Source organism: Tetrao urogallus (genome assembly GCF_951394365.1).
Source record: "Tetrao urogallus genome assembly, chromosome: 7".
Lineage (NCBI taxonomy): Eukaryota > Metazoa > Chordata > Aves > Galliformes > Phasianidae > Tetrao > Tetrao urogallus.
The window spans coordinates 46,104,873-46,167,629 of record NC_136820.1 but is presented as its reverse complement, the minus strand read 5'-3'; the positions used below and the strand labels follow the sequence as shown (position 1 = coordinate 46,167,629).

The following is a 62,757-nucleotide window of genomic DNA, read 5'->3' as shown; positions in this document are numbered from 1 at the left end:
GAGCACCTGGTGGAGCTGTGGGGGACCTGTTCATTGCAGGGGAATTGGACTAAATGGCCTTTAAAGGTCCCTTCCAACTCAAACTTTCCTACGATTCTATGATTCTATATTCCTTCCTGGTGAATGAGAATGCCCAGTGTCATAATAGAGGCTATATTACATAGTGATGATGGGGATTACACTGATATTATGATTGAGCTGTATATTGCAACTGCTATGTTTTGCTATGTGTAGCTTCCCTTTCTATTGTGCCTTCAGTGTATTTCGTATCACTCTGTTAAATCAAAAAATCCCATGTAACATCAAATATCTTCAAATAACAACATTTCAGTATTAAATACCATACTCTCACTTATAGCATGTCTAAAAGAATCTGATCAGACTGTATTGGACTGTACAGTTATCCAAAGGCAAGAAAATAAAGAAAAAAACATTTTGAGCAAGGCTTTTCTTATTGTTAAAGATGGGGCAATTGTAAAAGAGAAAAAGCACAATTTTAGTAGGCATTTGCTCACATCAGTAGTTACAGAGACAGTGACAACAGCCATCTCCATTTAAGGCTGTAAATTTTATATGTTTATCTATGTATATAGAAGCAGGTATTTTAATTGCCGAGCAATTAAATTAACTTCATAATGTTTTATAGCATGTCATGAATAATACATAAGAAATAAAGTGAATCAAATCCCGTATTTCCTGGTTTGGTGATGTTGATGGGTTTGAATACTGCATCCAGATGTAGTATTGGATAATATTTTATAGAGGATAAAACAATGGGCAGTGGTGATCAACAAGGGGAGGCCTTGTGGTGACCCAGAAGAATGGAGGGGCAGCACTCAGCTCTGCTCTTCTTGTGGGTCCCTTCCAACTCAGGATACTCTATGATTATGATTCTAAGCCCTCTTTTCACAAGACACTTTGCCTTTCTGAGGTTGATTCAGTAAACCTGCTCCTTTATGTAATCAACTGGTGCTCCATCCATCCTGTAAGGCTTTTTTCTTATTCTGTCTTTCTGTGGAGTTGAAGAGCAAAGATATTTACTTGCTTTAGAATGTTGCTGGCCTCTGGCCCATGCCAGCGCTACTAAATGCAAATTCAATTCCCAAGTCCTCTACCACAGCAAAGAGGAAAGTTTTTTGCTGGCTTCAAATTCACGGAACAGTAGATTCCCAGAAATCTTAAAAGATCTGCCCTTCCCAAACACTCAACCTTTGTGTGATATGTGGTATCTGTACCCCAGTTAATAAACAAAGACTGTCCTACCATTCCTGCTGTTCTAGGCATACCACTTGTTTGTTCCCATAAAGCCCAAGAGTCTCTGAAAACTTGGGATGAAATCAAACCAGCACTATCCTTCCAGCTTCTGCTTTGTTTTTAAGCCAATGAGTGCATATGGGGCAAACCCACAGAAAGGAGTGTTTTCCATGTAACAAAGTAATGATTCCTATAAAGTCTTTTTCTTGTAAGGGAGAAAAATATCAGACATTTGATGCCTTGAAAAGTAATCTTTACCCAATGCACCAGTTCTGGCCTTGATGACTCTGCTTGCCAAAAAACCCTGCAAAAAAACCAATACAGTTTCTGTATCTGTATGAGATGCTGTGTGACAGTGGTCAAGAAATACAAACACTTATTTCCTTTTCACTTTCTCCAGATGTTTTGAAGGAAACTGAAAGATAAAGATGTTGTTATTAAAATATGAGAATTGGATCACAATCTTGTCCTGTGCATGTTGTATGTCTGGTATCTGTTTGTATTATTGTATGTAAATAAAAACAACAAGGTTTGTAAAATAATGTAAGCATGTGACTCCATTTACAGGGCATTTATTTTACCTTAGGAAAAAAAAATCTATGCACTAACACGTGCAAAGACTTTTTTTAATGTTGCAACAGCTGCCAGTAGACAGATTGTCTGAATTTTCCCTTCTGGAGGATAATGAAGCTCACATATCAATGAAAGTAAGAGGGTGACACGCAGGTGAGACGCTGATGTTGTTTCAGATTATTACTACCTCTGGCCTGTATGTGATTCTGACACAAAACCAGCTGTGGCTGACAGAGCGCGGGTGCTTGGAACAAAACAGGAAGAGTCCTTTTGACCTTCCAGTCGTGTCTTCCTGTTTCCACAAGTTCCAAGCTCTTGTTTTAGCTGTAAGAGACAAGGGTGAGATGAATGTTGAAACAAATCCTAGATACTTTCTATTCTGTTTGTTGATTTTGATAGACCTTTAAAGCGTGTTTTCGGAAAGGCAATTTCAGACACTTCTCCTAGCAGAGCCCAATTATGCATTGGCTGAAGCTCACTGCATCTATCAAAGTGTCACAGATGCTTTCATGTAGGCAATATATTGCTTTGTTAGGCCCAGGAGAGGGGAAAAATGAGGCACCCCAGAGTCTTCTCCTTAAGTAGGTGTTGAGCAAATTAGCCCCATTACAATTCAGCATGCATTAGTCCATTAAAGAGCTGGAGGAAGATTCCTTTGTGTAAATGACCAAATGGCTTCATTGTATATTTGTATTAGTCATTTCCTGTTATTCTTTGAAGAAAGTTCTTGATACCTGATATTTAGAAGATCTTAATTTTCATGAGTGTAACTTTAAAAAAGAATTTAATGAAGGAAAACATTCCCATATATTTAAAGACGTAATTAATTTCTTTTAATATCATCAAATTAAACTACTTTTTGGCTCAAAGAACATGATAATTTCTCAATTTGCAAATACTCATGGAGTTATCTTATGGTTAATGTTGCTCCTATGGTACAATGCCTGTCTTCCTTTGCCAGAGCATTTCTACTGCTGTTCCCAGATTAATGGTAGACCACATCAAAGAACAGGAATTTGGGTCCTCTGTCAGAGAACTTGGAAATCGCACCTGGATTAAGCATGCTCAACACAAAGCAGCAGGATTGACTGTCACAGGAAATGCTGCATTTCAAGTAAAAAGATGAAATATTTGGCATAGCAAATTCAGTGGTCCTGGAGGGCAAAAGACCTTTCTTGTGGGTGGTTAACATAGTAAGTAAATAAGAAGGACCCAGAGGAGTCCACAACGATGCTCAGAGGGCCACTCAGAGGACCTCTCCTATGAAGATAGGCTGAGAGCTCAATTTATTCTTCCTGGGGTAGGGAAGGCTGCAGGGAGACCTCATTGTGGCCTTCCAGTACTCAAAGGGGGCTACAGAGAAGATGGGGAGGGGCTTCATCAGGGAGTGTAGTGATGGGATGAGTGGTAAAAGCTTTAAGCTAAAGGAAGATAGATTTCAGTTAGGCATTAGGAAGAAATTCCTTACTCCAGATGTGCTGAGGCCCTGGCACTGCTGCCCAGAGCTGTGGGTGTCCATTCCTAGAGGTGCTCAAGTCCAGGCTGGATGGGTGTCTAACTATAAAAATAACCCAACTGCAAAATAAAAAGGGCAGTTTTTGTTTCACCACGTTCAGAGTTCAGTGTGCAGCCATACCCTATGGAGTGAAGAGCAGAGGGCAGTTAGCTGTGCTGCCAAATTAAATGCTAAAGCTGAAGTTATGCACCCATAAAGCCTCGTTGTGTGACATAACCTCACATCATCTTGTAGGTTAACTGGTGCTACTGTGGAGCAATACTCATAGCCTGACTCAAGTGGCAGCAGCAGCAAAGAGAGACAGAAATGTTTCTCACTGTTGGTGAATTAGGAAATAGCATATCACCTTGGAGAACCCCCATTAAATCAGAGCTCTTCAGTGGTTGTGAGGCACCAGGTTGGAAAGCTCTGTGGTAGTGGTTTGATGTGTTGACTGTGAAGTTCTCTCCTCACACTCTCTTGTTTCATCAGAAGTTTAGAGATCAACTGGAAATGTATAAAAAATGAGTAAAAAAATTGTATGCTCAATTCTCTTCCACCACAGACTACCAGAGCCCAACATGGTCATCATCGAGCTGGAAACTGCAAATTAAGAGGCAGAGATACCGAAGAAAGACCTCAAAGAAACATGTAATATGTGCAGAATTTAGTTATTAAGATAACAAAGGGAAAGCTGCTGGAGATTTCTCAGTTTAGATTTGCTCTCACAAGTACTTTGCACTGCTGTGAAAGATCACAAACCTCTGTATTTCCAAACAGTATTTAACAGATTATTATTTTTTTTCCCAGATATTCAAGTCTGATGAATAATACAGGCTCTAAATCACCACACTCAGCCAAATGGATGCTTTAGTTGATCATCTTATTATGTATTAATTAGCTTATCCACTTGTCTCTGTGTGTAGATCCTCAAAATTGGTTACTCCTGAAGGATTGCTCTTACCAGCCTGGACCTACACTTCAGGGTACAAAATCTTGATATAATTCTAAGCTGCTCCTGATTTAATAATAATAATGATCAGGTAATAAGATTTTTGCATTTATCACAAAAAGTAGAAACGTAAAGGATAGAAAAGTTTCTTAAAGAGTAAACATCCAATATCTGATAGAGATAGGGAAATATCTAGACATGTTTAATGCTGTTTGATGAAATAGTACTAGTAATGTTCATTTTCTAGGTTGATTTACTTCCCTACTCTAATTCTCTTAGTACTATTCCTGATAGACCACTGAGGAGAGAGAAAAGAGCAGAGCACAGTTTTCCATTTCAGTAGATGATAAGCAAATTTTCCTGATTGAAATGTGCATTGGACCATTTAAAAAGCTGAAGATTACTGTATGTAACAATGATTTTAATACATACTTACAAAGAAAGCAATTTCCTGTTACTCTGTAATACCAATTATCCATTCAAAAGAGGCTGAATTTTACATCACCATGATTTTTTTTCATTTAATTTCATTCTCTGATAAAAGGAAATGAGATTCCTTTATACTAGGTCTTTATTTTGACAAAGATGGCAATTAACTACTTTATACCATTTAGACTTCACTGTTATGTGGATCAGAAAATGGCTTCAGCTATTCTTTTAAAATAAAACAGCAATGTAATATATTATAACAGCTATTCTAATCTCTGTGCAGTAAAAACCATCATAAATCACTAACAGCTCTCTGCAGCACCGTTTTCCTGGGTTTCAGACTGGTCTATGAATACTTAGCCCGTAAGCTGCGATTTATGAGGGATTCTCCTCCTGACTACAAACTTTTGGTCTCCATTGGACATGTCATAAAATAACGCTGAGAGGGTTCCCATGGTGTGAGGTCTGGGAACACTGTGCAGATGAGTATGTCTCCTGGACATTGGTGTGACTTGGAGGCTGCCTTCCATAGCAGAGTCATGATAGCAGAGTCACGATAGCAGAGTCACGATAGCAGAGTCAACGACCCATCCTCTGAAATGCAAATCTTCCAACTCAGATCTCATCCCGGTGACATCTTTATAGGAAAAAGAAAGCATAAGATGGGTGATTTCATCCTTGGTTTGTCTGTGTAAAATCGTATCTGCTATAGATGAAATTATCATAACAAAACAGAGAGCTCACAGAAGTTGCAAAATTGATTTTTTTCCAGTCTCTGTTAGCATTAGGAACCACAATGCTTACAACTGAGGAACAATTACAATATTCATTGCATTCATTTGTATCATGTATTCATTCAATCAAAACAATTCATTATTCAGATGTGGCACTGAGGGATGGTCAGTGGGCATGGTGGGATGGGTTGGTGGTTGGACTTGGTGATCTTAGAGGTCTTTTCCAGCCTTAACGATACTGAGATCCTGTGGTTCTATTTTAGTTATAGGAAGGCTGCCCAAAATCTGTGAGGCTTTACTTTATTAACGGCTGTATAATTTCACATGGAACAGCTGAAAGCTGTCAGAGAACTTTAACAGACAATATTGCTAGCAGCAGTGAAGGGAAGCATCACAACACAGACGTTTTCATTTCCCAGATGAAGGCACAGTAGTTGCTAACACTTTCTATTTGGGTTTCATGTCTTTTCCCCAACAACGCACAGTCGAACCAGCTCTGATTGACGCATCTTTATCAAATGATAAACTATGTTTATGCCACGTCCTTAAGGGAGAATGACAGTGAAATGGGAAAAGAATTTATAGTTAACTTTTCCAGATCATATCTAACTTCTCAGAGAGGACCAGCGATTAATCTTTGCGACATTTAGTGATGTGATATTTCAGAAATAAATGCAAAAATGTTTACACTTGTGCAACTCATCTGCTTTCCCCCAATTAAAGCTGTCATTGCAGTTGTTATTGTGTCCCTGTTACCATAGCAATGAAAGCTACGTAAAAAGCTGGGTAGATGCTGACTGATTGCTGCACCTGATATGTAATTTTTCACAATCTACCTTCCATTCATTATTTCCTAAATTGCTATGAAATAGCATAATTTATTATATCAGGTGCATATGTACACACATACCAATTACAGGATCGTCAGGAAACACACAGAACAAAGGATGGTTATGATGGTTATGCTAAGGAGAAAAAAGAAATGAAATTCCATTGTACTATTTTTAAGTTTCTCACCCTAAAGTTGTTGCTACACAGGGTAGCAACTACTACTAAGGGAGGGTAAAATGGAAGAGACATTTCAATCTCAATTTAAGTTGACTGTTCAGCTTTATTGTAGATTAAACTACTTTAATTTTAATGAATTTCCCTTTCTTCTAATAGCAAACATACATCATGTGAATATGTTTCACTTGTCTTTAAGTTCAAATATCTCTCCACGTGTTCATCAATCAAATGTCTGACCACTTAATTAAGCCATTTTAGTCTCACTAGCATGCACAAACATTGCTTGGTCATTTAAATACATCTTGATTTTTTCCCTGTAAGCACCTTGATATATGTGGATAACTTCCAGATGTTTTCTTTACAAATGAAGAATGCTTTTTGGTCTTCATTTAGCAAGGCTGACATTTTTTCATGGCAGCATTCACATTTTTCCTTTTTCCAGTTTCTTTTCCCTGAAGGCTTATTCCCCTCCACCTGCTCAGATTGGCTTCAATTTGCTGAGGTTGGAGGTTCTTCACTTGATGAAGAAGAGGGGACTTGAACTGCCATGCTGTGAGAACAGTGGGTGAAACCAGGACTTCATTTTGGATGAGGAAGGAAAAGGCACTGCCAACGATGCACCAGCTCATCCAGCAGTTAATATGTATTTTTTCCCCACATGTTTAAAGGAGGTGTTATGCTGACATGGCAGGCAGAGGTGCAGGGTGCTCCTGAGCTCACAAAGACATTCTCATTTAGATGCTATCGTACATAAGCTTATACATAACCTTGGGATTTAAACTTCCATTATACCCAGTCACTGTTGATGGAGCCAAGACAACAGCTCCTCTCTCCTTCTAGTAAATGCAAATTTTTTTTGGCTACTGCCATTCAAAACTCCTGCATTTTTCTTGATTTGCTGCCCTTCATAAGCTGCTTAGTGAGTTGTGACCTGCAGCCACTTCCCAGAACAGATGAGGGTCACCTGCTTTCCCAACCAACCATGAGGGCAAAACACGTTGAATGCTGGAAATGATTCAGTTCTTCCTTGATCACAAGCAGTCAGTGGGCTATGCTAACTCAGTGTGTATAAGGAACACACACTGAATGCAATCTATATCACAAAGTGCCTTTTGAAAATGCCCAGAATATTTTTAATTACTAAGAGGTAAGCTTCTCTCTGATTAAGTCTGGGCCAGAACTGAAGACTTATTTGCCCTTCAGGCTTAGCACATGGGCTTGGTAAAGTCTGAGAGAAACATGAGATGCAGTTCTTTATTTCTTCACCCAGAGATGATAACAATTCCTTCCTATGGCTATAAACTTTCTCCTATAGCAGAGAAGAGTTAATAGACAGGATGTCACATGTACTGTTTGCCTGTTTGTTCAATAGGAAAGTACAAGGTGCAGATGGTTATACAGAAAAGAGGATCTTCACAGCTGCCTAAGCCAAGACAGCTCATTCTTCAGAATTGATGTCAGATGGTTTTAAAAGTAGCTTTATATACATATCTATGTATACATAAATTGTAAAAACATAAAAATCAACAAATTTTGGATGGTTTTATATTCGACCAAGCAAATAGCTTGCAGGGAACAAGAGAGAATATGAATGGAATGTGTGTTATGAAGTCTGAGATTCATCTGACTGATCAGAACATGCTACTTTCTGTACATGAGCTTACTTCAGAGCCTGGTAGCAGCGACAGTTGTGAAATAGGTGGGTTAACAGATCTTTTGCCTGTTTCAATCTGTCATGAGATTTCCTAACCTCATTTGTGGGTGGTTTTCCTGATCATTATGTATGTGCTTCATCCTACAGCAATGCTCTCACTAAATTTAGAGCCAAACAAAAACTTCTACCCAAAATGTTGATGTTCTGCCAGTGCATCAAAGTTGGTGACCTTGTGTACCCTCATGACTTTTATCCTAATTTCTCACATTCCTACAAAGATTTGAAAGAAGGTCACTTTGAAGACAGAAGATGAGTGACCAACTTCCACTTACTGGAAAATAAAATAGCACTTCTCAGTGTATTGCAAGGCTACATTGCTGGAATGACTCTCTTCCATCTCAACCAAAGCTGCCAGGGCCAAAAAATAGATGGGGCAAACAATTGCATTATTGGTCCTGGTTTTATTTAACACAGGGGAAGAGCTGTACAGAGATCTTCTGAGTCAAAACAGTTCTTACATTTTTAAAGGACTCTCAGAAGTAGAGGCACATATTCCATCAAGAGGTCAATTTCCTTTCTTTCCTTTGATCCATCCCATTTTGAATATGTAAAATGTTACAGATCCTGAAAGAAAAATGCATTCTGAACTGAATGTATCAGCCTTGACATGTCACTTTGGTGTCTGATGCTTATATATAATCCTTGCACTGACAATGCTTAATGAAAATAAGTTATCTTCCCTCCATCTTAAAACAGAATCACAGAATCACTAAAGTTGGAAAAAATCTCTAAGATCCCCAAGTCCAACCCCAGACCACCCCCACCGTGCCCACTGACCACATCCCTCAGTGCCACATCTCCATGATTGAGATGGCCTCCAAGGACAGTGACCACCGCCTCCCTGGGCAGCCTGTGCCAGTGTCCAGCCATTCTTTTGGAGAAGAAATTACTCCAAATTTTTGCACTGAGTCAATTGACAGCAATGCCACAGAATGAGCCCTGCCCCGTTTTCCCAGCAGTGCAGTCACAGCCCTGGAGATGTGGCTCTCCCATCTTATTCAGCAGTGTCTGCAGATGTGGAGGAGCTGCAGGTTTTAGGAGCGTGTGAGCTCTCCCAGATTCCTGTCCTACTTCCTATGTATGCCAATATATACATTGCTAATCTGAATCAGGTTTGAGTATTGTATGTCTCTACACACACATATGTGTAGGTACATACATACATAGATGCAGTGATGGAACTGTCATCAGATTTCCTGCCTTCTACCCAGCTGCACTCACAACACATCAGTATAAATTGAATATTCTGCATTATTCACCTTACTAATGCTTGACCAAAGGAAGAACTGAAATACTCAAATACAACACAAAAGCCAATGCCTTAATGAAAAAAAATAGTAATGTTGTAGAGCGGATAGCTGTCACCGTGAGACTGAAACATTTGCCCCCACACCTCCCGTTCACTTTGCTCTGCTCCCTCCTGATGATCTGCTTTCTTGTGAAATACAGTCAGAAACCCAGGGATGGAACAAGATCTTAAAGCAATGCCAGGCTTGGAGCCTCCCCAGCTCTGCTTACTGAGGTTACAGCCTTTCCCATGGGACTGTGTACCATCACATCAGTTGCTCTGATGACTAAATAGATGCCTTTGCTCCATCCTCCTTCCCCTCCCCCAGCACCCCCACATACAAATAACACCCTGATAGAGAGCATTGCCGAGTGGCAAGGGATTGCTGAGAAGGGAAGTGGAGATGATGACTGCAGTGGGGAGGATTTTCAACACTCTCATCTGAGACAACTGGGCTGTGTTCCTCCAGCACCAAAAGAAGTGACTCCTCGCACTACATAGGGAAGAACGTAAGTTCTGTGGTTTGCTGCCTTTTGTCTTAGAATGGAAGTGGTTTGTGCTAGGATCTCCTGTCGGATTCCCTCACCTGTTACTAAGGAACTTCAGTAGAAACTTTTTTTTTTTTTTTTTTTTTTTTTGCATATGATGGTATATAAAAGAAACGGAAAGTCAGAAGAAGGGAGTCTGTATGACTTGAAATGCAGCATGTTTGCACAAGCGATTTCATTATGGTTTTGACCTGTTATTTTATTGAAATATGCTCAAAAATAACATACAGAACAGAGCATGGGCATATAAAGAATAGGCATGTAGGTGCATAGAGCCCTTTTATTTCTTTAAGAATGGTAGAGATATTTTAATACACAAAGTCTGGGGTCCTGAGTTGTAACTTTTATTTCAAAACAAAGACAGAAAAACAGCAATCACTTAGGTTTTAAAAGATTAATTTGTCTTATATTATCTTATGCTACTTGTTCTGATACAACCTAACATTTATTTTTCGTGAATTAATAAGAATGGTTCTTATTTCACATTAATTTGTTTTTAATCGAAGACTTAATTAAATTTCCATTTCATTTTTTGAATGGTTTGGACTATTTGGTGAACACTTTGGTGGAGAAATTACACTACTAAGTGAATTTTGTTGGGGAATTGTTAAAGAATGAAATAACCAATATGAGTGCACACCCTTGGCTGTTTGCAGGGGAACTGGCAGTAGAGAAGACCATCTTTTGGAGCTTGCAGAAATGTCAGGAACTCTTTGCTTTGATGAAGTGGAAGAGATTAAAAATTTTGGGTTTGCATTTGAAAAAGCTGAAATAGTTTTTATCTTCTTGGAGTGGCAAAGATGAATTCATTTTACCACAGAGATAATAGCAACATCTATAGATGGTATTTAAATGGAGTAAAAGCATTATATTATGCAAAGGTGTTCTGTAAGGATGATAAGGATGATAGACTATGACAACTTATACAGAGACCCAAAAGAATGAGTCACTCTGGAGCTTCTAGCTGTGGTTCTGCACCACTCCTTTATCACAAATTCATAAGTTTTGTTTATTTTGTACTACTACGCTTTCATTTTCTTTATGGTTATTTGATTTAACCTGAGAATATTTTGCATTTTCTTTGAAATTGCAATTTCCTTCTGTGGAACAGAAAGTGCAAGTGGGTGAAGTTAATCACGAAGAATGAAGAACTGCCTATTAGATGACATACCTAGTGCAAATAATATGGCCAGAACTGACAGTCAGAGGTTTCAGGCCCTAAGTTTGGTAACGCACTCTTTGTGTGATTTCTTATGTTCTCTATACACTGAGGAAATGATGGACAGTGGACCCAGAGGCCATGGAGTCTCTTCCTTGGAGGTGTCCAGGAGTCACCAGGATGTGGGGCTGGGCACTCTGCTCTGGGTGGCCTTGGTGGGGCAGGGTGGGACCTCCTGCTCACCTCAGCCAGTTGGGTGTTCTGTGATACCAACTATAATGGTGACACCATGTCAACTGCTTATTTTGGTTGCATTAAACCACGCTGTGAACACAAGTTTGAAATTAATGCAGTTTTAGCTTAATTAACTTTCTTTTCTTCCAGAGTGAAGTTATTTCACTAAACTCAAAGCCACTTCCACTGAGTGCTTCATTGCAGAAAACAAGTTAATTTTTAGTAAAATTATCTGAATGAAACTGCAGCTCTTGTTGTATAGTTGCTCTGCTTCTTGTAAATTTTAAGTAGTGTTTAGTTCTCATTCCTTAGGGGTAAAGTGAATTTAAATTCCCTCTGTTTTCCACAAACCTTGAATATACATGAAGTCTGAAGAAGTTTCAGTCCAACACCGTGGAAAATACACTGCTAAAAATCACAGTTGGTCCATCTCCCAGCTGCAGCACATGCTCCTTTCCATTGTGCCTTTTGCAGGACCCACTCTTCCAAATTTTGTGAAATGAATGAAACTCTTTTCCCTCCTTTTCTTTCTCATTTTGCATGTCTGAAAAATGAGAAGCTCTCCTTCTTTGGCCACACTTCCTAAGTTTGCCTCCACGTCACCTTATATTCCTTGTTATGGCACTTTCAAACCAAGATGTATTTCATATCACTCGGGGTTTCTTGCACATAGTAATCAACTTTAGATAGGAGTATTCTATTCAAAATAGGACAAAGCTGAGTCCTAACTTCCTCCTCCTCTTCCTCTTCTTTTCCTTCTTCTTCTCCTCCTCTTCTCTTTCTTCTTCTCCTCCTTCTTTTTCCTCTTCTTTTTTTTTTTATTTTTAAACTCTACAACTGAGCTTTATTGTACCATCATCTGTGTCCAGAAAGAGGTCAGTTTTCTTACTAGATGAGACTATAATACAGTAGAGGGATCTTTATCTCAGTGCTCCATTCAATAGTCACTACTTAAGGCCAAATGACAGCATGTCATGTCATTGGACTTGGATACCAGCAAAATTTAATCACAGACATATGCAATTTTATGCGTTACATGACTTCTCTGTAGCACAGTTCCAGCCATGCCATTCATAGTTCTGGGCTGCGGGTTCCTCTTGGGTTCTTATCCACTCCTTAGGCTCCTCAAAAGTTGGAGAGATGGTCCTGAATCCTAGTGGTGGGCTGTGAAGTTTCCCACCAGCCTCTGTTCTCCTGTTACCCCACTATCCCTAGATAGATGGCTGGGTAGGGAATGTCCTGTTGATAATTATGCTTTTCAAACTGCACCACTGCGTTTGGATTTGTTATTGTCGTTGCTGACACTCGCAATCTTGTTCCAGCCATTTCTGGACACTTTTGCACTTCTTGATAACCTACAGGTTGTTTGCATTGTTGGGCTGATTTCTTGGCATTGTTTCCCAATACCAGTGAAGTTCATGAGCGTATACTAATAACTATGCTGATGAGATCTAATTCATCCTAACTCTTGTTGCAGTGGACTAGCCTGTGGTCATTAAAGGCACTTCCACTCTTATCTCTCATGATTCTTGGGGCTGCCATAGCTTCTTAACTTCCTCAGGGCTTGCAACTGGCTATTTGACAATTTGTCAATTGACTGCTCAAGCACTTACAAAAAGTGATCTCTGCACAGATTTAAATTATTTATGATGGCAAAGTAGCTGAAAATTAGTCCAACCTTAATAGGCAAAGGGAAATGTGACTTAACGGTTCACTAATTGCTAAGAAGGCCTGTCCTGTAAGTAGTCATTAAAGAAGCAATGTAATATCAGGCAATGCTAGAATTTTTATGTGTTCACAGTCTGCTGGCAACTAACGATGTTTGCTCAGTCCTGTCAATGACTGCAGAATTACTGATATTTGGAAGTTCAGCATTTACCCATTGGTTGAAACAGAAGAGCAGGCCTAGCAGATGGGGAAGTAGAATTTATCTCATCTCACACATCTCAGGTAGTCAGTAGCAGTCAGTCAGTGCTGATGCCATGGGATTCAATCACCTGAAATACAGGTGTCAAAGCAGGCAGGTGAAGAGGTGGTGGAGGTGTTTCAGTATGATTCTGAGATATCTGCAATGAGGTGAGACAAATCCCACCCAAGGGGCATTCTGGTGGATGCTAACAGCCTTAATCAGGTCTTCATAAATTATTCTGTGCATTTCTACACTGTTTGGTACCTTCATTCACTAGTGCTGAGAACTGGGAGCTGGGAAATTCTGGAGTGAGAGTAAGGTTTGTCTCACATTGAGTTTTACAGGCAACAGAAAAAAAAAAAAAAAAAAAATCAGGAGAATTTTCAGCCTGAATTTTGCCTAACCTGAATGTTTACTTACGATTAGCTTATCTGTGCCCTCAGCTTTGATGATTACAAAGAGGGTATAGAGTAGCTAGATCAGCTGTTGCCATCTCCTTTCAGTCTGATGTCACACTGAGACACTCAGCAGGCTGGAGTTCTCAAACAAATTTGGGATTTAACCTGGTTCAGGTAAAGTGTGATAATGTAAAAGTGGGAAACTAATAAGGATATATGCTATCATTACCCTTGGCAACCTCAGTGGAGCTACTCGGATGGTATTATTCAGAGATGGGGCATTTCCAGTTGTCTGTTGTAAACAGCTAGGCAAAATGGGGTGAAGCTGAAGTAGTATTTGTTTTACAAATGTACAGATGTCTTTGTTGTTGTTGTTTATTTTTATTTACCTTTCAAATTAATGCAATATTTCAAATATTTGTGTTGTTTTGTTATTATAGTGGTTTAGGAAGCAAGGGGCATAAGCTGAGACAAAGAGGGGTCTAAATAGATTAAGACAGCCAAGAACAGAAACATGTTGCACAAAGAACTTGTGCAGTCTCAGACCTTGGAGATTTCCCTGGATAAAGCCCTTCCCTTTTGACTGACCCATCTTTGAGCAGATTTGACTGGAGTCTTCCCAAGGTGCCTTCCAACCTGAATAATTCTGTGATTAAAAAATAATGTGCTGATAAACAAAAGCTATTACATACATGTATAAAAGATCATTAAAATAATTCCAATTCGGTGTGATTTAATTATTCTCCTTGCAAAAATATATAAAAGTTTTTGAGGGTAATGTGGAACTGTTCTACAGAAGCTTTGAACTGCTGTTAATTAAATATTTCCTTGTTCAGTTCTAGAAAGTTTTATGTTACATACAGGAAATTCAGACCTAGAAAGATGCAGCAGAGCCCAAAGCTACAGTGGTAACTTCAGGAGATGCAGCTGTCATCTCTTTCCAAGGTCCATACTGATGTTGTTGGCTCTTCATATATTATGGGGAGTACAAGCAGTTTGTTCTGTCTAGAGTCCCTAACTGTTCACAACTGTGAACAGTGTAATAATGTAATTCTGGAAGTTGTGATTGTATTAATTACCCTGGCCATTGAGATCACAGTAATTGTCAATATGTTTTCACATCTTTCCGTAACAGCTCATGAATCCAGGAAATCTAATAATTGGAAGCAACATTTATTTATTAACTGAGGATTGAGTTTGAGTGATTGTAATTGCAGGAAAAGGAGAGAAAATGTCTCTGATAATAATCTTGTTTCCTTGCCCGTCAAAATGAATATTTCTAAATTGGAAAAGACACTTGGAAGAAAGGAATTTTAGTTCAGAAAGCTCTCTGGCTACACATTTGAAAAACACTTCATAGGGAGTACCTTTGAAATCTAAAAAGCCAAATAATCAACAATTTCTATGGTTCTCTTCTTCAGCTTGTTGATTTCATTCAGGGTGCTCTGATATTCAGTCTGTTGAAGGGTAAGAATGCTTTATTTTAAAGAGACCTTAAGTTTCACACTGTTCTCAGATGATACACCTCTTGAGAAAAGACCAAAACAATGCTTTATTGCTTCATGAGCAAAAACAGATTTACATTAAAACCTTTTACTGTGGTCAAATTGATAAATCATGCTTTGTTCATATATAAAATTAAAATCGGCTGTACACTCTCTTAGACAAGAGCAACAGAAACTTGGAATGTAGCTTGAATGAACCTGGAACAGGTTTTTTGAGATTACTCCAAGTTTAATATTCATTATGCCTTATTCAGGAATAGGAACAGGCTGAGTAGCTCACAATTGCCTGTGAGCAAAAAGTTCAATTCAGTCTCTCCAAAGCTTGTGGCTGCTATCAGTGCAAGTTTTACTGCTCATGTGTGAAACAGCAAAGGAAAGCCTCCATTTCCTTTCCTTAATGGTTGTTCACCCGTGGAGCAATTTGTAAAACCATCTGCACCAGGAGGGAGAATCCCTTGCCTGATTTCCAGCTCTGGCTGGAAATTTTGCACACAATGCACACAAATGGTGTCATTTCATGCATCATTCACAGCTCTCATTATTGACACCACCAGCATCTAAATTACTGTGAGTATCGACAAAATGAAGCTGCTTTGGCTAAGTGTCTCAAAAGTTTGAGAGTGAATGGTGTAGTTTTCATTTTTGCTGAACTATAACAGGCAGCTTCTGGATATTTGTTTAGATTGAAAAAGCCTAAAATAATGAATATTTTTTACCAAATGCCCTTTTCCTCTTCCAGAAAAGTTGCTATTTTGTGGTAAGTAGTTAATTTTTGTATTCGTTATTTTGTATGCTTATTTAAATCAGACAGGTGGGAAGCCTGGAAGAATTAAGAGCATTCACCATGGTTAGTTCATCACTGTCCTTCAGCTGTTTTTGCAGCAATGGTTCCACAGTTTTGAGGACAACTGAAATCACACTGTGTCTGTTGAGAACTGAAATTGTGTTGTGTTGCTGGGGAGTCAGCACACAGGTGGAAAATAATTTATTAGCATTAAAACAAAGCCTCTTGATTCAGACTTGGTGTTTTCCTGGGATGTTCCACGTAGTGGAAAGGAAGGCTATAGGAGCATAGATTGTAATCTAAACTTTTAAAATGAGCTCAGACTGCTACTTATATAGTCAATATTGAAGGCTGTGTTGAAGTGAAGGTGGATGGAAAGACTTGGCCCTAGTCCCAGAGGTCATACTCAATGAAAAAAAAAAAAACCGAAACTTGAAGAAATCTCCTTGCAGAGCTTTTAGCACAAGGTCTGGATCCTCCTACAGTTTGTATCATTTTCAATTTTTTTTCACCGTCAATTTATGTGGACTTCCTGGGCTTTCTTTGAGGTTTTTTGCAGTGTCTTCAAGCTCTCAATTGATCCCCCCCCAAAAATCAAACTGCTCTGTAGGCTATTTTATTTCTTAATGGATGGGTTTCTTCATCATATATACCCATCGGCAACTCTGCTTATTGTAAGAGAGTTGGAATTTGATGATCCTCGGGGTCCCTTGAATCCAAGTCATTCTATGATTCTGTGATTTCAGCTGTTGTAAACTTTATCAATTTGACTCATCAAAAAACATAAGATGACTAGATTAGATATAGATGTCTCTGTAGTAAGGCAAATAAGGCAAAATCAGCCACAGCCATGAAATCCAAAGGTGTTTTCTGTGCTGCCATGCTACAGTCTCTGACATTATTTAGGTGAATGGATTTTATCTAGTATCTGATGAAAATTCTTCATGAAACCATGTGAAGTGTTTATCTTGTATCACTTAATTGTTGTTGTTCTAACATTTGAGTAGAAAATACCAAGTTTTTATGGATATTTGTCAGATAACTTATTTCTGTCCATGTCAGTCAATGTGTCACAAGTTAAATCAGGTCTCATTCATCCTCCTGTGGCAATCAAATTACAAAAATGATTGCCAAAATGTAATCAAAGCCTTTTCAGGAATGGCTAAAATTTGCTGAGTGACCCAAATGAATGTGACCTAACACTGCCCCTGAGGATATGCTTCATAAAACAAGCAGTAAGCCCTTCGTGAAAATCCGTGCAGGAAGCTAATACAGATCTACACATAACCTTTCAATCCTAAAGAAACAAAACAGAAACCTCTGTTCCGAGTGATCTTCAGGAGGAGCGAAAAAGTGGTAGCTTAGAAGAGAATGGCTGGAGAAACCTTTTGCAGCCATTAAGAGGCACTTCTCTAGATGTTGTTGCACAGCATCCAGCAGCAAATCTGTTTATGCAATGAAAGGTTTTTCAGAGAAAGCTGAGGATGTGTATTGCCATTTTTATCAATGTTTCACCCAGCAGGCCTTTCTTCCAACACTTGGACGGTGCTTGTCCTTGTGCTGATGTCCTAAGCACCACAAGGATGGGCTATACATCTGAATGGTTACATCAGCACTAGCTGTTTTCAAACGTGTTCTTTCTATTGGAGAAGTAGCTTCCGTGTATTGGATGATATTGCATTCAGTGGTTCTTAGTATCCCAGTTCCAAATACTAAATTAAGCCAGCACCTTATGTTTGTCCAAACATGAGTGTTCATGCTAATAGGTATAAATATCTTCTTGAAGTTATAGAGGTTTTCCCCCATCCAATTAGATACACATAATTTAAAATCAATACTGAACAGACATCTTGTTGAAAAACATACTGATCACTGACATATTTTATAACATGATGGCGAAGAAATGTGTGTTTATGGCCTTCATGGAGGAAGAGTTTTAACTTTCATTACTGAACTGTTCTCCAGTTACCAATTTTGATTTCTCTTTCAGTCATTTTCTATTTGGATAGAATCACTGACAGGAAGAGAAGAATGAAAAATGGCTGACTTCCTACTACCTGGTACCAACAACTTCCGTAAATTCACTCCAGAATCCTTGGCTGCCATTGAAAAGAGAATTGCTGCCAAGAAGGATCATCAAAAAAGTACCTTAGACCAGAAACCTGAGGAGAAACCACGTCCTCAGCTTGACCTAAAAGCTTTCCAGAAATTGCCAGCTCTCTATGGAAATCCTCCTCCAGAACTCATTGGGGAACCACTGGAAGACCTTGACCCATACTACAAAGATCGCAAGGTTAGAGCCAACCAAACCATTTATACCTTAATTTGTTTTGTTATGTGGCTACAAAATGTTCACGTGAATGACCTATGAAATGATCTTGTTTATACTCCTTTGGAAGAACTATAATCCCTTCCTCTGTTACAACAGTGTGGGAAGTTGGCATAGCTGAATGACATGCTGTAATTCTCAGGAAAACAAAAATCTTAATTTTGAATTACAGGAATTAAATATCATGAACTGCATTACTATTTAAATCAGAATGGAAATATCTAAAGTGAAATGGGCAAAGGAAGAAAATGGGGTTTTGACTCAGATTTACCAGAAATGATAATGATTTTGGAAATTTTCTTTATTTTTATAGTTTTAAACTCTCTTTCTGTTTCAACAGTTGTGCTCTGTGAACATGCACAATAAATGATCATCCTAATGTAAAAATTACTAAAAAACATTTGCTGGTGAACCATTTAAACCTATTTATTCAAGCTCCGTATTCTAGTCAAGTGCGCTTGAAAAAAATAATTTTTAATAAACAGAGGAAGAATGGGAAATAATCCATTAAAATGAAGCTTATTGCTTGAGAAATTGAGAAATAATTTGAGTTAATTTCTACAGTCTTAGAGCTGGAGGATCACTATCCATATTGACAAATAACATTTAAGTCTGCGACTCTTTCACCACTGTACAGTTTGATTCAGAGGTCCAATTTACCTGAAGAGTATAGTCATAAGCAAAATTCATTTTGTGTTCTTCATAACGAACAAGGCTTAAAAAAGGAAGTTCATGCTGAGATTTTTTTCCGCATTGATAGTTAAGGATATGAACTCATTCATCATTTATGATAAAAGTGTTGCAAAATATTAAGGTCTACTCATTTAAACAAGCAAACAGAAGCTAACATCAAAGCCTTTCATAGAACAAGGTGTAATTAAAAAAAAAAAAAAAAATTGTCTTTAGCTTCCTGAATGTTTTACTTTGTTTCTTTACGTTTAATTTTAAGATCTTCATAGTGGTAAACAAACAGAAAACAATCTTCCGGTTCACGGCTACACGTGCCTTATGGATCCTCAGTCCTTTCCATCCCATCCGAAGAGCAGCAATTAAAATTTCAATACATTCATATCCTTTTTTGGCTTCATTCAATCTCTTTTGTTACAAAGATCTCTGTTATTCTTTCCTGTTATGTTTTAGAGCATTGAATGTCTCTAGGTTTTCCTCATTCCACACAACTTCTAATTACGGTTTACTTTAGATATTACCATTGTCTTTACATTCTTATTCTATTTAGTAATAAAGAGTTTTATGAGTACTCAGGGTTTTGAAGCCTGACTTTCTATTTTCTACCAAATCACACACTTGGAAAATGGGTCTCATTAATGTATTTTTCCATTTTGGTGCTTGGAGCAAAAATGCTGTCACTCAAGAATGAATCAGAGCCAGTGCAGTCTGTGATGTTACTGCATAGAGGTCAGCCATCTCCCCTCCATGTAATATTGAAACAGATCCAAAGTTGTGGCCATAGCAGGATACAGGCATCCCTGGATGGCTCTCATCTGAGGGCTTCCTTGGGTAACAAGTTGGCTGTTATTGTTGTTTCAGTACTTGTGGTCCATCTCCTGAGTTTGTGGCAATATTTGGCTGTGCCTACAGTTAAATCCAAGGCATTTTTTTTGGAAGGACTGAAAGAACTGGTGATTGAAAGGGGGTAGATGTCTTTCCCATGCTCATCTACATCCTAGGTTGCCAAAGATGTATTATGACACTTAACATGAGGTTCAACTCCAGAGTCAGGCACTTCATCTTAGGTATCAACACTTGAGCCAAATGCCTGTGTTCCACTTCTGAACTTATAGTCAGTAGTCCCAGAGAATAGCTGCCAACCAAGAGATGGCATCTAATATCCTTTGAGACATCCACAAATATCATGGCAGACTTTGCCCTGCCCCTACATAAGAATAGAGATTTCACAGTTTAGGAGTGGGTGATGCTGGAGGTTATTCAACTTCTGTGAACTATTCATTTCACTTAAAAATAAACATACTTCTACCGGAGTTCTATGGGAACTACTTTATTATCATCAGTGCTTACATTGCAATGGAACTTCAGTTTGTTACCAGCAAACCTTTGCTCTCAGCAATGTCAAGCTCCCAGTTTATTTGAAGGTAAAACCCCACCAATTGCGTAAGTTGTAAAAAAGGAAACAAGGGGTAGAAACAGAACAGTAAAATTTGTTTATTCACACAAGCTTGTATCGAGCTTCCTTGTGCAAGGAAAACTGAAATTATGTGATGCCAAATGGGTTCAGTTTTCAGTAATATCCTGGTTGCTGCTGAGACCTTGGGCGAGTCAGGCAGTCTCTATTTAACAATTTTTTTGCTGTAAAATTAAATTAAAAAGGCATCCTTTGTCTCGCTCTGTCTCAGTGGTTAGGGATCATTTTACCAAGTCTGCAATGCCCAGTACCTCCACAGCAAGTAAGATGGCATAAATAACGAGGGCAGCGTGTTGTCATCTAATGTGACTCAGAGTCAGTAAATACGTGTGCTTGCAATCCTTGTGTGTGCTTTAAAAAGTATTGAAAATATTAATTTCATAAACAGTGGGATATGTAACTTTCTAATTTGATGTCGTATTCTTTGCCTTCACTCCCATGTCTTACATTATTCACTTGGTTTATAATATGCACAATTATAACTAATTGTGTGTTCATGGCTCGGAATGAGTCCTCTAGGAGTTCATCTCCATCATGGAACAAATATGTTGAGTAAGTATCTATGGGTGTGTATGTATTTCAGTTTTGTAGCCCTAATTGACTATTTAGCCTACTCTCTATCTTTCATACAAGGTAGTTTATGAGGGGTTTACAAAATTGTTGCTTGTGTTAGTAAGGTTTTGCTTTGAGGCAGTATTTTTGTCTCTGGACTCAGTAAGCACAGTAATTATGGGGTTACAGGAGAGCATTAGCGTAGATAACGTTCTGTAGAAGTTCTGTTGAGCTTGCATCATGTCTGTCCTACCACTCCAGTTCATTACCCTACTTTCTGAAGTTATTTGGTAGCTATTTGCTTTTTATAAAAATATTAGAAATTTCTTTATAAAAATGTTAGAATATGATAGTGCTAACACAACATAAAGGAATAGATTCCAAATTAATTTCCAAACAGTTATAAAATCTGTTTCGTGATTTCTGATGCTGAAACAGCTGGGAGTGGCAAACTCTTATACAAGCAGGAACAAGAATCTTCATGGTATTAATTCATGTATCTCCAGAGGACACTTCCCTGCCTATGAGAGCACTAAAGTTTAGATAAGAGTTATACTTGCTGTTGGCATCAAAACTGCTGTTCAAATGCATTTCAATAATAATCTTGGAATAATGCTTTCCAAATGAAGAGGGAAGTACTACATATGTATAATTTCCTACTGCATTTACTGAGTACCAAATGAATGCCTTTTGAGTTCCTTAGGGAGATTGCTACCTTGTTGAAATAAGTGTGCTCAATAAGTCCAGAAGAGCTTTTACTGATAATTTTCCATTAATAAGAATAATTGCTGTCTTAAATTGAAAATCCTCTAGCTTTGCATTTCTCAAAGCTTTTTAACCATCTGTACAGAAATGGATGCAGTGTACCTCAAGTAAATAATACACTGAATATCCTACATTTACTGGGCTACTTGAAACCAGAATGAGGCATGAATTTTGATCCTTATTTTAGCAAGTAGCTGGAAGTTCTGTGTTACTCAGATTCTGGAGATTCACATGGAAGTGTTCGAAAGAAATTACTGAATGCCAAAAAAAAAAAAAAAAGAAAAAAAAGGTATGTGTGTTAGCAGCCATGGTGGGATGGTTGTCAACTACTGTCTCAAACTGTGTATAAAGACCCTGAAATCAATAAGAGTTTTTCCATCATTTCTCCATGACATTTCCTTGATTTGTTGGCCTTGACAGTAAATAGTTTGTGTTTCTTATCCTCTTACAGTAATTACTAATGTTGCTGTTTTCCTTTGGTACTTAGATTTACTTTCACTGGCATTTACACTTTTGAATCATTGATAAAAATATTGGCAAGAGGCTTCTGTCTAAATGAATTCACTTTCCTTCGAGATCCCTGGAACTGGTTGGATTTCAGTGTGATCGTAATGGCGTAAGTGGGAACAAATAAAATATGGACACTACCTGTACTTCTCTATATTTAAATATTTCATTACTGAGGTGTCAAAGGCAGTCTGCAGTGCAAAAAAATAAAATTAAAGAAAGGATACATCTGAAACCAGCTAGTACAGATGGCCATGTAGTGTCAATAACCATTGACTCTTCCCTTGTTCAGCTGTGATGCACTTAGCTTACAAATAGGGAATGGAGCAAGATGCAGTTAACCTCTTCAGTCCCATCTCATGCCACTCTGTGGCCCTTTTACTTGAATGCATTTCAGTGTAATAGCTGTCCAACATGAGTTCCTGTTGAGAATGAAAGTGTACATTTGAGAACAGAGCACTATGTATGGACACCAGCACAGTGGATTACATTCAAAATTCACAGTTCCAAGCTTTAGTTTGCGATAATTAGAAAGTTTTCATAGTGATTGCAAGCAGATATGGAAGAGAGATAGATTCATATTGGTTCAGCCTGAACTGAATAACTTTGAGTGATATCTTTCTTTATATTTTAAGTGCATAATATTTTAAGATACTTCACACAAATAAAGAGAAACCTTATGAGTAAATTCAAATAATCCAGAAAAGGCTTTCTATTGTATGAATCTCAAAAAAACCCTCTTGATATGTAGTTTGTTAACATACAAAATACACTCAGGATGATTAAAAGTTAAAAATAAAGACTAAAATAAGTGTCTGGTTTACTCTAATTAAGATGTCCTGACTCTACAGATTTGTGGGAGCATTCAGCAACCTGGGGAGCGTGTCGGTCCTTCGGACATTCAGGGTTCTGAGAGCCTTAAAAACCATTTCAGTACTCCCAGGTAAGGAATCCTATGTGGTTTACAGCTGATTATTTACTCCAATCAAAATGTTGGATTTTCTTTCTTTTTCATTCCTTCCTTCCCCTCTTTTCTCCTTTCTCTTCTTCCTGTCTTCCTTCAACCCTTCCTTCCTTCCTGTTATTTTCTTTGTGTATCTTTCACTAATTGCAGGTGCAGCTTAATTGGTAGGCACAAATATTTTCCCAGTCCAGCTGGCCCAAGTAGAATAAATCAAGCAATATAAACAATACTGTGTTTAATTTTCTTTTATTATATAGTAATGATTTTGATAGCATGTTATTATGTTGATTTTATGGTGTACTTCTAGCTAGTCTATGTGTGATGGTTCAACAGAAACTCCTCTGGCAACAAAACAGGCTATATATTTCTGCATCCCTGGGACAATGCTTTATTGTTGCTTTTTTCCCACCTTTCCCTTAGTTATAAAGTTAGTGGTTGTTTCCTCATGACTAAATGCAAACCCAGAACCAGTGTGTTGCCCTTGTGTTGTCTTTCTGGTCTTTTTGATCACATTCATTATTGCATGCAGATTGGTCATTGATTCTCAGTTTGCATATGCATGTTACTCTTTCTGTATGTAAAGGCTATCCACCAGACTATCCCTGGTCCCTCATCCTCGCCTAGATAACTTAAAGGGAATAATGGAACATCTGGGTCAATCAAATGCAAAAAAAATGTTCTTGTATTAACAGCTCTCAGTTTTTCATCATGTTTTTCTCATTGTATATTGTCTCCCTAGGGCTCAAGGTCATTGTAGGTGCACTTATCCAGTCTGTTAAGAAACTTGCCAATGTGATGATCCTGACCGTTTTCTGCCTGAGTGTCTTTGCCCTCATAGGCCTCCAGCTTTTCAAGGGCAATCTGAGATACAAATGCATGAAGAATTATACAGATTCCAGTATCACAGATTTTTTAAATAACAAAACATGGGAATCCATTTTTGCCACATTTGCTGATTATGCAGGTAACTGTTCTTCTTAATTCTTTTTTTATTTGGCACTGTAATGACCTGCATGTGCGTGTGTAACTACTGTTGTATATGAAGTTGAATATCTGGATGAGCAGGTACCTGATAATGCCCTTCACACTGCCAGAGCAGCTTGCAACCATCCAGGAAAGTTCCCTTTCCCTTCCCTGTTATAACAAATGTATGTGTATATATAATGTATAAATATATATATGTGTACATATATTTATATATATATATATATATATAAAGATATATATATATATATATAAAGATATATATATATATATAAAGATATATATATATATACACATATAGTATATATATACATAAAGATGTATATAAAATATACGTCTTTCATGTATGACTTGACTGGAGCTGGTGACAGAAGTGTGGAGCAGGGATCTGAAAAGACAGAACATTTGCAGTGTAAAGGCCCAGAGAAGGCAAGCCTCAAGAGATTCATAATCTATGTTGCTTCTCAAACTTTGTCTTGTTCCCGTCCTATCTTTTCCACCTTCCATGCAGGATCATTTGCAATGATGACAAAAAAAAAAACAACCCAGGAGGTGCCAGACAGATTTAATGGAAGCTTTCTTTCAAGACTTATGAGTTGCCATGTTGTAAGGCCAGTTTTCAATTAAATGACTTTTTGACGTATTTTCTACAGGCTGTCTTGGTCCTGTCCTAATGTGAAGTTCTCACTCCAACATGGACACTATACATTACTATAATCTTCCGAATCTCAGTCACTGAATCAACTGATCAACTATTGTCAGTTGGCAGGAGCAGAGCCAATCAAAACATGGGCAGAAAGTAGCCCGCATGGTGCATTTATGTGGTACAGTAGAACAGATATTAAGGATTCCCGTGCTGGCTCTGAGTCGCACTGACTTATCTGATAAGTCCAGCTGAGATTTGAGAGGCATCAGGAAGAGATGAGATGTCCCTTATGTCTGGAATGATAAACCCACATCTTAATAGCACTAATTACTCCTTAGCATTGAAGCTATTAATTTCAGTCTGCTGCTAGCTCAGGCATCAGAGTAATTTATGCAAAGAGAAATAGAAGAGATCAAAAAGGGCATGGCTTCAGCATCCTGATGGACAAATCAGTATTTCTCAGCTGAGGGTTAGGACCTGTTTTTTTGACAGGCATGGTTTTTATCGGTATTGCCAAAGACTCTTTCTTCCTCCTCCAAGCAGGACTTCCTTTTTATTGCTTAGAAGCAGAAATGGTCTATGTTATCCCCCAAAATGTCCAAACTCTTTTTTTAGAGTGCCAATTGACATGGGCAAGAGAATAGGCTAACAGTTGCCAAGTGTGAAGCTATTCTTGAGCCTGCACCCTCCCCTTCTTTGTTGGCTTCTGTAGATGCGCCAAAGAGATAATATTGTAAAAGCTTTCTGTTTTAAGGCATTCCCTCATTCTGAAATGTATACATATAGAGAAGCTTGTGTATAAGTGAGGAAAGGCCACCTTGCAATAGGGAGCAGTCGCTATGAGTGTAGGGAAACCCATCTCTTTTCCTTCAGTATTCTTTTTGTATTTGTTTGAAGTCATTTGCACGTGTGCACATACACTTACAGCTCACTGGTATTACCACCACCTCTATTCAAATATAGAGGATACAGACTAGAAAATGTATTGGTTTTACATTTTCTCATTCTCTCTCTCTCTCTCTTCCTCTCTTTTGTTTATAGAACACTTTGCCATTAAGCCGGGCACCTCGGACATCTTGCTATGTGGTCCTGGCGCTGGGTAAATGTACTTCAGAACATTTCTTGTTTGGAACTTTTCTCTGCCTCAGTGCTTCTCTGTTTGCTCTGTTATAAGAAATGAAAATGAAGTAGAGATTCCTGGCTTTCCTTGACTGCAGAACTCAAACAGTAAATTACAGTGGGAGTCAGATAATTTAACACATGTTGAGAATGAAGTGTAGCTTTCTTATTCAGGTCTAAATTCCTTCCAGAAGGACGATCTTTCTCTTCCCCATGGATGCACTAGAGTTGAAAACACAAAGGGTCTCATGGAATGATGATGAAGGAGTTGGCCAGGGTTAGAACTTTTGTTCAGCCTGGGTTAGCAGTTTTTTCCAGACTCTTCTTCTATTGCTGACTTATAGGTGCTGCTTTTTTCCTTCTCCAATTTCCAGCCAATTACTGCCAGGAGTAGAAGTTTGCCTTTCAGTATAATGAAAAGCAAAACTAAAAAAATAATCCAAACTCTCATATGAGCTGAAGTGTTTCTCCAAAACCTTCAGTTAAAAGAACTGCCCTTCTTACTATCACCTCTAGGACCTGTCCTCCAGAATATACATGCAAGAAAATTGGGCCAAATCCTGATCACGGTTTCACCAGTTTTGATACGTTTGGCTGGGCTTTTCTCTCCTTATTCCGCTTGATGACCCAGGACTACTGGGAACGTCTGTATCAGCAGGTACCAGCTTTGTGTTTTATTCAGAACCAGTCATCCAGAAGGAACAATATCTGAAGCAGAAAATGGCTGGAGAGAAAACCTCAAATAAAAGTAGTAGCCAGAAGTCATTGTGTCCTTATCCTCTCTTCTCCCTTCCAGCAAGCTGTGGTCCCCCCTCAACTCCCTAAAAAGGGATGTTCAAGCGTTTCCAAGCTATAGTCCTTTTACACTGCTGTCTTACAGCCTTCAAAAAAATTGCTAAAAGGGTTCTCTATTGTCCTTCAAAATGCAACAGTGCCTCCTCAACCATCCTCATGGGGCATGTTGTGTGATCATAGGTTCATGTGCGATGGCATTATAAAGACAGGGAAGAAAAGGCTGAGAGATACATTTTTCTTAATCTTCCTAAAGCACTTTGTCTAGAAATCTGAGTGCCCCAAAAGAATTTCAGAAAACCTATTTGGTATTAAATATGGTAATTTTTATCCCTGGGGTGTTGTGCTTACAGACCCTCAGAGCTTCTGGGAAGGTGTATATACTCTTCTTCATGCTGGTCATCTTTCTGGGCTCATTTTATCTAGTCAATTTGATTCTGGCTGTAGTAACAATGGCATATGAAGACCAGAATAAGGCCACCATTGCTGAGACAGAGGCAAAAGAAAGGAAATTTCGGGAAGCCATGGAATTATTACAAAAAGAGCAGGAGGTACGTAAATTATATCCTTGCAAAGTTTAATCTCAGTGCTGTGTTACTAGACACATAAGAAAATGCATCACTATCCGTATACAGACATATATGATAGTTATCTGTGGGAGGGGAAATGTTGTTAAAAGCAGTGATTCTTAGAGATGTAGGAGAAATTCCTAGTTCTGCTGCATTTTTTTTTTCCCATATTTTTCCAATGACCTTTTTCATGGATAATGATCTTTAAAATCTGTTATAAGAGATCTAAAAAACTGGAAAATATAAAATTCCATAAACTATCAGCTTCCAATGTAACATATGGTTATCTTCTGATTCATCCTTGTGGATTGCTGAGCAGAGGAATATAAATTATTCAGGTGTTTACGTGTATTAACATCCAAGACCACTGTACTTTAGTGAAAAGTCACTTGTAACTTACATAGTTTAGAAGCTTCTGGAATGAAATATTGCTCTGCATTTTGAAAACATTCAAATCCTAAATTCGTATTGGAAAGCAAGTGAGCCACAGCGTGACTGCAGTCCTATGGACACCCAGTGGCAAGACTGAATTTCAGTACTCTTTCAGTGTTTATTTGGGGAAATAAATATATATTCTACAGCATTACTTTCAAGCTGAGTATTTTTATTGTAAGTAATTATGCCATATGGAGGAATAGGAGTTTAGTGTGATTATTTTGCCCCCGGCAGGCGCCATACACACGATCATGTAACGTACTGCAAATAGCAAATTGTTCGCTGCTCCATATGTTGCAAAATTTCTCTCCTCTTTCTTTTACTGTTATCACATATTGGAAGATTTTTACCAACTTTTATGAAACACAGATTGTTAAGAAAAAATAATATAGAGCATGGAAGTGTTTTCTTGCCACTTATTTTGTAAGTACCAGCAAAAATGCCACCTGTGTTTTTGCTTTAATTTTAGTCATTGACTGCGAAAGGGATTGATATCCTGTCAATTAGCTCCTTTGAAGGCTCTCCTTTGTCTGCCAAAGAAATCAAAGAAAGAAGCAACAGGAAAAAGAGAAATCAGTCCTTGGGGATAGAAGAGCATGAAGAAGAACAGTTTCCCAAGTCACAGCTCACAGACAGTCAACGAAAGTTGGTAATCTATTGTCTGAATCTGAGATCCTTGCAGCTTTTACAATTTTAATGCTAAAATTAATTGCTTGAAAGCATGAAGTAAATCCTGTTGCAAACACTGATCACTCTTTAGCTTTTAAAATAAACAACCTTATGAGATAAGGAGGAATTATGTAAACTTTACTTTGAAAAGAAAATGCTATAAGCAAAGAGTGGAAGAAAAGTTGTAACAGCAGTTAAAATAAATTGTCTGTAGCACTGAAATAGAAAAAGTGAATGAATATCAGAATTTAACTCCAGTGCCATCATTTTCTTTTTAAAAATTCTTATTTAAAATGTGAATATAATGCTTATCATAGAAATAGCTGATAAAGCCAGCAGTATTTTATTATCTGTCTTTTAAAACCTAAACAAAATCCTTCTTGAATAATCTAAATTAAATAAGAGTTTTGGACTTGCTATGGTTGATAAGAAATGTTATGAAACTCTAAACTTTAATCTGTTCCCCAAATCTTCTATTTGATATCCTGCCATTCTCCTTTTATTTATTTCTTGGTCTTTCAGTCCCTCCTGGGCTTGCTGTATGGTGCCAACAGCAATCAGGTGAAACGCAGGCTTAGCCATGGCAGTGTGTTCAATTTCCAAATACCTGCTTTAGAAGTTGACTCCAAAGCGGATTCCGCTGATGAGGAACCCCACAGCACAGGGGAGAACAAGATCCAGGGCAGGTCAATGTCAGTGCCACAGGTGGGAAGACGCTCCAGCATGCCAAGCCAAAAGAGCTATGGCTCCCACCCCGCCACCCCAAGCTGCATGCAGAGCAGCAAGCGGGCCAACGTGGACGACTGCAATGGCCCTATTTCGGTGATGGGAGGAGGGAATGGCAAGGTGCATGGCTTAGATACAGCCCCTTCTGAGGGGATAATGCTTCCTCCAGTAATGGAAGATCTGGGGAAGGGTGATCTGGTAAGGAAAAATGTTATTTTAAGTATATCTTTGTATTATGGTTTCTCCACATACATGTATATTTCTTTAGCTGGGTTACTAGTGCTGACATCGTTACTCACCAGAAGGTCGTTTTATCCTTTACCCTGTCCAGGATGATTGTTTTGAGCAGCACCTTTAGATCCTTCTTTTATACAGCACCTTTAGCATCAATAGCTTTTTCTGTAAGTCCCCCATGCACATGGGTAGAGATATGCTGTTACTATTTTACCACTCATCTCTCTCCATTTTGATTAGTCTCTGGAAGACTGCTGGATCTGTTTGCCCTCACACCTATTTCCAAGCTTTGTATTTGCCCTGTTGCTGTTACATGCTTGAGGGATCCATTTACTGTAGCAGTATTACTGATGTGTAGAACCTTTGTTCTGAACACTATTACATCTTGTAGACAGGTACATTTATTTGGCTGCATGTCATTGTTCCTATTAACTTTCATAGTTACCCATCATTGCATCCTACTTCATTTTATTCCTGTGGTATCTCCCTAATTGTGTTTACTTCTTTAAGCAGCCAGCTGTGAATGATGAGAGCAGCATGATGCACTTACATCCTCAGCTATCAGTGGAATACTTTAATGAGACATTTCAAAGGCAAAGGGCAGCAAGTGCAGTCAGCGTAATTACCAGTGTCTTAGAGGGTAAGTGGCTCCTCATTATGCTTATTTCAATCCTGAGGTAATGCTAGGGTAAAAGACCAAAATATCAATACATTTCTTAAAAGTTAACAGAGATTTATAGATGTATAGTTAGGAATTACATGACTAATTATGCCCTTTTTTTCATTAAAAAGAATGCATTATAGTGCATTCATCATGTATTAGAACTTATCCTTTGCCTTTCATATCACATTTCATAGGACTGAGGAAGAGGTTGGAGTGATGATAGTTGGGAGGAATTTCTCTGGGACATGATAAGCAGGATTGAGGCAGTGGCTTCTCCTCTTGGCCCTGTGGCTGCTACTCCATCATGAATATGCATGCAGACTCAGTCATTAGGATTACGCAAGCAGAATTAATTGTGGCAATTCCTGGAGGCTGAGCACTTAGCATTTTCTATGACCATTCTATGTGAATTTTTGAGGGCTATATTACCAACTTATTTTGCTAGTAGTTTCATATCTTTCTGGGGAAAAAAAAAAAAAAATCAGCCTAAATTTCCATTGTTTGCTGGACAACAATGAGAATGAAATACGTGTTTGTGTGTCCCTGATGTGGAGCTTTATCACTGATTTGTGGAGAACAAGTATGATCTATAGCAAGCCTGGTAGTTCTGTGTTAGGGAGATCCTTTTTCTTAAATTTCTCTACACTGTTGTGGAAAATCACAGTTGGAACACATCACCCGAAGCCTGGCTTTCAAATTTAAAATGCAGATATTCAGTGATGTACTGAGATGGAAACAGAATCTCCATGTAACTGGGTCCGTTGCTGTTGGGACCCTGTTCATGTGGCCACGGATTAACCTGAGAATGAGCATTGGAATAGGGAGCAGGGAGGTTGTCTTTGCTGGGATATGAACGCTGGCTGTTCTAGATCTGTACCACATGATTAAAGAAGGCATTTCACAGAATCATAGAATCACAGAATGGCCAGGGTAGGAAGGGACCTCAAGGATCATGAATCTCCAACCCCCCCCCCAAAAAAGTGCTAAACCTGGAGTTAAGACAGGGTGATCACACTGGGATAACTAGTGTGGGGTGGAATCCGGAACTTGAATCTGGAGCAGAAATTAAATCTAAACTGTGGGAAGAAATAAGGACAGGTCCAAAGAAGAAAAGGATAAAAGTCAGTTCTAAATTACCAGACTTTTGAGAAATTTTCACATCCTTGAAGATTAGTTTACTTAAAGCTCAATACAAGCATGGTAGGAATGATTAGTAAGTTCTAGTTGGTCTACGAATTTGCACAAGACTTCAGGATATAAAAGTGTTTTGGAGCACACACTAATATTCAAAAAAGGGAGGAGTGTTATATTTGACCAAGAGCCTGTAAATGAGAACACCAGAACAGCTTCCTTTCCATGTTTTACTTTTAGAAAATGGAGATGTGTTATTGCTTGCATCAGTTTAGAAATGATAGTCACGAATTTTCCAATGGAACTGGCCTAAGGTGAAGCTTGGGATGCTGGGGTTTGGTTTTGTCTCATCCACAATCTGAACATTTGGATCTGCTGTTTACTCCCTAGGAAGTCAATGGAGGCAAAGATGTTAGCAGCAATACAGTCAGTGTCCTACGTGTCTACACAAGGATCAGATGAAGTTATAGAATCATTAAGATTGGAAAAGACTTCTAAGATCAACTGGTTCAGTCACGAACCCACCCCCACCATGCCCACTCACCATGTTCCTCAGAGCCACATCTCCACAGTTCATGGATACCTCCAGGGGCAGTGACTCCACCATCTCCCCAGGCAGCCTGTTCCAGTGCCCAATCACTCTTTCTATGAAGTTTTTCCTAACATTCAGTTTGGACATTAGGAAAATGTGTTTTAGCTGCTACATTACCCTTGGACTGATGTAGGGACTACATAAGCAGGGAAGCTCTGGGGCTCTAACTGAATTTTGAGGTTCCTTTTTTATTCTCTTGTCTTGTCTCTTGTCCTTTATTCTCTTTGAATACTCGATGCAATTTTTTTTCACCATCTTGCTTAGCAACAATTATTTAACTATAATGGAGTTCTCTTTTGTTCTTAGAACTTGAAGAATCCCAACAGAAATGCCCAAGAGTCCTGAAAGATTTTGCTTTAAAGTATCTGATTTGGAACTGTTGTCCACTTTGGTTGAGAATCAAGAAAAAAGTGGCTGCTTTCATAAAGGATCCCTTCATTGATCTCACCATAACGCTCTGCATTGTGATGAATACTTTGTTTATGGCACTGGAACACAATAATATGACACATAATTTTAAATTAATGCTTAATGTGGGCAACTCGGTAAGTGAATTTTCAACCACGTGACCTTTCATACCAAAAAATGATTGATGTGTGTTTTCACTTGAGATACAAAGACTAGCTGTAAAAATGAAAGGTTAGCAAACTCTGTACTTATAAAGCATACATTTCTAAGACAGACGATTCCAAGATTTTATTGATGCAGTTCTAATGTACTTCTGAGCAAGTAGAAAACAACTCTCCCATTTTAACAGAAAGTACATTAGAAGTTCATAAAAATTGGGTTTATCGATGCATCCGTGAATTTTGCCGTACTGACAGAAATATATTCTAAAGATAAGATTAATTAAAGGTAACTTTTAGGCTGATGCTACTGTTTTCCTGATTACAGATCTTTACAGGAATCTTCACCGCAGAAATGGTCTTAAAAATCATTGCTCTAGATCCCTACTATTATTTTCAGCAGCCCTGGAATATTTTTGACAGCATAATTGTCACATTGAGTTTAATTGAGTTGAGTTTACCCAGATACGGAAGCAAAAAAGAAAGGCGAAAAGGAGGAACCCTGACAGTTTTACGGTCCTTCAGACTGGTAGGCCTTGCACATACATCGTTCTATTCAACATTATATTGTGAATATAATAGAGAATGCTTCTGTTGTTTGTAGTTAAGATGCAGAAATTATTTATTTTCTCAGCAGTGGGAATAAGAAACATAGCGTTAAACTTGTAATGTTAGAGTTGAAGTTTAATGCTGTATACATTTCCACTTAAAACAGTAAGAAGTACTCAGAAAAAAATTATCTTCCAGAATATAGGTGTTATAATCAGAAGTAAAAAATGAAATACTAGCCCAAATAATCTTATGAAAAATTGTCCTAATACAAATATGGAAAGAAGAATACTTAAAAATAGTCATAAAGTAACGTTAAGGTATTCATACTGTGTACTGTGGACTGATTGGGGCTGTGCTGCAGGAAGAAAGATCTTTTATTGTAATACAATGACTGGTCCCCTAGCTTTGATCGCTTGTGTTGCATATAAATTGAGCACAATGTTCTACATCAAGCACATTATACAAATTCCTGCCTGTGTGGGCCAAGCACTTACCAGAACTAAGGGTAGCCAGGCCCTCAAGGAGGTTGTTGGTTTATTTCTGTGATGTTGTTCAGTTCTTGGGAAAATAAATCTATAAATACTCTTCTAAAAGTGTTAGCATCACAATGCCACAAACATTTATCTCCAGACAGTGTCTAAAAAATGGTTTTTACAGGTTTGAACAGCAGAAAGGTGGGTTATCTCTGCTGATCTCTAACACAACTTTTTATGTTTTCACACAGCTGAGGGTCTTCAAACTAGCAAAATCCTGGCCAACTTTAAACACCCTCATTAAAATCATTGGTAACTCCCTTGGTGCGCTGAGTAACCTGACCCTCGTCCTGGCAATCACCGTTTTCATTTTTGCTATAGTAGGGGTGCAGCTCTTTGGGGGAAGCTATAGGATCCACGGTGATAAAATTAAAAAAAATGGTGAAATACGCTGGCACATGATGGACTTCTTCCATTCATTCCTTGTCATTTTCCGAATTCTGTGTGGAGAATGGATTGAGACCATGTGGGACTGCATGGTGGTAGCTGAAAAACCACTGTGCCTTCTTGTCTTTCTGCTGGTCATGGTAATAGGAAATTTAGTGGTGAGTTTTCCAATATTTTCATCTCTTTATCCTGTCGATGTTGGAGTTAACTTAATTGCCTTTTCATCGATAAATAGTAGATCCCTAAAGCACATTTAGAACAATTACCTGTGTCTGTTTGTCTGTAAAAGCCTGTTTTACCTTTTGCCATTGAGCTGCTGCTCTTTTTTTCAAATGTTCAAGTTTTCCAAGATCCTTATCAGCAATAACAGAATCTACACTCGTATCACTTTAATTGGGATTTTTTAGAATCATCTGTATAGATTAATTCTCTGGAAGTCTGTTTACATAGCAAGAGCTACAGCTTATGCCAGTCACTTCCATGAAGATCCTGCTGTGGATCCAGGTGTTATTTGCCCAGTTCTGAAAGGTGAAAAATTGAGTGGTGTAATCCCAAATGGGATCAGAAGACTTATGAATAATTCTGTTTCATTCTCCTGTTGCATTTAAATAAATAAGTTGGGGGGTGGGGGAGAAGATGACGCTCAAAAACAGGGAGAAAACCTCACTTTGAGCCTCTCTTGATTTTGGTTTTTTTTCCAGCAATGTTGTATGTTTAACAATATTGCTGTGCCAGAATCTGATTTTACATCCCAGTTGGGAAACTTCCATAGAGGACTGATTTAATTCTAGTTTGATGAGGAGAGCTGTCGTTAAACTGATTGGCGGTGACCACACTATTTGTTACTACTGTAATGTTTGAAAGTTGTTTTGATCAAATAAATATACACCATTTGAAGTAACTTTTAGGGGGAAGAGTTATATGGGAACATCAAGCTTTCTGAGAGGGAAATTTAGTTCATCAGCTGTAATCTTGTTGGTCATACAACAGGTTGCCTGGAGAGGCTGTGAATGCTCCTCCCTGGAAACGTACAAGGCACCAGGTTGGATGGGACTGTGAGCAACCTGGTCTAGTGAGAGATCCCTTCCAACCCAAACCATTCTGTGATTTTATAGCCATCTAATTTCTGCCTTGTTTTCATTTGATCAGTCAAGCTGAGCTTTTGTAACATCTGTCTTCTGCATTAGAGTTCAGACTTTAGAATGCAATTTTCCAGACTTTTTATTTTATCATTATTTCAATGACTTTCAGGTACTCAACCTCTTCATTGCGCTGCTGTTGAATTCCTTCAGTACTGACTGCCTCCAAACAGCAGAAGATGATGGAGAGATGAACAATCTACGGATTGCTTTTGCTCGGATTCATAAGGGACTGCACTTTTTGAAGAGTGTGATGTGGAACACCTGTTGTGGAAAGCTCAAGCATCTAAAGAAAGCACAGAAGAAGAAAAACAAATTGACTGCCCAGAACCCGCTGGGTTTGGGAAAAGAAAGAAAAAATTGTAAAGACAATTACAATATTGAATGGGCTGAAAAAAATGGGGAAATATGCTCAGGTCTTGATGATTTTATTACCAATCCCAATGTATTTGTTTGTGTCCCTATTGCTGAGGAAGAGAATACAAGTGAGGGTTTTGAAGATGAAGATAAACTGAGCACATTTTCAGACACAGACTACAGTAAACAGGTAATAAATCTGCTTGTTTGGGGATCAAAACCACCCAGATCAACCCCCCCCCAGGCATGTTCAAGGCCAGGTTTGGATAGGGTTCTGGGCAGCCAGATCTTGTACTAGATCTAGTGGTTGGCAACCATGCTTATGGCAGGGGGTTGGAACCTGATGATCCTTGAGGGCCCTTCCAACTCAAGCCGTTCTATAATTCTATGATTCTATAGTAGGATGCACATATACTGAAAGATAAATGCATGGTAGAAGACTGTCTGTGGCACAAGGTGGCATACCTGACCCATATTTCCACAGTTAACAAATTTTGAACCAATTAGAAATGTTTAGGATGAGGGTAAATTGATCACTTGGAGCCTTTTAAAATGTCCTTTTCTTGTCTCAGTGTTTCCTATATGAAGCTTCCCTTTTAATTCCTATGCAAAAGCAGTCTCAAGATCCAGGGGATAAGCAGCTCACTGAATTACTAATTCCATATTGCTCTATGGCCTTTAGGGAAATTTTCCATATCTCTATTGCTAGGTAATATCACATTCAAAAGGATCATATCTATGACTTCTGTCCAGAGCATCCCCCTTTAAATGAAAAGTACAACGTATTTTTCTTTTCTTTCCAATTTACCCACCCCCCAAAAAAAGGAAAAAGAGAACCCTGCTAATCCACAGATTATTTTCAGGAGGAAAATTACCTGAGGCAAAGAGGGGAAAGAGGGAAAACCTCAGGAAGCTGGAGTAAAGTGTCAGGATTTTCCTCTGAAGAATTCAGTGTGCTTTACCTAGGAAAAGATAGGAAGCTTGAACCATCATCACCAGAGCATAAAGAGGTAAATATGTAGATATATGTAGATTGCTTTTATGATGTTGACTTTCCAGTGCTGGTTGGGCTTGGATACATTTCTGCTCATGGACTCAATGGACTGGATTTCAGTGGTGGCAGCAGCACTGTGCCAGTCTGGCTGGTTAATGATGGATGTGATTTCTGTGAATGAAAATGAACCTTTGCCGGGTATCCACATATTGATCTTTAAGAAAAAAAATATATATGTGTATGTAGGAAAGATAAGTATTTAGGAATGGAGAGGTGTGAAACTGATTTGATTCAAATAAATAATTTACAAAATTCTCTGCTGATTTCCATTTCTTGAAATTAGTCTAAAAAAAAAAAAAAAAAAAAAAAGTGACAAAATATTAAAGGAGAGAGATGCTTCCAAGCAAAACTGGGAAATTCCAGCAAGCCAACCTGTGTCATAAATAACTCAATTTCAAGAAAAGTAATATTACAAATGAGTTTCTCATTATGATTCATAAATAAATTAAGAATAATTCTGAATTAGGAAAACATCCAAGAAAATGAGCTCTTCTTCAGCAATACACACAAAAAAAAACCTAAACAAAATCCAAGAGTAAGTCATTTGTAACAAACAGCCGACTCGTGTTTATGTCTGAAGGAACAAACTGGATAACACATGATACAATTCCAATTTCTAATTCTTAAATACTCTAACGGATATTCAGAATATTTATCTGTTTCTCCTGTTAGAATGTATTTTCCTAGATTTTTCTGGTTTTAGCCCGCTGAGGACTGTGTGTAGTTGAAAGCAAGTTTAAATCTCTCTACTTTATGAGCTTATTAACCAGTTAAAATTGTTTCATGTGGATAGATACTGTACATATATGTCTTTGGCTCTTATTTGAATGCACCTATTGCTACTTCCAAGCTTACATTTAAAGTCATAATGTCTATTCCGTTCTTAACTCTACTTGAAATATTAGCACATAACAAAGTTTTTATTTTGAATGTTATTTGCTCATCGATCTCATTCATTTGGAATTGAATGTAGGGAGAATCAATACCTGATCTTCTTTTGCTTGGTAGTTTGATTCTGTCAGCTCTTCCGAAGGCAGCACGGTGGATCTGACAAACCCTGAAGATCTGTTGAGGCAGATTCCAGAGTTTGCTGAAGACAAGAAGACTCCAGAAAAATGTTTTTCAGAAGGTAAGGTTCTCGTGGTTACATGGTTGTGAAGTGTCAAAAATAATCCTCTTGTTCTGGGAATCCAGAGCTGATAGGGTGAGATTAATTTCACTTAATTTTAGATGTCAGCAAGTGATTTGGGTATTAGAGTCTCTGTGTAATGAACAGAGAGATTGTGCCACCAGAAAAATAAACTCTCTTTCCTTAAAAACCAGAGGATTGCTTCTAAGTGGTGAAGACCAGAACACCAAAGAATAGATAATTATAGAAAGGTGAGGTGAACTCTACTCTGCTGGAGTCAAAATCAGTTTTGAATTAACTCAAGAGAAGAGTATAAAATCAGACCTCACCTGACAGTGGGCACCAGAACAATGCACATCAGATTTGCCCTTGACCTGCATGTGCTTTCATTACTTGCAATCATTATCTCTCACCTTCAGGTTGTGTTCGATACTTTCGTTGCTGTAAGGGTAGAGCCATAAACTTTGGAGGAAAAACATGGTGGAATCTGAGGAAAACCTGCTACCAAATTGTTGAGCACTCCTGGTTTGAATCCTTTATCATATTCATGATTCTTCTGAGCAGCGGAGCCCTGGTTCGTGGAGCACAATTTCATGTATTTCTGTACAAGCATTTTTAGCTTTAATAGCACCCAGATAAGTTACATTTGGCAGAAAACACAGGATATATCTTTGAACTCCAGGTGAAAAGCAGCAGTCATTTATCTGCTCTTGTAATTATCACAGTTTTATTATTCATACTATTACAAATTAGAACAATGCTAAAAATACACAGCTCTCACAAGCTGTTTCCATTCTCACTGCACATTAGATTCTTCTGGCTTTCATAGCTGTGAAATATAAATGTTTCTATGTATCATTAAAATATGTAAATGATATTTAGTACTTTTACTCTTGAAAGTATTGAGAAAAAAATTTAAAAATGTACTTCCCTAAGATCCCAGAATGCATGGTCTGTATGTGTCCATGACTTATGTGTATATTTAAGGAAAAAGAAAAAGAAAGGACAGGAACAATTACAAGCTTGCCAGCTGGCATACATTTGAGTAAAAGATGAGGTTCACATCTATGTAAACTATGTGCAGAATGATGAAGAGGCCTTTTTGTTTCTAGACTTTCATGTTTCAAGCTTATCTGTGACTTTGTAATTTATTTGCATATCTTGATTTCAGGCATTTGAAGACATTCATATAAACGAGAGACAAACCATCAAAGCTGTGTTGTTGTTCCTCGACAGATTGTTCACTTTCGTCTTCTTTCTGGAGATGATCCTGAAATGGGTGGCTTATGGCTTCACTAAGTATTTCACCAATGCCTGGTGCTGGCTTGATTTCTTCATTGTAGGTGTAAGTTGTGCATCCAGCATTTTTACATTTGTATGCCCCATCCCTGGATGGAACCCTGGGCAGCTGATCTGGTGGGTGGCAACCAGCCCACTGCTGAGGGTCAGAATTGAATGAGTTATAAGGTCCCTTCCAACCCAAGCCATTCTATGGTTTTATGACTCTATGCAGACCCTGAGGCAAGACTTATCAGCACAATTACCAATTCTTTTCTGGACATAAAATCAAGAAAACACTCTTGCCTCCATTAATGACTGCATCACGATACTGTACTCTAGGCACTGATGTTATTTTATTTTATTTACTTATTTTCGGTAGGAATAAAAGAAACAGGTGCCAAAATGTTGCTAATACTTTGTTTGGTCTTCCCATTCAGATCTCTTTGATAAATATCTTAGATAGTTCACTTGATGGTATGAAATCTCTTAGGACTCTTCGAGCTCTGAGACCTTTAAGAGCATTGTCACGATTTGAGGGGATGAGGGTAAGTCTGAATGCAAAATAAAGCCTGTCAGTTGTAATAAGCACATAATGTTATCGTAACACGTGGCTGCATATTTGTGAGTTCATGCCTGCACCAAGCTAAGTTTGGGATTTATGAAATTAATTCTTGAGAGCACCTTTGCTGAGCTCCTCTACATTTGGCTGCTCCTAACAGACTTAACTCAAGTGATCAATCTCAAATGCTGTTGAAATTAAAATGAGACCCGGAAGAAATTTACTCCTTTGCTGCTCAGCCATTCCTATGTTTCTGTCTTACTGACAGAAGCCAAAACGAAGTAGAGGAAAAGAATTCGGAGTTAGCAATTTTCATTCTTAGATGCTCACGAAAGGCTAATTCAGAGGAAAGAATCATCTCTGTTCTGTAAGTTTTTACTGAATTGGTTTACAAAATCTTTAGGCTGCTCAGGCATACTTTATCCAAACTATTTTTCCCTATATAATAATTCTTACAAAAAGTAGGTCTGATTTTCTGTATATTGGCTGCCTTTTCCCATCGAAGGAGTGCTAGGAGCATGAAGCCATTGAAAGTGACTGATTAGAAATCTATCATTGCACAAATGAAGAGGAAATCAGTCACCTGCAAAACTTCTATATACTATCATGTGAAAGAGCAGTGGTGAACCACGGCAGTGTTTGGACTCAACCCTGGTCTAGGGAATACACTCAGATTTGTCACCATAGATAGCATAAATGTGCACTGTATCTCCATTACACATTAACATGGGAATGCAACCTCAATGCCACTGAACTATAAATTGTTTGGGTATCATCTCGAGGTGAAGCTGCAAGTTCTCTGCAATACTGTCACTGAAGATGCAGAGAAATTAATGCATTCTGTTAATTTAACAACAAGCTTTCCATGGCTGAAATCAATTTTGAACCAGGTTCTATCATAGTTTCCAACTTGCTATGCAGAATGCTTGTGACAAGGCTTCCAAAAACCTTCGCAGTTCTTTTTCATTTTCATTTTGGCCCATCAAATTGCTATCTGAATGCTAAATTCACTGGCTGTAATACTTGGATGCATTTGTATTACTTTGCACTGTCTTATTTTGTCAAGCAAAATGTTATGTCTTAGTGTATACTCAAAAATTACTTCTGGGATCCTACAGCACAAATCAGATCCTTAGATCACAGCTGTGGACCCCAAGTGTAATGATGATACATTAAAAAATAGGTCCAACAAAATGCTAGTGGAAAGTCATTACCAATCCTTTTGAAATACTACTTTCCACAGCATTAATAATACAGTCATTTGCATTAATGCTTATGGGAGAATAACCCATAAATCTTCTGTTATAAAAAGTTATAAAGAAAGCAAAATCCAACAAAACCAAGGGAAAGTCATCAGAAGAGGATGGACTCACACTGTAGTCCATATCTGTAGTGAGAGGTCACAGCAAAATGAAACATTCCAACCCTTCCATTGAGAGACTAAGATTATACATCTCTGAATCTTTTTTTCAAGGTACCCACATCAGCTGTGATGAATATTTACATGGAAAACGTAAGATTTTCGATTGCTGCATACCTAATTGACAGCTTAGTTTTTTTACATCAGCTGATTGCACTGAGCAGATACTTGAGTCCATCTTTGTTCAACTAAGTGCAATTTTTCTCTCCCATTTCACCCCAGGTGGTGGTCAATGCCCTTGTGGGAGCCATCCCTTCCATCATGAATGTTCTGCTCGTCTGCCTCATCTTCTGGCTCATTTTTAGCATCATGGGAGTCAACCTGTTTGCTGGGAAGTTTGGGAAATGTGTCAACCTAACAGAAGAAAATTCAAAATTGGATAGTTCTATCAATGACAAAGCAGATTGTAAAGCATGGAATCACACAGGAAAAATATTCTGGGTCAATGTTAAAGTCAACTTTGATAATGTTGGCTCTGGCTACCTGGCTCTTCTGCAGGTGGTAAGTGCTGCTTGCCTTCACTTGCCAATGTCAAGTCAGAGAGACCTGCCAACATCTAACTCATCTCCATGGATGGTGAAAAACAGGATCTAACAGTCTGTTCTTACCTCATAGCTGGCTGATCAAAGACCAGTGCTGTTAGTGAATGAAAACTGAAAATATTGGGACAAACTGGACCCCACCATGCTTTTTTAGAGGGATAAAATATGTGTCAGATGAGTGCTGTGCTAGCCTCTCTGGATATTAAAACCAATCCATGAGCCTGAGAGCTGGAGTCAGCCTTAGAAAGGATGTGTGAATAGAATACTGACCTAATATACTACCGATTTGCTCAGCCATATGGGCTGTAAGGCACTTAATGGACCAGACTGGTGAAGGTTTGTCATGGCAGGATTATAGAACAATGTGGTCTGTTCTATCGTGCCTGGCTTTTCCTTCCTTTAAGGGCAGAGGCTGTCACATACAGCAGTGATAATTTTGTCCCTGAAGTCATTTGGTTTTAGGTGTTTACGACTACAGTAAAGCATCTTTCCCCAGCCAGTGTCATTTGGATACTGAATATGATGTGAAGACTTTTACTCTACAAGTTCAATGCATTTTTGATAATCTTTTGTTCTAGGCGACATTTAAAGGTTGGATGGAGATCATGTATGCAGCAGTAGACTCGCGAGAGGTCAGTTCACGTTTTGTGTTAAACATCTCCATGTGATTCTGCAAATTCATTGTGATTTTTACACTGTGATGCTTGATGGTGAAGCTAGAGCTTTCCAGTAATGCCTTTTATCAGCTAATGCAAGCACTTTCTCTGTGAATGAACCTGCACTATCCTGATGCTGATTTGCTCTAATGTGAGATTCAACTTCAGATGCATTCACCTGAATGCAATTACCTGCAGTGTAAGGTCTCCATGTGAGTTCACCTCCAAGTCCCCTCTATAGGTGATGGGCATCTAGTCAGTATGCTCAGAAGGATTTCAGCTCACCTTGACTATCTCTTCTGGTAAGCTGAGCACCTCTTTCATTCTCACCGTCCCTCCTAATGACTGGAAGCCTAATGACTGACATTAGTCAAGTCAGATATCAGGGGACTTCACGGAGGCACCTACTTTCACACATCATCTTGTATGAAACTTGAGCTATGAATAAAGCTGTAACTGCTGCAGTGATATGGTTCAAAACATAGGACCAAACTTCATCAAGAATCAAACAAATCAAGTGAATCAAACTGGATAAGCAATCATATAATGTACGTGGTCAGGCATCACCATCAGCACCATGAGGTGTTTTGTGGTTTTAAACTATAGTGATTTTGTCAGAACTAGCAGTAAAGCTGTAAATTTAAGTTCCTCCTGGAATCAATTTATTAGAGGATCTGCAATGTGAAGATTATTCTGAATTGGACCCATGTTATTATTGGTCTTGTTTCGTGTTGTTTTTCATTCCTGCAGAAAAATGAGCAGCCGAAAATGGAGCACAGTTTATTTATGTATCTCTACTTCGTGACCTTCATCATCTTTGGATCTTTCTTTACCCTGAATCTCTTTGTTGGTGTTATTATAGACAATTTCAACCAACAAAAGAAAAAGATAAGTATAATGATTGTGCTCCTAGGCACCTTCTATATAACCAGCAATGCTGCCTTTTTGACAATAATGTCCTTGCTGTATTTAATTTATAAAACTTTAATTTACATCTACTAGAGCATAAGCAGAAGTAGCATGCAGGGTGAGGCTCACGCTCCTTTCTGCTCCACAACAGCTGGAACACCCAGCCCATTCCCAATGCTTCAGAGGCAATGACATCTGCACTTCAGCCCTGTAAATATTGCTCCCTGCCTTGGTACTGAGTCTGTTTTCCTAGAAAATGTATTTTGTATACTTTCTAAGTGTACAAGTATTTTGTGTGTTCAACAGGAACAGCATGCGGGAACCCAGGGAAAGTCTTATTGTTACATAGTTTTTTTTTCAGTAGCTTCTTTGTTTTCATGCTTCTGAGATACTTATGTTTCACCCCAGGACTTTGCCATGTAAATGTATGGTTGATTCTACTCTGCTATTTTTGAGCCCAGTTACAAATCGTGAAGAGAGCTAGTACCAGCAAGATGTGGAAAGAAAGGAATGCTTGTTTCCAGTAATTTAGACATCCATAACTACAACAGTGCTGCTATCACATCAAATAACATTGACATTTCTTTATATACTTTGGTGGGGAAGATATATTTATGACAGAGGAACAGAAAAAGTATTACAATGCCATGAAAAGGTTGGGATCCAAGAAACCTCAAAAACCCATTCCAAGACCGTTGGTAAGAATGTATGAATTCCTCAAAAGGAAAATTCATTATGAAATCAATATAATTAATGTAAAAATGTATATTTTAGGTATTGAATGTAAATACAGTCTTTACATTGTTATTCAGGTCTGAAAGACAATTCTATACTAGAAAGTTATATTGGAAGTTTTTAGAAGTTAAATATTTATTGAGTTTTCTGAACAATATTTTCAGGATTGTATTCAGCTCAGAAGTGATTAAACTTCAGGATGGGAGGGACTTCAAATTTTCAGGGTTCCTTAAATTTCTCTATCTTTACCATAGTTAAGTGACATAGTAACAAAAAAATTGGATCTGTCAGAAAGCATGTACAGATGAATATTCCCTACTTTCCTAACTGATGCCAGATGTGTTTGTTTTCCTCTAGAATAGATACCAAGGATTCCTTTTTGACATTGCAACAAATCAAGCCTTTGATATTGTTATCATGATTCTCATCTGCCTTAATATGATCACCATGATGGTGGAAACCTATGAACAAAGTGACACGAAGACCAACGTTCTTAACAAAATCAATATACTCTTCGTTGCTATCTTTACTACAGAATGTATACTGAAATTGGTGGCTCTGAGGCAGTACTATTTCTCAAATGCCTGGAACATATTTGATATAGTTGTTGTGATCATGTCAATTGTTGGTAAGTAAAATTGGATTGACGAATTCTTTAATAATTCAGTCATTCTTCTAAAAAAAAAAATAGTTTAAACTTATCATGTTCAAATGGATGTTGAAATGGAACCACAGTACTGCAAAATAGTGAGCAAAAAGAAATGCGTGATCTAAAAAACTCACCATGCTTTTTATTGAAATAATAGGAAATTGTCTTCTAAAATTTACACTGTTTTTCTAATACAAATATTGCAAAGGTAATTAAGGCTGTTTTACATGAAATAATTCATAGTAGTTTTTTTAAGTTCTTGTTTCTTATTGTGAAAAATCAGAATTAATGATCCAACGTGCCAACATAATGTACTACATTACATGATGATTTCCACTGCTATAGATACAGTGTCAACTACAATATCTTTGGTCTGTTAAAAATGATGCTTTTTGTCACCTGTGTTTTAACAGAGAATTTAAATATAAAGAGAATATGAAGATTGGAGTCAGATTATAGATGTTAGAATTCTGTTTCTGGAAACATGGACATAAATGGCTGAAATTAAAGATTTGCACTGTGTAGCAGAATAAAAAAGAACAACCCAAATGTATTAGATTCTATGTGAAGAGATTGCAGTGGAAGAATGCCATAAAGTTTAACTTTTCCAAGGGCCAGGACTGCCAAAATCACAAAAGACATATAAGAGAAGAAAAAATACTGTTTTCATTATTGTGAGTTATATTTTGGCTCACAGTAAGAATATAGCTCTTCCTTAAGGAATTAAGTTCTCGGAGCAAAGATGCAGAAAAATGCATTCAAAGTATCTAAATTTAGAAAAGCCAGACCTCTGCTTCTAGAGTTACTAGATGTCTGTATGATGTAGATGTATGTTACTATATGTCAGTCTTCATGCAAACTAAAGGTAAAATAAAATCCCTTAGATCTGTGTTCCCGAATGAACTTCAAGCCAGTGTCATGCACTGCACTGATGTTCCTCAGTGGTTTTGCTTGTATGCATCTTGATTATGTTATCTAAGTGATGACCATGACATTGTTATTATATTTTGTTTTCTGAGTTTAGCTGTGTAGAACAGAGAACCATTGAGGTTGGAAAAGAGCCGTAAGATCATGAAGTCCAACCATCGCATTGCACTATAAAGCCCATCACTGAGCACTGTATCCACACACCTCTTTAATGTCTCTGGCAATAGCAGCTCCATCACGTCCCTTGACAGCCTGCTCAGTGCCTAGCCACTCCTTCCATAAAGAAATTCACCCTGACATCTAATCTAAACCTCCCCTGGTGTAATTTGAGGCTGTTTCCTCATGTTCCACCACTTGTCACCAGAGAGAAGAGACTGACACCTACCTCACTACAGTGTCAGCAGCTAACATCAAAGTAAGAAGTACATAACCAGCACTTGTTGAAGAATTCATGCAGTTGATTTCAGAGAAAACCATTAGTCAGCAAATGTTGACAGATACAGTTTTTTAAAGCTGTGCAAAGGAAGATGCTTGCCATTCTTGGTGCAACACATACAGTCTTCTAGTGGATGAAGGATGTAGTTCATAATGGCTGATTTTGAACTTCTACTGATGGTTGTAACGTTAAGCTGTTAGCTCCCATATATTATATATTCTCCAACTGAAATAATATTATAATTTCATCCTATAACTAGCTAAGAAATGTGAAATTCTAACCATTTATTACCATTTCCTTTGTAGCATTACTGCTTTCTGGCATTGGTAAAGCATTTGAACATTTCTTACCACCTACACTCTTCAGGGTCATTCGCTTGGCCCGAATTGGACGAATACTGAGACTCATCAGGGCTGCCAAAGGAATTCGAACTCTCCTTTTTGCCTTAATGATGTCCCTACCTGCTCTGTTCAACATTGGTCTCTTGCTTTTTCTGGTCATGTTCATTTATGCCATTTTTGGCATGGCTAACTTTGCCTACGTGAAGATGGAAGATGGCATTGATGACATGTTCAACTTCCAAACTTTTGCTAACAGCATGCTCTGTCTCTTTGAAATCACAACGTCAGCTGGCTGGGATGGTCTTCTCAGTCCTATTTTAAACACTGGGCCACCATATTGTGACCCAAATATAACTGGTAGAGTAGGTGAGTGTGGTAAACCTGCAATGGGAATTGTTTATTTTGTGAGTTATATCATTATATCATTTCTCATTGTTGTAAACATGTACATAGCTGTTATTTTGGAAAACTTCAATGCTGCTACCGAGGAAAGTACAGAACCTTTAGGGGAAGATGACTTTGACATCTTTTATGAAATCTGGGAGAAGTTTGATCCTGAAGCAACTCAGTTCATAACTTTCTCTGCACTTTCAGACTTTGCGGATGCTTTGGTCGAACCTTTACGTGTACCAAAACCAAACAAAATTGAACTCATAGCAATGGACCTGCCCATGGTCAGTGGAGATAGGATCCATTGCTTGGATATCTTGTTTGCGTTTACCAAACGAGTGTTAGGGGATTCTGGGGAAATGGATAAACTGAAAGTACAGATGGAGGAGAAGTTTATGGCTGTCAATCCATCCAAAAAATCCTATGAGCCAATCTCCACTACACTCAGACACAGACAAGAGGAAGTTTCTGCCACAGTCATCCAGCGTGCCTACAGGAGTCATCTGCTGCAGCGCTCCATAAAGCATGCTTCTTACCTGTATCAACACAGAACATACAGTGGTGACACGCTTGGTGATGATGCTCCAGAAAGAGAAGGACTCATAGCTTCTATGATGGGTGAAAACTATGGCAGGAATCTTGATGGATCTCAAACTTCATCCTCAGCATCCTTTCCTCCATCATATGACAGTGTCACAAGAGCCAGTAGTGGCAATCTGATAGTTGAGAACGAATTCACAGGTGACCAAAAATCTCTGGACATTAAATAGTTTATGAGTAACAATGCTATTAAGAAATGTTCACAGAAGATGATACTGTAAATACACATCAGCCGAGGCTGCCTTCCCCATTAAAATGGAACTGTCAGAATTGATCATTTAGCCATGGTTAAGCCTGATCACTTAACTATGCTAGTGGGCAAGCTTTAGCCTTGGACTCTATGTTCAGCTTTGTTCAATATTAATACAGGCAGGAAAAGCTGTAAAGGATTTTAAGTCTGTCCTATCAATGATATCCCACTACTTCAAGGCAGCTCCCAAGGCAGCATGTTCACAGCAGTGACAAATAATATCACATCTGACATCACACCTGCTGTCTAATTCAAAACACAGATTGCTCAAGCAGTAACAGATCGACCAGAGAAAAGAGTATTATATTTTGTTTAAATTGCAGAAGGGAGAGGGGCTAGAATTTCTCCTTAGTCCCCTGTTGATATTCTCCTTGTAAATCTTTTAAATAAATGGCTGCTGATTTTTTTTAATGTTTGGGAACTGAAACTTAGCCCCTGCATGATCCACAGTGTAGTGGACTTCTTCCAATATGATCAGCCTGCAGCATAAGTCACGGCATGCATGCTATTGTGTTACTGCAGCTTAACGAAATAATAAATGCAACTCTTATTATTCAGAAGTTGTACTGAACCCTTGTACAGGAACTCAGACAGGGAGTGCCTGCGGGCACCATGTAATCTGCCTTGGTCAAGGTGGTGGGCATCATCCAAGGCCACGGGGTTAGGCCTTGACCTCAGGTAGGTCCATCCTGTTGGCAATTCCCCCTCCTGATGTTGCTTCCTCAATGGAAGGGACAGGTGTTTCACCCCTGCACAGGTTAGAAGAAACCACAATACAAGTAATGTGGACAACTGGGAAATCTGAGTTGAGGCAATTGATTCTGGGGTTAACATAGTGCTATGGATGTTGTCACAGATGCTGCTTCTTATGAATGCGTGCAGGTGATCTCTCGTGATCTTCACCACATTTTCCTTGCAAAGGTTTTAATCCCTGTTGTGTCCTTACAGGCTTGGATTTGCAGAGAAGCACATAAGCAAACAATACGTGGTCTTTTGTCCTTGGCACACGTACTTTATAGATGCTTTAAGCTCATGCACTTTGCTAACGGCTGTTGTGTTATCCATTGTCATGTAGCTGAGATAATTCATAAATTACCCTTGATGTTTTATTTCTCATTTGAATTTCAAGCATGCTACATGCAAGTCAGCAGAATATGTTTTGTGTTTCTCCTAGTTACTGAGTTGTAGCTGTACAGTTGGATTTGAAAGATTTGTCAAGGCTCAGATGAGCTTTCCTCCAGCCAGAAAGAAAACTGGGCTTTGCAGATGGCTGGGACCTCTGTACACTCCATTTGTGACCTGCAGCAAGCTGGTTATGCTCTTCAGCACCCCTTGCCTACATGGCAGTTAGATGGCCTGTCTTGTGTCCTCTCCCTTTTCTCCCATCTTCTTCACCTCTTCAGATTGTGAGCTCTTTGGACAGAAATTTCTTTTTATTATAGATGGTAGAATATATCTTAACAATGATATTGTTTATAGTTAAGGCTGTCTGAACACTGATTGCTAATAAAGAATATTTATAATACCTTTTAATTTTAATCTATTTTGTGGTATTCCCTAAGTTTCCCCTGCTTTCTCCTGGCTTCATAGCACTTTCAAGAAGTTCTGACTAAATTCCTCACATTTTAAAATAGGTGCACAGTGGACTTGCTTTGTATGAGAGAAGACAACAGCTCTGTGCCATTGACCCAAGGAGACTCTATTCCTTCCCCCCCCAAAAAATAGGGTTAATAAGTTAAAATTAAATGATTAAAATAATTAATAAAATTAAATGTTTTTGTTGTGATTTTTTTAAAACACATCTACTTAGTTGTGATTGACCACAACTTTGGAGCTGAAGACATTGCTTTGTGGGATTGTATTTCCCTGCCCCACTCTGCCAGATATCTGCTTTCCACATTGTGCACGGTCCATTGAGAAGCAGAAATGAGCCACATGCTCTGTTTCCATTGATTTGGGTGTGTGTTGAACAGTTCTGGTATTGCATCATGTTATGTATGCAGTTATGTATTCAAATAATCACATACCCAGAGGGAATCACAGAATCATAGAATGGCCTGGGTTGAAAAGGACCACAATATTCATCTAGTTTCAATCACCTGCTATGGGCAGGGTTGCCAACCACCAGACCAGGCTGCCCAGAGCCACATCCAGCCTGGACTTAGGAAACACAATTTGTCTTTGCCAGGAAGGGGCATTTTTGATTAATACTAGGGTTGCTCTGAAAGTAATGCCTCCTATTTTATGATGTTGGCCCATGACATCAGAGTCAGATATGGCAGCAGAGGTTGAACCTTCCCACCAGTATTTTGCTACAGTTTGTTGCCATGCAAAATATAATTTGGTGCCCTCAGTGATTTGTTTATCAAAGAATCGACAATGACATGTAAGGTAAATATTGCTTTGTGCAGAAGCCCTTCTGAGTAAGAGTGGCATCATTTTGGGGAAGGCAGTCTTCTTGGTATGCTCTTAAACCCTTCTGGTTCTCCCCTGACCTCTCTTAAATTTGGATCCTACTGATGTCAATACAGTAATTATATAAATAATAATGGAAGGGTCTTGAATACTTGCACCCCATTCCTAGATCATAGAATGGCTCTAGGTTGGAAAAGACCTATTCAGTTCCAACCTTCTGCTATGGGCTGGTTGCCCCCCACCACGCTAGGCTGCCCAGGGCCCCATCCTGCCTGGCACTGTGCACCTCCAGGGATGAGACATCCATAGCTTCTCTGTAGAGAAGAGGAGTTAGAGGAAAAAACAACACAAGAAAGAACTGTGTGGAACTGACAAAAAAAAAAAAAAAAAAAAAAAAAAAGCTACTTTTTTTCATTAAAGTTAGGATCTGTAGTGACTTTACAACTTTTATTATCATAATGGGATCATATTGATCACTCAAGTTCAGTGATTCTCAGCTACTTGGGGAAATCAGTGGAGCTGCACTGCACTTTAAAGCAAACAGAGGTCCTTCCTCCCATTTGCCAGGCCTTTGTGATTCAACAACTGTAAATTAAAACTGGATTAAACGCAGAGAAGCAACACCAAACAGCATTCTCTGTTATGAAGAGATTCAATGTTCAGCTTAGAAGTAACAGCAGAGAGGATGCGCTGTAACCCTCAGCACATAAAGCAGTGGGAAAATACATGCAAGTGAGAAAGGTATTAAAAGACACATGGAATGGCCAGGAAGGAAATTACCTTGGATATTAGAAGTATCTTCTGCTCTGAGGATGGGGCTATGAAAACATGCTGCATCAGAAGCAGTGGAGCCGGCTTGAAAAGGTGAATAGTTGTGCATTTCTTCAAGAGATTCTGTGCCTCCACACTTTAAAGAGAAGCGTGACCCAGCAGACCCCCGGGCTCCTACTCAGAACAATCATAGAATCAGCAGCTAAGAGTGGGATCTGCACCTGAGCAGTGAAACTTGTTGAATGCTTCCTCCTAGTGGTTTGAGATCAAAATGACACACTCAAAGTGCAAAACGAGAGTTCGACGACAAGTACAGAGGTTGAGACATAAATACACAAATATTAGTTGTTCAGTTTAGTAGTTTAATATTAAAAAGAGAGTTAGCAACAACCAGAGGGCTACAAAGAGGAGATGATTAAAAAAAATGAAGATACAGGAATGTCTTAGAGTGAGGCACTAGGGAAGCATTAGAGCTCAAGATTATCACTGCCTATCTATCCATCTCCATCATAGAAAGATATAATAGTTAGACCAGGTAAACATTCTGCCTTAGGTTTAATGAAGATGATATTCAACACGGGATTTCTTTTTCCATGCCTAACAGGATATATTTGAATGGAAATTTGAGTACATCTGTGGATGAACAGAGGAGAGAATTAAAGCAATCAAACTGGGGGCCAAAGTAATCCCTGCTCAGAAATGCTGCTGAGAGCTGGCATGTGGATCTGCAGATCTCTCAGTGAGGGCTTTGTAGGAATGTGACAAAACAGGAAAGATGGCAGAATGAAGAAAAATAAACAAAATCAAACCCAAATGTAATACTCATATTTGAAAAGGAGGCAAAAAACAATTCAAGCAAACAGAGACTCACTAAGTTGTCTGAAGGCAACAGGCACTTACACTGGAGCTCTGGTATTTGCAAGGGGAAAAACGCTTTTGTCCACCTTGTGAAAGATCTCTTGCACTGGTCAATTGCATTTAGCAATATTTTATCCATAACCTGAATGGTGGAATCCAGGAAGCATTAATGCAATGGGAAATCATTGATGAGGTCTCATCTGCACCCTGTATGCACTGGTAAACAGTGCTCAGGAAAGATTCATACAAAGCAAACAAGAATTAAAGGGTTTCTCCGATAAGGGATTAGAAAGGTTTAGAAAGAAGCCTGGAAGCCTAGTTTGCTTAATCCTGCAAAATGAAAATAGTGGGGAGAGATGTGGCTGTTTCTGAGAGGAGAATAAATGTCAGTGAGGGTTAAACTGGAGCACTGAGCAATGCTTATTTTGAATACAGCCTGTATCAAACACACTACCAAGTGCACACAGTGATTGCAGATTCCCCACTGCAGTTTTGCATGCAGTGGAATCTTTCCATGATTGAATGTCTACAGGCCCAGCCTCTGGCATGCAGGAAAACTGGAAAATGCACCTAGAAAATATGTCATCCACACCCTTTTCAAGTAGGAGAACAACCTTCTCCAGAACAACAGGATCTAATAATTCAAGATGTATTTACCATGTGCCATCGATTGAGATCTAGAAGGTCTGCTTTCAGATGGTAAAAGCACAACCCAACTGAGAGGGGCCTGGATCATCAGTGCAGGACACTGTGTCCTGTATCCACCAAAAGAAACACGAAGCACAGTTTAAAGGCAGCCAAACGCCTTGCTGCTGCATTCACACACCTTTCTGTTGTCTTCTGGGGCTATAACTCTTCATCTGCAGACAACAAGGAAAATGTTGGTAATTTGTTGTTCAGTTACTTAGCCTTACACTTAAAATCTCAAGCCTACTTTCTCATTTAAATTAGCTTGACTTCAGCTTCAAACCACTGCTTCTTGATATACCTTTAATGCTACATTAAACATTAAAGGTTGCTCTAGTACTTGCTATTTTCATTCAATGATAGCACTTTTTCACTATCAGCACTCTAATGTGAGAGGAATGACCTCTTAAAGTACTCCACACGGGCATTTTCCCTAGTAATCAAATAATCTTTTGGCTCTTTTTGTAGTCTTCCTCAGTTCTCCACACACAACATACGAATAATGCTCCTGTATCAGACCCTCTGGTCTCATAAGCCCTGCCTGTAATGCTCATTAGAATCCTGTTAGGATACAGACAGGTTTTTTTTTTTTTCTCTGGGAGGTGAAGAGTAATGACTGGCTGTCAGGAGCTTTATTATAGGAGGTAGCAGGGAAAGGGTTAACCCCTGTGGCCATCAACACAGCTGTAAGTTATAAAAGACCAGGGGAAAAGAGGGGGAAGAAAAAAAAAAAAAAAAGGATGGAAAGACTGGGAGAAGTTTGCTTAGGACAGAGAGGATGATCTGGAAAAGACTTGTTAAGGTAAGGTTTGGGGAAGGTTGTGTACTGTTTTGGGTGAGAAATGACTGATGGTGAGCAGATGGAGGAACACCTGATTGGGCTTAACAGGGCTGAGAAGGATGAAAACAGTGTATATCTTCACATATATGAAAGGAGAAAATTCAGTCAGGGTCACTGTAACTCACTGTAAGACTAACAAGCTGGGGGACGCTTGGCTTGCTTCTTGTCTTCTTCCTCCCCATCACCATTTAATCTTGAAAGGAAATGTCTTTCCTGTCACAAAAAGCAATTCTTTAGTGATGTTTTAGAACATTCTGCTTGGTGATCTTGAAACATCCCCTCAAATGGGGAAGATATGAGATAAATTTGTTGTTACCCTGGTTTGGCAGTATTCAACCCCTGAAACCATTGCTGGCTCTGAGAGACTCTGTCGCATGGTCTAGTTCATCTCCCATTAGCGTGCTTGTTGCTGTTTGCATCTCAGACTCATGTTTTTGGCAGGTCTCTTACCTAGCTGAGGTTCAAGTTGCGTTTTCAAAGTTCTCTTTGCATTGTGAGCACAGATTCATGCCCAATTGAGAACCAAGTTTCTGAAGTGGTGGTACTGCAACACAGGAACCATATCTATGCCACAGATACCTCTCAATCAGCACACGAGAGAAGTGACCTCATCAGAAGATTGGATTCAAGAAACAATATGAAAACATGTACTGCAGTGATGGATTTTAGTTGATATCTAGCTGTTGGCCAACCTGAACAATGTTTGCTTATTCAACCTCAGCTGTGCTATTGCCACAGCATGAACCAAGCACCTGTTGCATGGGGAGCTGTTACTCCCTATATAGGCTATAAGCCAGTATAAATTTTTAGTGTTTTAGTGGGTCACGTAGCAAGAATTGCTTATTTGTTGGCATAGATCACAAGATGGAGATGTGTAATCAACAGCAGAGGATGCTGAAACTCTTCATGCAACAAGGCTTGCCAGTTGTGCTCTTTGCTCTCTTGAAAAGTGTGTGGCTCATTCCTAAGATAAAGATATTTACAGAGGTAATAAGAATTCTAAGACAACTTAATGTCAGTGTGAGGATATGCTTTTTTCTTTCACTCTGCCCTTTCTACTAGCTCTGACTGTACTGTATGACATGCCTGGCTTTATATATAGGCAAATCTTCTGCAAGTGCATGTGTCATATATCAAGCAAGGTGCTTGATGTAAGGCAAACCCAGACAAGTAGCCTACTTTGGGAGACCCCAATAGGATGGGAGACACTGAAAATATCCTTCCTGCACACAGTTGTAATTAATTTCACCTCATTTACCCAAACATCTTAATGTGAATACTTTATTTTCAGTGTATATATGTATGTGTATACACATTTATGTTTGTATATATATGTATGTATGTATATATATATATATATATATATATATGTATCTTCTCTGTTGTATTAGGAGGTTGCTTTCCAAGCGACTTTCTTTTTTTTTTTTTCTTTTTTTTTTTTCAGGGAAAAGGCAGGTGGAGACATTTCAGGTTCACCTGACAAATATTTCCCAATTTATTATCAAGTTCTCTCTTCCGTTGAGGCTGTGTCATGGTAAGGGGAAAAAAACGATGCCCACTGCACCCAACAGTTCAGCTGTTAATTCATTTTTAATTGCTCTGGGAAATTTGATATTGCTTGGTTGATGGAGTTGAGCCAGTTTATGCCAGCTGAGAGCCTTTTCTGTTAGAACTTTTGTGAATTTAACTTAGGTTGTAGAGGCTTTGGTTTTGTGCTTGTTTGTTCTTTGGTAAGCTGTGAGACAAGCTCATATTAAATTTATACATTAGAAACAATCCTGAATTTCTTTTTCCCATTTAGATTAAACTGTGTTCTGAGTCAGTCTTAGATGCATTACCAAGCCTTTTAGCAAACACTACTGTATCTCCTAATACTTAAATTCTGCAACCTTTCTTCAAAATCCATTTTTTATTTATTTGCACAAGCCTTAGCAGCCCATTAGCTGACATCAGCCCCAATATCTGATCCAAACAACATCTCTTCAGATGAATAAATCAATTATGCTGTGCTTTTCTGGACAGCATCCCTTCTTCCATGATTTGTTTCTGGAGTTGCGCCTGCAGGCAGCGCTGATTCCTCAGGAGGATGTGATATCCACCTTTCTCTCAAGATAAGAATGGGTGTCTTTACATCTTACTTCTTTCCAGACAGTCCAGCTGGGAAGAACCCGGCTGGATGTGCTGTGTATTTATTGTTAGTGACAGTACAACTCCAGCATTAAGCTAAAGGTGCAGTCAATGCAGGGGAGAAGGACAGCTCTGATTAATTGTATCCACGTGGAGATGGGGAAATCAGGTGTATTTCTCTGGTGACTGTTTGGGGAGTAGGCATGATATGGCTTTTTCAGTGATGGATTTACATACCTTTTGGACACCTAGATGAGAGCAGACAAGTCCCACAATAACTCATGCAAGGTGAGAAGAACCATGCAAATCTCAAAGCTGTAAAGCAGCAACCTTGATGGGTTTACAGGATAGTCTCAATTTTAAGAGAAAGGCTTGGACTCTGCAGTAAGGCCGGATCTGCTTTGGTCTGTTTGCCACTGTCCTGTCACAACCTTTCTTTCTAAGGAGATAACAGGGCTTGATCTAGTTATTGGTGCCATATTTTGCCATATTTCTCAGAAAAGTTCTTGCTGGGCGTATTTTTGGAGTCAGATGTTCAGAAGATGTGGACTTGAAGATCTCATGCTGATTTGCTGTTTCTTTGTTCCGGAAGAAGTGATTCCTATTGTTTGATAACAAATGGTGGTGTTGGCCCATTGTACAGCCTGTGTTTCACAGATGATTTTGTCTGTGTGTCAGATACCAAACTCAGGGCAGGAAATGAGACTACAGGGTGGTGAGATGTTCTTGGGGAGTGACTCACATGAGTGAGTTACTGATGTACTGCAGAACAATAATACAACGGTGGCTGCAGTAATTAAAAAATATGGGGTAAGCTTCCACTCACATCAGAAGTGGATAAATTCCTCTGACAAGTACTTATCCTATAACTTCTCCTTTACTTCAAACCCCAATCCATCTAAACCAATTCAGAATTTCTCATTTAGCGTTTGTTTTCTCCTCTCTTCTCCTTTGATGTGAATAAGATTAAAGGAAAAAAAAAAAACAACGCTGCAAGTAAAAATCCATTAGAAAACGCAAAATATGAACAGTGCCAGAGAGTGGGAAAAGTTTGTCCAGCATCTGTCCTTTCTACTGAACACCTGGGTGCCCACAAAGAGAGGTGACTCTTGGCCCCATCTAACTCTTTGGGAGACCAAAGTCAACTGTTAGGATTTCATGCTATTTTCTGGGGGTGGCTGTGTTTGGGCTGGGGATACCAATTCCCTTCCCAATATCTGGCAGAAGACCCACTCCTCTCTCATTTAAAATAACCTCTTAATCAATGCTTGAAAATGGATGAAAGAATAAATGAAAAAACCTCTCCAAGAGAGCACTCAAACTCTGCAGGAAAATAAAAAAAAGCTGGACTTCGCTTGTTGCTGAGGAGAGCATTCAATATCTAGCAAGGGTCTGACCCTGCACTCAGAGGGGGTCAGCTTGGAAAGGAAATGCAGTTGTTCAGTGCACGCATTGATGTCCTTTAATGCCAGATTTCCAGTCAAGAGCAGTACAGTTCTTACAGGCTCCATTTGTCAGAGGTAGGATACTGCATAAAGGATGAAGTACAAAAAGCTGAGAGCCTTCAGCAATTATAGTTTTGTTTAAAATTTTCTCTAAACCAGAGGGACTCAAAGGTTTCCTTGATTATTTTTTTTTAATTATTATTATTTTTTTTAACAGGGCAAACTTTCAGATGCTTGCAGGACCTGGTGACTTTAGTACAGATTATCCCATTGGGTAATTGAGCCTGATGCAGTAGCAGCCACATCCTGGTCCAGTGCTATCATCCCCCTTATCCTTTCTTGTTATTTTGAGAGGCAAGCTGGCTTATTGTGTTAGGGCTGCAGGTGACTGATGGCAGGGAGTCCTCTTACTGAGGCTCTAACTTTGTTTAAAAACTGGTTTGATCTTGTTGGGAGAAGAAATTGAGGGGCAGAGGTGTGATGAGAGTTGTTGGAAGATTGGAATTGGAAGTGGGAGCGAGTAGGTGAGGGTTTGCAGGTAGTACTTGCAGAGAGAAGGAGGAAACCCGGAGACATGTGTGAGGCAATGATTTCCCTCTCTGGCAAAAGAGGAAGTGGTGAATGGAGTGGTAATTATTTCTGGTTGTGTAGTGTTTACCCAAAACGGAAGATGGTGAATTCCATGTGAAGGCTCTCAGGTCTTACTGGTGCCTTTTATGTTCATCAAGTAGAAAATGGTTCTAGCCAATGCAACCACACACAGTTTGTGAGTGCCTGCTTGTCACTGAATCCTTTTCTACTTACTGATTTCCACCTAGACTTTTCCTGGTTGCCCATTCTTGTGCCTTCATCACACCAGGGGGATGACTACCAGTATTCATAAGAGCTGTCCCTGAGAGCACAAGACTCAGTCAAGTTTTCTGTACGCATGTAATATCAGAAGGAGAGCGTTAATTTGGAAGAGTTTCAGGGTAGGCCTCTGCTCATCTTGAAGAATCTAAAACAAAAACATACTAAGGCAGTCCCAGAATGTGTTCTTTCCACTGTTTTCAGGAAGTAAGTTGATTTTGTCATATCTGTGCTGTTGCAGTAGTTGGAAATGGGTGTAGAAATGGGCACACCAGAGGTAAGTGGAGTGATAGGAGTAATAGGAGGTAATAGAAGTGATCTGGTGGACCAGAGATTCTGAGAGCAAAATAACACAGGTTGTCAAGGTCCTGTAGCCTACAGCCCCTGGATTTGCAATTTACCAAGTGTAAGGCTGAAAACATCAGTGAGGAGAGACAGAGAAAGGATAAAGATGCTGTAGAAACTTTATATGAAAACCCTAAAAGAAAAAGAACAGGAGAGCTCAGTTTAATTTCTATCAAACGTGTCAAGCTTCTATCAGATATTCTGACTCATAAACTCTTGTAAGCACATTTAGTCTGAGATATGGCCTATGTGAGTAGCAGTAGGCGTACTGCAGTCCTAAGGATGTTCACAGGATTATTTCCATGCTGGAAGATGTTATGGTCTCTATTGCTTAGCTATGCTGAATCTTTCTACCCCAAGCAATTCCCAGAAACTGAAATGGCAGTGTCTGAATACAAGCTAACAGGCATTGCAATTAATTAGAGGGTTCAAATTAAAATTTAAAAAAAAAAAAAAAAAAAAAAAAGGGAAATGGTTGATGATTCACTTAAAATAACAAGTAAGTGTACTGGAAGGAAGCTTGATTTTAATTGGTGTTAAATGGAGGAAAGGAGGGCAGCTGGACTGCAATGAAAGAAAGAAAAGGGATAAGGATGTTAACGCAGAAAATGACTATACCACTCTTAGTTTGCCTCCAGTCCTTCTGTGTGCTCATTAGCTGTGCCACCACGATGCACATGAAATCATGTTTCTAACTGCAGGCTTGCACAAAGCATTTGAAACGTGTAGAATATGAGGAGTGACTCTGGAGGCTCAAGTAAGGCAAAGATTTGCTCAAACTGCCTACTCAAGGGGTAAAAAAGTGCCTAGAAGGTTTAAAGCTGTGGCAAATAAGACCTTACATCATGTATGATCAATCTTTCAGAACCTACAAAGCAGCTATGTTTCTAGATGCTTTAGATTTCATGTTGAATTTTCTCCTAGAAAACATGAGCAGCTTTTTTTTTTTTTTTGTCTGCCTCAAAGTCCTCCTCATAAGCAAATCAGAGCTTGGCAAAGCTTAGATTTCATCCCTTAAATGTTTTCCCATGGCTTGTGAAGTCCTTGTGTGCCTTTTAGTTGTCTCAACTTCCACTGGGTAAGCCATGCTGCTTCTCAAGGCCATGAGGGGATCAGAAAATCATAGAATCATTAAGGTTGGAAAAGACCACTGAGATCCTTTAGTCCAATCATTAACCATTCCATATATCCATATCCAATCATATTATATATTATTGGATATTCCATATCCAATCATAACCATCCCCATTGTGTCCACTAGACCATGTCCCTAAGAGAGATGGCCATGTCCTTCAATAGGCTGCAAGGGGCTAAGGTACCTTCTGTGTCTTGAATTTATCTTTCTGACCCAAAAAGAGAGAAAGGATTTATCAAGGCTCAATGTGTGAAAGCTCCAGGGCTTGCCAAACATGGGATTAGTATAACCTCTTGGAGGGGGTTGGCATTGGCAAGTTGAAGTTTTTTCACAGTCTGAGTGTCAGAAATTCATTCATTCTGAGGAAAAGTCCTTCATGATGGTGCAGGTGAAACTGAAGAAATAGAACGCTTTGCTGGAAAACCAAGCATGTTTACAGACTCTAAAAGGAAAATGGTTTCAAACTAAACAAGGGGAGATTCAGACTGCATATAAGAAAAAGGGTTTTGTGATATGGATGGTGAGGCAGTGGCACAGGTTTCCCGGAGAGGCAGTGGATGCTTTGCCCTTGGTGATATTCAAGGTCAGGCTGAATGGGGCTCTGAGCACCTGATGCAGCTGTGGGTGTCCCTGTTCATTGCAGGGGAGTTGGACCTTTAAGTGTCCCTTCCAACACAAATGACTTTATGATACTGATGCTGCTAATCACTAGAGTCAGTGTGAACACTTCCCCTTCTTCCCTGCTCTCTAAACTACCTAACAACCAAATATTTGTGCTGTCCAGGAGCATGGGCATAATTCAACACAGCATAACCTTCATCCCCTTCCAAATTAAAATGCAGCCGTGTTTTGGTTTTAACACAAGTGGCCTAATTATGTGTGTGTTGGGAGGGAAGGGGGGTGAGGCACTTCTGGGAGGCACTGGGGAAAGGAGGCAAACTAAATTTTGCTTTAATGATGTGAGCTGTTATGTGTCTATCAGGGCACAGAATGGTTTCCTCACACTTGGACACATTCACTGTCTGAGGCGCTGCCTGCCAGTAATATTTTTTTTTCGCCTTAAATTAGATTAACTCACTTCAGGATTACATTTTTGAGTCTAATTGAACAAATGTAGCAATTTAGCCAGGCGTTACAGGATTTCCCCATGGATGCTTGATGAGAGATGTTCCACGAGGATGATACACTTAATTAAAAGATGGAAGCTGAAGACTGATACAGATTTATCAGCTGACATGGCAGCAAGATTTATATCAGGGTCTCTTAGCTTATCAAAATCAAAGCAGGGGATGAAAAGAAATCGGGGCTCTGAATCTTTTTCTCGTGCTTCCCATAGCACAGAGGAGGTTTGATAGGGAGGGAATCCAGCTCCATATGTTTGTTTCATTTGCTCAAAATGGGGCTGGGAAGTATCAGGGAAGTGCATTTGTGGGGGTCTAAGATCTTCATTGTCCAAGAAGGAATATGGGTCAACATGGGATGGCAAAAGCCCTTTTACCCAATTAATAAAGCAGCGAGTCAGTGATAGGTCTGTCTTCACCTCCAGTCTTCTGTCATTTTAGATGGGAAAACCCTTCTGGTGTCTCCCTCTGTTTCAAAGGGATTTATAGTAAATAACAATATTATTTTTTGCCCAGTAGAGGGAAGTATTGGCTAAACTGAGCATTGCCTATGAAAACCCGATGGCGCCCAGTGCTGCAGGAGCTTCTCGTACCACTTATCCCAGTGGCAAAAGGCTTCATAGAGAGCCAAAAGGGAGAAAAAAAAAATAATCAAAAGTGCTCACATAAAAGTGGGAAGGCGGGCTGAAGCCTTTCAAATTTAGAAGAAAACATGTGCGTATATAGAGAGACAAATTAAGTTTTGCAGGATTCAGAGGAATTGTATTTTTATTTTAAGAAAAAGAACAGTATGTTTCAAACTAAATCTCTCCTCCAAACTCTCTCATTTGCAAGAGCTGCGTGTCTTTCCAATTTCTTTGTTTCCTTAAAACAGGTGGCAACAAATGTGTGGGGATTTGGGATGAAAGGTTCTATAAATACCTTGGAACAATAAATGGCTCTTTGTAAGCAGCACTGCTGTCTGTAATTCTTTAAGAGAGCAGTGAATGCTTCAGAGGAAAAAGGTGGGTTTTTGGAGAGAAGTGAATAGAAAGATGACATCAACTGATCTCCCACGTAGTATTTACTTTGCTACTGGTGCTTCCATCTGACATACACGTTTATTGGGTTTCAGCTGACTCATTTGAACTTCTTCACAGACATTCGGTAAGTCAACATTACCTGAAAGCTTCTTGCAGATTTGGGTGAGGTAGTGCATGTTTAATCAATTTTATCTCTTTGATCGGTCTGTCTATAGGGCTGCAATTAACATGGTTGCTGTATGATGAGTTTTTCCATTACAAGTTGTCTGTGTCTCAAGAATGCTTTCCCCTTGCTGTGTGAGTTTGTTGCTGTACGGGTCCATATCCCACCCTGATGTGCTGCCCTTCAACATATGGGTTCCATAAAGCAGTGCTTGAGGGGAGGAGATTTATATACAGGATTTGAATAACACATGCATACTTGATCTGGAAACCCCGGGGGCAAGTTTTTCTGAGCTGTCCCTAGGAGATAGGATGGATATAAGGGATCCTCTCAGTCCTGTTCCTGGCAAAGAATAAATCTGACAGATAGCTTTCCCTTCCTGTCCTTTTTCCTACCTTTCCCTTATCTTTTCTCTGTAAATAGTACTCTGTGTTTCCTGTAAGCTCTGCTCAGACTGAGCTGATTTCATTACCAGAGGATCAAGGATTTGCTAGTGATAGGAATAATTTCTCCATTTCTAAAGGCAGACAAAATGAAGATGGATCTTTCTTGTGCTTCTTCAAGATTTTGCAGTGCTTCCTTTCTCCATAAGAATGGCAGAGTTGAAAACTTAGATTAGTATTACTCAATACTGGCTGCAAAAAAGAGAACGGGTGGTTGGACCAATGGACAGGAACTTCAATGAAAGCTTGGGGGCTTTCCCCTCTGTTCCCTGGCTGTGACACTAAACCTGTGGCACTGAGGTGCTGGTGGCTTCCCTGTGCCATCACACTTCTTTTCTGGGACCAGGCCTGGCACAGTCACTGCTGAGACTACTAAAGAAGGAACTGGGGAATGAAGTCCCATTTTCAGCCTCATGTGTGGCTCCGTGAAAGCAGTCAGCAAAGTTCGGAGCTTCTTGCAGTGATGCTGGTCCCACTGCCCCATAGCTAGCTTTCTGCCCTTTTGGGGATGTCCTTCCCCTTGCATAGCCACCATTGATCTTCATATCAAGTGATTTAAAAAGGCCCTTCCCCGAAGGAAGGTCTTCCCCTATCTCCCATCTCCTACAACATCCTGCACTGCTGCAGACTCTCAGGGGTGATTTTCCCTTCAGGAACCATCCTCATCCATCTTCACTCACCTTCATTTCCCTTTGTGTCCCCTTCCTTTTCTAGTCCCAACCTTTTCTTCCTAGCTCCTTTTCTCCACCTGTTCTTCCCCAAGATACACTTCATTCTCTTTTCTGTTTGCATCTATGCCAGTTCTGATCTCATTTGTTAATTTCTTTGAATGTGAGCTTCCTTCTGAATTGAGATCTGCTCATCACTCACCTTCCCAGTGACACTGCTGGTTTTTTGGACCATTTCTGTAGCATCCTCAGTACTTTGCTGCCTGATCTGCTCCTTTCCCAGCATTTGTATTGTAGAACTAATATCCAGCCCTCAGCTGCTTTCACAGGAGTGCTTCTTACTGCTCCAGGCTCTTTGCAGAGCAGTATCATTCACTTCAGAGCCCATCACTGGACAAGGGAAGCACTGCTTATTTCTCTGTACACACTGTTTTACCCTGCTTAGAATTGTGAGGATTTTTTGCAGTTCTTCAGAAGTTTCTTCCAGTTCTATGACCCTGAATACTTCAGTATTTCTAGCAAACTGTTGCTCCTCTCTCTACCTATAAGCACCCATTTATGACCTTCTCACTTATTGCCAGGCAGCTTATTTTTTTGCAAAAGCTGCTATGTTTGCTCACTTCCATGTTGTT

General features: G+C 39.0%; 1 protein-coding gene across 1 annotated transcript; it reads left to right on the top strand.

Annotated features, from left to right (window-relative positions):
- Positions 1 to 18,022: 18,022 nt before the first annotated feature.
- On the top strand, positions 18,023 to 47,155 carry LOC306948509 (sodium channel protein type 5 subunit alpha-like; the record flags this gene model as incomplete). Its single annotated transcript, XM_079538148.1, has 26 exons — positions 18,023 to 18,277; positions 19,263 to 19,381; positions 20,922 to 21,026; positions 22,279 to 22,407; positions 23,150 to 23,241; positions 24,002 to 24,226; positions 25,934 to 25,991; positions 26,528 to 26,669; positions 27,157 to 27,354; positions 28,277 to 28,456; positions 28,999 to 29,400; positions 29,950 to 30,076; positions 32,130 to 32,368; positions 32,718 to 32,918; positions 33,666 to 34,019; positions 35,113 to 35,547; positions 37,420 to 37,540; positions 37,960 to 38,114; positions 38,712 to 38,885; positions 39,259 to 39,366; positions 41,023 to 41,301; positions 41,921 to 41,974; positions 42,749 to 42,890; positions 43,505 to 43,605; positions 44,000 to 44,270; positions 45,960 to 47,155. 26 exons carry the CDS (start codon positions 18,023 to 18,025, stop codon positions 47,153 to 47,155), a joined length of 5,862 nt encoding a protein of 1,953 aa, XP_079394274.1.
- Between the last annotated feature and the right edge of the window lie 15,602 nt (positions 47,156 to 62,757).